We start from the raw sequence: 71,421 nt of genomic DNA, 5'->3' as shown, positions 1-71,421 counted from the left end.
ATCATCAGAGGAAATTGTTTAGCATTGTGTTCGCCAACGAGTATTCTGCTTATAGAAGAGCTGTATCCCTGAGCATGAAACAGATCCTCAGTCAATGGAGGCATTTGGATGTGTGTTGAGAGTTATTGGTTACATGACAACTGTGCCTCAGTGGTTTTGTCTGTTGCATTTCTTTCCCCAAGCTAGCCCACAGCAGGCTTCAATCGATGGGAAACTGCACAATACTTTGAGAGAGAGAAGGAACGGAAGATGTCAGGGAAGGCCAAGGAAGCTGAATGCCTGGTTTTAGCAGGCCAGGCACTGAAAATAAAATGGCCATACTGTTACCCTGCACAGGCCCGATCTCGTCTGATCTTGGAAGCTAAGCAGGGTCAGGCCTGGTTAGTACTTGGATGGGAGACCGCCTGGGAATACGGGGTGCTGTAGGCTTATACCATAGTCTTTCGAGACTGAAGGTTGCCAACCATCATCCTTTGGTCAAAAAGAACCGCAACATTTATATACAGAATCAGCCCCATGTTACCTCTGAGACCAGTTGCTCGTTTGCTTGCTGTGCGTGACCAGGGGCCATGTCAGCAGGACGCTTCATTTGCAGACCTTGCCTGCGTTGGGCATCTATCGGGATTATTAAGCAACAGTAGCAGCGGTGTCACAAAACCCATCTTCAGACAGCAGGTGGTGATCGCATTATATCAAGCGCATTATTGCTCCCCTGTCCCTTTCTTTCAGGAGGTTTCATTAATAAGCAGGAGGGTAAGGAGAGAAATCTGAGGAAATCAGTCCCAGCAACCTTTTCCCCCTCTCTCAGTCTCAGGAACTCAGTGCCCTATCATCCCATGTCATTCTTGTTAGGACATTATTTTGATAAGAAGGGATAAGGCTTATGGGATTAATAGAACAACATTTGCCATGGTGTTTTGATTCTAGCTACACTTCATACATACCAATGATTTCCTGTGTCTGGTTGCCCCCTCCCTTCCCGAAGTAAAAAACAAAAAGAAACATCCCTTGCTTTGGGGTATTTATTCTCAGAGGTAGAGGTTTGTGCCTGGAAATGCAGGATTCACACACAGAATGGCTGGATGACTGATAGTTTCGGGAAACAAAATAAAACTTGTGTTTGGTTGTTTTTTTCAGCTGAAAGTGCCGAGAGCAAAAACTGACCGTGTGCCTCCTGGGGGTTGACTGGCCATTGTGAATGGCAAAGCCACGGGTCGTGTTCCAAAGTAAACACCTACAAGGTACCAGCCCGGAATGTGTCAAACAAACAGCGCATTAACGTGATCATTCAATGCTCCAGGCAGTTAAGAGAGTCAACAAGAGGCTTCCACCATAGCTACCAGTGACCCGGAATGGCAAACACCTTGAGGCCTGCAACTTTACCGGTTACATTTCATTCCCCCATGCAGAGCTAATAGCTAGTCCAGCTTCTCATTGTGAGACAGAACTACCTGTTCATCAGAGAGCAGGTGCACCACAAGAAGTACTGCCCAGACTGAGCACACAGCTTGCAGGGCCAACAGCTTACGGACTTTTCACAAACTGCCTAGAGCAGTAGTTCTTAACGTGTGGGGACTCCAGGCCCAATCTGATCCCATTTTACAGTGCCAGTGAAGCTGTGCTGATGGGGTGTGCACTGCATTCTATGGTGGAAAGGCATTCACAGAGGCCTCTTCAAGGTATGGGAAAATTTGTTCCCTTACCTTGGGGCTGCATTGCAGTTGCACCAGTGTTGAAAAGTTGGATAGGATTGGGCCCTGCATTCCTAGGGGGGTGCATGAGGTGCTCCCAGAATTAAGGAAAAGAACTGTCTTGATACTTTTTTTTAACTAGATGACAATTAAAAAAATTTTTGGCGTGGACTATTGTTGGGCCAACAAAAGCCAATGATGAACGAGAGAGAGAGAGAGAGAGAGAGAGAGAGAGAGAGAGATTCTCATGGGCCACAATATGTAAAATTTTCAGGTTTTTGTCTGTAGTTACAAATACCTATTGAAGTGTGTTGTGAATCTGGATTTTCAACACTGCTTATCATCAAGTCAAAGGCTTGGAATTGGTTGGATGCAAAGCAGAATGTGTGTCTAGCTTTAGCAAAAACTGCTCTACAAATTAACCGTCTGATTGAGGGGAAATTGCAGCTGCCTTCTCATTTACTTTTCTTGAGAGTTTTTTTGATGTCTTCAAATTCTGTGAACATTTCCCCCCCCCCCCATGGTTGAAACTTAATGTTGCTTTTGGAAGTTCCACTTTTTGCCATATACGTTTAATACAAATTCAGGAAAACAGTAAATAATAATTGAAATAAAACAAACGGTACATATTTTGGGAGGGGGGAGTGCATGATCAGTTTGACATTCTCCTGGGCTGCCTAAGGCTCAAAAGAAATTCTGGCCTAGAGAGACTGGCACTCTATGAGTAGTATCTGCACTGAGAGATGAATGTGTGCCTGTGTAGCTATCTTCACACAAACATTCCCTTGAGTTGGAGTGGGGTGCAAAAACCTGCCTGCTGACCCTTTTGGCAGCAGGTCACCTATTGGTCCCCCCTTGCATTTACTGAGTGTGTAAAAGAGGCTCTAACCACTCCTGAAAACTGAATGGATGTGGAATTGGGAGCAAGAAGATATGCTGACTCCAGGAATGGGCCAGCAGGTATAGTCCTGATCGGGCCTTAAACACAGGGATAAGTGCTCCAAGGATACGTCATAGTAAGTCATTATGGGTTTATGCAACCTCCAGGTTTTAGAGGTAGCGTCTCTCTGAATGCCGGGTACAAGGGAGTGGCAACAGGATACAAGTATAATGTTGTCTTGTATGTTCCAAGAGGCATCTGGTGGGCCACTGTGAGATACAGGAAGGTGGACTAGATGGGCCCTTGGCCTGATCCAGCAGGGTTCTTATGTTTTTATGAAAGTGTTACACACAGAGAGACGTTGCTATTACGCCCAGTAGAGGTGTGTGTCAGTCTTCCCCAGTGAGGCTAATAGCAGTTTAGGAGGAGGCCATTTTGGTCAAGAAAATGGCTTGGAGGGAAAGCGTTAAGTCCCACACCAAGTGCTGCAGCCTCTAGTCAGCCACCCTCCGGCTGTCATTATGCTAAAACACAACTCCCCAAATCACGGCTCTTCCATGTCTTGTCTGCTTTGGCCCCCAAGGTCTGAACTGCAGGCCGTCTGGCACTCCTAGGTGTTGGCTAACATGTGGCTCTGCTTTGGAAGTCTACACTGGAAGCATCATGACTTTTTCCTTCGTTTTGTCTGCCTGATCTATTGCGATTGTAAAACCCTTTCAGAGGATAATATGTCTTGAGTTTGTACCTTGTCTTTGAATGTTGCTGGGCCCTGTCTCACTGCAGGGGCCTTTAAGTCCTGCCAGACAACATCATCATCATAAAAAGGGGTCGAGACTGTATGAGGACTGGGAAGGTGAGACACCTTGCTTTAAATAATTCCCACATGGTTTGATTGCTAAGGCAGCCATACCAATATATTTGCTCCTCAAGTCTTGTTTCCTCTCCCTCCCGTCCCCCAGCATCTGGTTGATCTGTCTGTTTGATAAAGGCAACCACTGGAGATAAGACAGCTTTCTTCACTCTTCAGAATTTAGCATTCAGAGGAGGACAGGCAGTGCAATGGTATTAAAGCAAGGCCATGAACTACCATTCAGGAGAGAAGAAAGATAAATCCTCCAAGGATAAGCCTAGCACTCTCCTGCTCTCTGAAAGAACGCCAGAGGCAAGCGATAAATTTTGTAGCTATCTTAAGTGTGTCTGGGGGGGCGTGCGTTACATCTCTTAAAGGTCTGGAAATTTGTGGTCAATCTCTCTGTAGGAAAGAGCTGGGAGTTATAACCAACGAAGGTACTCACTGGCTCCTTAGTAAGAGGGCACTTGGCCCATTCTGTGTACAAACACAGAGGTAGCCTGTCTCAGAATGCCAGGTACACAGGTATTATGCACACACATAAAGAGCCCCTAGGTACAGTGGGGATCCAGGGTACTGCAGGGACAGTCCACCCCCCCCCCCCCCCCCATGATGCAGTACTAAAGCAGTAGGGCTGTCAGGTCAGATACATCTCTGAGCCTCTGTGAGATACAGGAAGCTGGACTAGATGGGCCTTTGGCCTGATCCAGTGGGGCTCTTCTTATGTTCTTATCTCAAGACACCTGAGATTTCCTAGTCATGGCCTGATGATATCACAAGGTGAGGCCTAGTGATGTCACCAGACTGCCAACCCTTGAAAAACTGGGAGGAAAAGTTTTGGTTCCAGGGTGGAGCCCAGCACCAGCCCGAGAAACAGTCATTTTTGGCATACTGGCAGTACTAACAGTTAGAGAAGCTGCACTCCTCATAATTCTCTGTACTCGTTTTATTTTTATCACATCTTTTCTCCAAGGAACTTGGTAGTACTCATAGTCCTCCTCTCTCACAACAACCCTGTGAGGTGTGTTAGGATGAGAGACAGTTACTGGCCCAAGATCAACCAATGAGCTTCATAGTTAAGAATGCTGGTTTGATTGAAAGAACTGTCAGTAATTTCAGGAGATCTTCACTCTACTCTCTACTATAAAACCCAAACAGAGATATCTCTTTCAGGACCAGTGTCAGGGTCAGCATTGCTGGGCAGCTGCTGAGGGCTCAGGACCTTCAGAAGGGTCCCCTGCTAATTCCAGAGACCACTTCTGTGCCTACAGCCATTATGTGGTGGTGAAGGGCCAATGTTCTTAGAACCATCAAGGTAGAAGGGGCCCATGAAGGACAGTTTGCTGAGGGCCTCTTGAATCCTGGAGCCACCTCTCTCTTACTTCTGATCAAGCGGCTTCAGAGTGTCTCTGTATTTAGGAGCTAATCCAGTCCTTTCTTTACACAGCCCAGTAGCTGCTTAACTTTAGAGACTTGGCAATATTTATGTAAAAAAAAAAAACCCACCAAGCATCTTTATCAGTTCCAACTAGCCAGGGGTCAGTGTTCAAACCACTAATCTAGCTGCAGACAAATGACCTTCCTGACTGTTGTATCTTGTTAAGTAAACGCCAAAGTTCAACAAATCCAAGATGGGCAGACAACATTTATCACCCTCCTTAAAAACAACCTGGCTTGGCAGCAGAGCCCCCTTCCTTCCCACCAACCCCATGTCCTACCCCAGCCACAACTCCTCCACAGACAGGTTTATAGAGACACAAGAGAAACCGAAACTGGAAGCTCAAGAGTTCTTTTCATACATTAAAGGCCCCATTAAGGTGAACTGGCCCAACACTTCCTCCAGTTTAACAGGGGAATTGGGACCCAGATTTGCTCTTTCAACCTTATTTATGGTCTCCCCAGTGGTGTGCCTGCACTACACAGTGGCTGTGTTTGCAGTCACAAGCATGTTTGTTGTGCTTAAATGTTACCTTGCTCTGATGTCCTCATTATTGCCCTCTTTGCTTTCCTGGACTCCCAATTACAGAGCCTGCTTAATAGAATTTGCAAAGAGGCCAAATGTTTTAATGGTCTTGCGCACAGAGCTGGTAGCAATTGAATTTGTTGCACTCTTAATGCAGATTGGCTTGAGGCAAGTCTCTCGCAATCCCCCCCCCCTTTCTTCATTCCTCCCCTTTGCAAAGAGGCTCAGACATCAGCATGCATCACAGGGATGAGAAGAGCATAAATGCTTGCATAAAGTGCAACACAGAGAGCATTGTATTCCTTGCTGAAGAAACTCACATGTGGAAGAAACTCTGTGAAGTGACTGGGGCTTGTTGGTTTGACTCAGCTGGTCCTTTTCTTCAGTGACTGCACTGGCTGCCAGTTCGTTTTTAGGCTCAATTCAAAGTGCTAGTTTTGACTTTTAAAGCCCTTTACAGCTGGGGACCAGAGTATTTGAAGGACTGGCTCCTTCCATATAATTCTACCCATCCTCTCAGGTCATCAGAGGGGAGCCTTCTGACTATGCCGCCACCAGCAAAGGTGAGGGAGGGGGATGACGGCCAGAAATAGGGCCTTCTCAGTGGAGGCTCCTCTTTTGTGGAATTCCCTCCCCCAGGAATTAAGAGTAGCTCCCTCTCTGGAGCCCTTTCAGTGAGGCCTTAAGACCTTTCCTTCAGGAAGACTTTTGAATGAGGTGAGCTGGCGTTTTTAATGAGATGGAATTTTAATAGCTTGTGTGATCCTGGTGTTTGTTCTGTTTTAATGTTTTTAATTGTTTTTCTGTTTAATTTTTTTTTTGTATTGTTTTAATGTAATTAGTGTTGGTTTTGTGTTGTAAGCCGCCATGGGTGCCCTTGAATGTGAGAGAAAGGCGGGATATCAATTCTTCAAATAAATAAATCACCAATACATGTGCATCGACATCTCCCTGCTTCTCAGTCAGGGGCCCATGGAGGGAGAATGAGCCTGCAGAATGAGCCTCTGTACACTTTCTGTCCCCATCGCCCTTGCCTTGGCACCACTTTGGGCAGTCTGCCTTGGCTGTTGAGGCCAGGTGCCACATTTCCATTTCATACTTTGCATGGGGCAGGACCAAAATCAGCTGCCCCTGCCCCATCATGGCACAGTAACCACCTCTGCTACTCTTCTTCTCTGTGGCAGTGGGATTCAGCCTCTCTGGGATAATGGAGCCTGACCTTTCCGTGCTGCTTGGTTTCTCTTCCCTTTCTAGCCAGAGGGCAGGAGGCAACTACGCCTAGTACCATCACTACTTGGGCAGGCAGTCACTAATACCAGTGCAAATAGCCATCAGCACCATCTGCCTTCAGCCTGTGTCAAGATCAGGAAGAGGAGGAGCTACTGCTAGTGGGGCAGTGCACCAGAGGACATCATTCTCAGAACCCAACATGTGCAGTATCATAAGAAAACACTAATGCTGATCCTGGAGTTATGGCACTCATGGCAAGCAGCAGGTGCACAATCCAGGTGATGGCGTCCAGAGAGGCCAAGTCAAGATATGCCAGCGTATCCCAAAGTGTAAAAAGTCATATGAAGCACCGAATCAGACCATTGATCTATCTCCCCCAATATTGTCCACTCAGACTGGCAGTAGCAGGGCCTAGGAGAGGGGGATAAAGGGGGTAATTTGAAACCAGGCCCAGGGTCAAAAGGGGGGCCCAAGAGCCAAAGGAGGGGGCCCAGAAATTTACTGGGATCTGACATTTTCCTACCTACTACCATGACTGGAGATGCTGGGGACACTACTGATGCCACATGGGTGGGTAGACCTGGGCTCCAAAGACGCTTCCAACTGTCTCTACCCTCCCCTTACCCTGCTTCGCCCCTCTCTGCCCCTATTCTGCTTGCCCATCACCACCCTCCCCTGCTCTGTTTCACCCCTCCCCCTTTGCAAAGGGGCCCAAAAGAAACTTTGTACCCCCTGATAAAATTCCTTTCAGAGGTCCTGGCCAGTAGCTCTCCACAGATGCAGACACAGATCTTTCCAGCCCTGCTAGATGAGAACATTTTAGGTAGAGACAGGGAACTGAACCTGCTGGCAAAATATGAGTCTTACCACTGAGTTACAGCTGCTCCCCACTGCCCAATGGAACATTCTGGAACATTGGGGTGACACTTCCAGCTCTTACTGTGCTTTCTTGCTTGAACATTTGGTCATATTTATTTTACTCTTGTGAGACTGTTTTGTAATCTGCTGCACGGGATCAACTGTGGAAATGCCACCTAGAATGCTGTGGCCTTGTCTGTAAATTGGGTCAAAGAACCATATTCTTAGGCTTGTTTACACAGTTGTGGTTCAGATCTCACACACAAGGAGTTTCCAGGGTTTCTCGGTAACTGTAGCTCTGTCAAAGGCAGCTCAGGGGTCACACTAATTCTGCATCAATACATGCAGGGATAACAGCCCCAGTCTTGTTGAAAGGCTCACTTATTCCAGGAGGAAGAAGAAGCGCTTGACCTTACCAAAGAACTAATTACAATTTATTGTGGAATTTCATTCCATGAAATTATCATGGAAACAGGGCCTGATTCTCAGCCACTTTCTCCATTCTGCCTTCCTTTCCATTCAAGCAGATTAAATGGTCTGATTCAGTGCTTCATATGACTTTTTACACTTTGGGATGGGCTGGCATATCTTGACTTGGCCTCTCTGGACGCCATCACCTGGATTGTGCACCTGCTGCTTGCCACGAGTGCCACGACTCCAGGATCAGCATTAGTGTTTTCTTATGATACTGCACATGTTGGGTTCTGAGAATGATGTCCTCTGGTGCACTGCCCCACTAGCAGTAGCTCCTCCTCTTCCTGATCTTGACACAGGCTGAAGGCAGATGGTGCTGATGGCTGTTTGCACTGGTATTAGTGACCGCCTGCCCAAGTAGTGATGGTGCTAGGCATAGCTGCCTCCTGCCCTCTGGCTAGAAGGGGAAGAGAAACCAAGCAGCACGGAAAGGTCAGGCTCCATTATCCCAGAGAGGCTGAATCCCACTGCCACTCAGAGAAGAAGAGTAGCAGAGGTGGTTACTGTGCCAAGATGGGGCAGGGGCAGCTGATTTTGGTCCTGCCCCATGCAGAGTATGAAATGGAAATGTGGCATCTGGCCTCAACATCCAAGGCAGACTCCCCAGAGTGGTGCCAAGACAAGGCAATGGGGACAGAAAGTGTACAGAGGCTCATTCTGCAGGCCTGATGTGCTCCCTCCATGGGTCCCTGACTGAGATGCAGGGAGATGTCTCAATACTGAGAAACACACCAGAAATATTTGCAGTGGGCTATGTTTTTGGCTACCAGAAATAGGAACTTTGGTGAGGTACAGAGCACTATTCACATGCAAAAAAGGTGTGGGAAGCAGATCCGCAACTGTTCTGAAGTTATGGCCCTATGCATATTTATTGCAGGTAAACTATGTTATCAGTTGGGCTCACTTCCAAACGGATCTATTTTAGGCCGGTAATATAACATGTTTGCTCTTCTGGAATTTGTCCTAATGTCTAAGGGTTGTTCTTAATGCTTTTTCCTTTCATGGAAGAAACTCCATTTGCACAAGAGGAGAGGGGCGATTTCTATCAATGTCCTCTTCCCTTTGCAGTCCCCTGCATGCAGGCACACATGCATAGAGATCTGCTCCTGAAAGCCCTTCAACCCCCAGGAGCAAATGGGGGAGGGCTTAGAGGGCTGCAGAGCTAAAGGAAGATTAGCAAAAATTGGTCCTCTCCTCCCTTGTCCAACAAAGCTTCTTCCGCAAATGGAAGACGTACTCAGGATATAACTCTAAGATTTTGAGGCGCTAAATTCGTTCTTCGTTTATTTCTCAGAAACAGCATTTGGACATTTGATGATCATAGTCCCAACAATTCAAACCTCTCCTCCGCTCATTTCCCCTTATCTTGCTCATCCACACCCAGATTTGCATACATGGGTTACTTCCTCATTTGCTCTGGCATGAAATCAAAACCCTTGCTAAATAATTTTTTGTTGTTGTACCCGCAGCACATAAATAAATGAATCCAATCAAATGCCATTGCCTTGCTTACGTTGGCACCGTGCCAAGAGAAGCTTGCCAGAATGAAGTTTCAAAAATCAGGGAGCTGCAAGTCTTGGAACTGGTGAGGCCGAGCTGGCCTGTGCCCCCCCAGGCCTGCTACACCCCTACAAGGGGTGGGGAGTTGTTTTCTGTTTATTTTTGGCTTTGCCACAATACTGGATAGGAAAGCCTGCTTTTTGCAACTATGTGAATTTGTTAAAACGTGTACATGCAACGGGATTGCATTTCTGCATTTGGTTTCAGTCTGTGTCATCAGGAGAGGTAGCAATTACCAGTACGGGCTGGTAATGACACTTTCTCAAGGAATCAGAAGGCAAAGAGGTGGAGCATGACACTGGGATGTTACTCAGAAGTAAATGTTACTGAGTTCAATGGGTTTTATTCTCTTGTAAGCCTGCTTTAGATGGCAGCCTTCATTAAATAGACAGTCAAGATATTGTGGCATTCTTAGGCTGGAAGTAGATCATCATTATAGAATGTGGAGGGTGGTATGGAAGAGTGAGACACTGTCACCTGCAGCATGGACCAACCCAGCATCAGGGCTTGGTATCCTTAAGCAGCACCAGAGGACTCTGGGCTCTTAGGAAGGCCCACTGTCAATCACCACCAGCACGGAGGATCACTGGGGCAAGCCTAGCCCTCAGCCTCCAAACACTGATAGGCTCTGGGCAGAAGAGTCAGTGAGTGTTTGAGAGGGTTAGGGACAGAGTTCTCTGCAGCAATCTGGTTTTGTGTCCATTGGTTTTCCCCTCTGCAGCTGATAGCAACTCTAGGGGGAAAGATTTGGATAGGGGCCAAGGCACAGATGGACTAGACCCCCACCCACCCATAGCACCAGGGTCACAATCCAAATGAAGGAGATTTTAAGGCTACTTTCTTAAAAGACCAGTATGGGCCCAAGTTCTCTGACCTTTTTTGGGTTTGTTTTTGCTTCCTCTCATTCGTCAGGGCCAACACAGCTGCAAACCCACTTTGATGCGCCGTCAGCCACAGCCCCTCTTGAAGCCCAGGAGCACGTTGGGCATTTGAGGTGTTCTTTAAGCACTTGGCAAAAACAACTGCCTACGATGGGTTGTTTTCTCAGCACCATGGCAACTGGGTCAAGCTGACTTGTGCTCTAGCATGTCGGTGCACTGTTTGTCACAGCCAGTGCCAAGATGGATCAGACCCCAGCCAGCCATGGCACTTACAGCGTGCATGTTGACACACTGAACTGCATCCAAGCTCGGCTTGATGTATGACAAAGCCACCACTACGGTCCCAAACCAAACCATTCTTCTCCAAAAGTAATCATCACTTCTCCAAATGGCATATACAAGAAATTCACTTACATTGGGACTGGGGGTGAGAAGTTGACTGACTGATGTCTTATTCAGGAAGGCCCTGCTTCTGGGAAAGAAAGCAGTGGAATAAAAAGCCTTTTGAAAGCACAGTTAAGCCTTCAGCTGTGCTCATCTAGGACCCCCCATCCGTCCCATCATAGGCGAGATGCCATGGCTCATTTCAGGAACTAATGGAAGAACTAGTGTTCTTCTTTGCTGGGAGCCAGGGAGTCCCATGAGGTGAGCCATCTGGGCTACAGGTTGGAGCATGGGTGACTCTGTCCACTCAAGTCAGCCACTGGTTTTCCCGATCTGGATGTCTATAATCCCTTAACGATCAGGATGGACCTTGCCTGGGCAACAACATTAGTGCACCCTTGTCATGGAAAGCAACTTCCAGGGGCTGAACAGGGAAAACACCTTGCTAGTTTGTACCCACTGCCACCATCCCAGGCTGCAGAGACCAGGCTGGGGTGAGTGGATGGGAGAGACCTGGCAGGAAAAAAAAACCCTCCCAGGACAGCACTGAACTCCAGGAGTTCTTATTGAAAATCACAGTAGCATCTGCAAGGCAAAGACACATGACAATCCACTGAATTACTTGTGAACATAGACTAGGCAGACATGTGGTCCACCCTCTGATGGCATACTGGGCATGATCACTGCACTGGTACCCAGGGTTCAGGGATTGGCCCAGCCAGATGGATTCTGTAATGGGCATGGGTCCTCAGACAGTGCCCCACCTGGCCAATCCCTGACACACACACCCTACTTCCATATTTCCCAAATCTCCATCCCCTCCACAGACCTTTCCCTCTCTCCTTCAGATGGCCATTTATCTTCTCAAGGCTGCTTTTCAACATACAGCATAATTTTTTTTAATTAAATGTGCTGGTAAACTCCTTTCTTAGAAGCACCCTATAATTTTCATCATACTCACTTAGAGTAGCAGAAACCCCTGGGGCTATCAACAGAACCATGCCATTTCCAAATTTCATTTCCGATTTCCTTGACATCAGGTTTAGTACTGCGCATTTGCCCTGCAGACTTAACTACTCCCAGAACTTCTGGGACCTATGGCAGCCTCACCCAGGTATGACTAAGTATGCCAGCTGAGTCACCTTGTTCTAGGTGCCCTTCATTTTAAGACTGTTGAATGGACTAGAAAGCCTGACCTTCAACAAGTGCCAAATGGGACTCTCCACTTTTCAAAATGAATTTTTTAATCTTAAGCACAGGTTTTGCAGAGCATCCTCAGGTAGCTTCATTCTTCCCATGCTGGAGGAAGTGGGTCTCCCTCCAAACTGGTTCCTCCCATGAAACACTTCCTTGAAAGCAATGCAAGGTAACACTGAATTCCTAGTAATTGCCAGATTAAATTATACTCCTCTTTAAACAAGGTTTGTGAGTTTTCCCTTTGAACAGCACACATCTCTTTGCATACACCCCCAATATGCTAGACATAATCATACTGTTCTGAAAAACATTCAGTGCATTAGTGTATTATACTTTGGATTTGTCTGGATACAAGTGACACACTGGAAGACAACTTTTTTGCAGGGCAATACAGAAAAAATATTGATGCTCAAACTGGATATAGAGGCCTCTGTACGTAGAACCTGCCATGAATGGTCCTAAACCACATTATTTGTGTACCAAAAGTGGAAGGATCAGGCCTGCCCATGAAGGCTTTCGGCAAATATGATGGCAATTCACCTCCCAGCAGCAATGTCTGCATAGAGGAATTGTTCATGTTTTTACCTCTTTTAATAGGCCTTTACTGTCTTCCTCACATTTTGTCATCACAATGACACCTGAAATGAATACTGTACTCCAGTCCATATGATCTGAGTAGCAACCCAAAAAAGAACACAGAGTTTTCCAATCTGCCAAAAATAATTTATTCATGTGAAACAGATTTTGAAAAATGCAAAAACCAAAGCATTTCCCGCATCTACAGAGAAACAAAGGTTCCTAAAGGGGATGACAACACATGGGGTAAGGTTCAGAAAAGTGTCTATATGGTTGTCAGTCATCGCAGACAGCTTATTTCATAGCACCCGAGAACCGTCTGAGAGTGTCAGTCTTAGAATGGAAGCTTTGCCAACAGGCTGTTGCGTGAAAGACTTGTTTTGAAGCTTTTCATCTACTTAGGCTGAAGACAGACTTTTTAAATGTGGTGGAAGGGGCTTGAATGTAATTTCTCTGTCCTGGAAACAATGCCTAGAAATACGAGCCCACTAGGTGTCAAAACCATCACTAGCACACTTTGGAATGCCTGCCAGACTTCACCACTAAAGAAATTCACATAGAAATAAATCAAGAACTTTGATCTGCGGCGTTTACAGCCATTTTCCAACCACACTGTTGCATTCAGACAGGGGAACTGAACCGAACCCTCTTCTCAAGACCCAGTTCTTCATTATTCTCCCCAATCAAGTCTCCAAACGGCAGGAGGAAAGCGATTGTGCCAATTCTCTCAAAAATTTGGAAAAGGTTTCCTATTCAGAAAAGGTTTCAAATTCGCAGCACAGTTACCCATTAGAAAATCAGACTATTATGAAATAAACAATTTAAGTGCATTTTTAAAAGCATGTCATTACAAAGCCGTAAGACAGTCATCACTCTTCAAGATTATTATTATTAAAAATAGTTGATATTGCAACTGAGTAGGAAGCAGCGAGGAAGACAGAGAACATCTCATCTATGCTTTCAGCTCCCTCCCCACCCCTTAGTGATTCAATAGTCAAAGAAAACAGTATCTGCCAAAGAAAAAGATGACAAAGCTTTTTAAAGATATCCAGAAATTAAGCAACTATGTGCTGTAGAATGGTGAAGTTGAACAGCACTGTCATAAGAGAGCGCAACCCTTGAGCAAAACCATTCAGTAAGGGACCAAGGATGCTTCACTTACAGCAGCCCACATGATAGTGAAAAACAAAACACAACTATTGCTGTACATTAATCGTTTACAATTCAGGAGTGGGCAAACATTCAACTTTAGGGTTCCTGGACATTTTAACAATTGTGCAGGAGAGATGACAAGCTGCACCTGCTGAAATTCCCTCTTCTGTACAACTGTTAAATGTCCAGGAACCCTAAAGTTGAAAGTTGACCCATACATTGTTTACATAAAGGCATTTTTGGAAAGAAAAAAGAATCCTTTTCCTCCAAATTCACAATTAATGAAATGTTTTATCCCTTCAGCCTGATAGTGAAAAGAAATTGGGCTGAATGACTGACAGCCCAATCCTATGCACATCTACTCAGAAGTAAGCCCCACTGTAGTAAATGGCTTACTCCCAGGTAAGTGTGGATAGGATTGCAGCCTTTCATACATTTATCAGCAAAGAGGCATCCAAGTCAACGGGTGGGCAACTGTTTTGTCCAAGAGCCACAGTGAGGTAGGGCAATTAGGAGTACAAATGCATTGCTCTCATTACCATCCTAAACCATTTGATTCCCACTCTGTAAAAAATGTTTTGCATACCATTCGTCTTTTGAACACAACATTCACTGGCCACTTTTCTTTGTTCTAGCAGCACTTATTTTTGAACTATAGTTCTGGAGAGCGACACAGGACATTTTCCTTCCTCTCTCTTGTTTCCAGCCTGTTCTTTTAGACAAGACAGGGCACAGGCCTGGTAAGGTCACTGTCCACCTGTGCCCTTCTGCCGTGCACACATCCAAGCTATGTCTGTCAGTGAGGATGCTACATGTGGGTAGACAGCATCGGTACGTGTGCACAAGAGGGCCAGATCATTAGCCATGGATGAGGAGCAACTGAAGGGCAAGGCTGGAGGCTCTCATGAGCTGAATGCGATCCCAAAGCTCTCCTTTGCCCTCACCTGAGGCATAACAGAAGGGTTTCAGAAGCAGGTTGAGGATTTGCAAGTCAACCAAAGAACCCAAATAAATTAACGATGAATTTCTAGATTCAGTTTACATATGCTTTACGTAACAGACACTGAATAAGATGCCCGACTTTCCCCACCAAATTCACCCAGAAGTACAGGCAAACTTGCAACAGTGGATCAGGCAATGCCCGGCCCTCCCATGTGTGTGCTGGGAAGCATAGGTTCCTTCTTTGTCCAACATCCCTGGACACTCATGCAGCTTCATCATGTCCGAACAGGGCTTTCAAACATCAAATTCCACATGTAAAGGCCAAGATTAGCTGGAATAACCACATAAATTCTGGAAATCAAGCACACAGAATGGATGCATGTTGGATTTTACATGCATAGACTCTCTATGAATATTCTTCACGAAAATATCTGGAGATTCACAGGTGTGGCAGGAATGCTCAGTGGGTGAGAAGCCACACACTTCCTTCCCACCATACATATGGGACTGATATCAGAAAGTGACTTCATCCAATCTAGCCCAATCTAGCTCACACCCCCATTTGCTGAGCTCATAGGATAGAACTTGACATTGCACTAAACACGAGGCTGCAGCTGAAAACAGCAATCCTGTGTCCAGTTCTCTCCTCCTTCATAATGTCTAGTTCAACTCATGCCTCAGCATGATTACACTATGCACTTTCCTACCTTTATTCCATATCACTGGTTGCCACAACTGGGGCAGGGAGTTATCTAATGACATCAAGACAAGGTAAATTGAATCAATACTATACAGCAGTGGTTCCCAAACTGTGAGCTATGGCTTCCCAGCAAGCTGCGGAAACCAGCCAGGGGAGCCGCGGAAACCTCCGCAAAAAACTGTGGGACAAGGGCTCCCTCCACTGCTTGCTGTTTCACGTCTGTGATGCAGTAGCAGCAAAGGAATGGCAAGACTTACTTTGTGCAAGGCCTTTTATAGGCTATTGCAAGACCTTCATTCATTCATACAGGTTCCATCTCTAACATATTCATCTATGTAAATTTATTCAAATCTGAAATGTAAATTAATTATTTTTTCCCCTGCCCTTGACCCACTGTCAGAGAGATGATGTGGCCCTCCTGCCAAAACGTTTGGACACCCCTGTTCAAAATCATTACATCCTGTCCACTCTAAGGATAACGGTAAACTTTGATTAGCAGCCTTAGTCTCGTATATTAGACAGTGAACAGAAGACTAAATCAAGTATGGAATGCAGCTGAACTGTAAAACAGGAGGGGCTTAAGTTAAATTAACACAGGCTAGGAGAAGGGAACTTGACAGAACAAACATTTAGAAATCAATAGAAACACAAATGACTGAAGGATTTGGCCTGCTTCCAGATTCCAAAGTTTCCTGCTGTGCATTTTGTGAATACACCTTCAGGTAAGAAACCAGGAGGCAGCAGTTGGCACAATTCGCTTGCAAAAACCTGTGCTGGATGGGCACAGGTTGTCTTAAAATGTTTTTGGTATCCAGAAACAAAAAGGCCTTTTCCCTTTGATAAGAGACATGGCAGAGAAGGCTGTCAGTTTTATCTGACACACATCAGGTTCCCAGACACAGGATAAAAGTACACACCAAGCACAGCACAAAGACTGTATGGGGGCCAGTCTATGCAGTCACCAGAATCAAATGATCAAGCTTTTCCTGGACTGTTACACTTCAGGACAGGGAGGGGAAGCAAATCTGAAAGTTCCCCACATAGACAAAACTTCATTCACACAGAAACTGGCATACTTCTCTCCTGGACGTGCTACGTTTTCTATGTGCAAAGATTCATTTTGTGGAAGGTCACCAAAAAAAGAGGCCTCTCATCTGTAGCCCCAAATGTGACAGCAAATTTCCTGGGGCATTTGGTGGATCGCTGTGAGATACAGGAAGCTGGACTAGATGGGCCTATGGCCTGATCCAGTGGGGCTGTTCTTATGACAGTTCGTGAATGGTTTTCCCACTTGACACTGATGACTGCGTAAACTGGCCCTCAATTGCAGAAGGCACAATTGAAAAGAAAATGCCCCTCTCATTTCAATAAGCCCTCCAAGAATACAAACATTTCCATGTTTCAGGAAGCCATCAGCGAATCTTTCAGATGGGAGGAGGCTATTCAGACACTAACTTCCCAATGGGAAATTCAAGGCCATTTTTAACCCATTCCAAACTTGGTGGATGTAAATAAAGAAGTAGTCGTGAACCACTGAAGTTCCAATAATCCTTCTCTTCTTGTTGGTCTTCTTTTGAAGAGTTCCACTGAATGGCGAAGCGGGTGGTCAACCAGCCAATCTGCGTAAACGCCTCTGCGCCAGGAGCATACATATTTCTTTCACTATTAAAGGTGTGATGAAGACCACTGTTAAACTTGTCTGTGAAAAGAAACAAGAGTAAAGAGTTGAAGATGGGTGTATACTGTCTTTCAGTAGCATCTGTGCTGGCCTCATTTCAGGGAACCCTGTTGACAAGGATAACTGTACGATGGATGCGTTTGTCACACACTTTACATCCTGGAAGTGTACATCCCAGATAAGAAATTAAGACGACCCCTGCTGGATCAGGCAGCAGGTCTATTCAGCCCAGTGTCTAGCTTCCACAACTGGCCAGATGATTCTGGGAAGCTCACAAGGAGGACCTGAAGGTAATGGCCCAGCACCCTTGGATGTTTCCAGCACCTGGTATTCAGTGGCATATTGCATCTAAACATGGAGATTCTACAAAATCTAGTGACTGTTCAACCTAATGCTCCAAGAATATCCCCTTGTTAAAGCCATCAAAGCCAATAGCCATTACTACATGTTTTGGCAGTAAACAGCATATATTTATTATGTATTGTGTTCTTTTTGTCAGCCCTGAATTGATGACCAATCTGTTTCACTGGGGGACCGTGAGTTCTAGTATTAAGGGGGAGCACTGTCATTTATTCATTCATTCATTTCATTACCCACATTTTTATACCACCCTTCGTCCAAGGAGCTCAGGATGGTGTAAAATAGACGGTTCCTTCCTTTGTCCTCACAACAACCCTGTTGTCAAATCCTTCCTTTCCTGTTGTCCTCACAACAACCCTACTGTCAAATCAAACAACCCTGTAAGGTAGGTTAGGCTGAGAGATAGCAACTGGTCCAACATCACTACAAAACTATATGGCTGAGCAAGGATCTGAACCTGGATCTTCCAGATCCAAGTCCAACACCAGAACCTACAGCAGTGGTTCCCAAACTGGTGGGTCATGACCCACCAGAGGACCTGGAAGGAAGTCATCCCCCCTTATGGGAAGGAGTGACCAAGAAATGACTGAAGCAAAAGCACCACAGCAATCACGCTGCCACTGTGATCAAGGGGCTTTTAAAAATACTTGGGGGGGGGTAGTGCTGGCCATTTGGAGGGTGTGGGGGGCTTTGTGATCGCAAACCAGAAGTGGGTCACGACTGGTGTGGCGGGAAGGCCCACAGAAGGGGCTGTGAGCTCCCCTGCACCCTCTGGATGACTGGTGCTACCCCCAGGTATGTTTGATCGCAAAGGCAGTGTGATTGCCGCAGTGCCGTCACCCCCGCAAATACTTATGTGGCTCCCAACTCCCAAGCAGAAGTTTGGGAACTAATGCAATACAGCATTCAGATACTATTTGCTTTCTCTAACCAGTCATTATTTTATAAACTGCTGTCATCTCCCCCCTTCAGCCATTTCTTTTCCTATACTAAGAAACCACAAGAGTTGGTATACAACAGACGTTAAAGCAGTGTGCATACAGCAACATTTTGCTGCAGGTCTCTATTTGTCTTATATATGCATAGCAAACTCAAGAGATTGGGTGTCTCTTAGACTGGAAGCAAAGCAGGACAACCCACAGACAAGATCTGTGGAACAGTTTGTACATACTTGGGGGACCTGTATAGATATACAGATATATGCATGGTTTGTGAATTAAAGGAGGGGGAAAAACAGGCTGATGCAAACGGAACATGCTCTGTGGCCCTTAGAAGCCACTGAAAGCTGAGGTGTCAGTTGGGGGGAAAAACAGCAGAACAGCTATCAGAACGGTTGCAGGGGAGGAGGGGGCAGATGGGAACAGGCCTGCTTGATTGAGCCTTTAACAGTTTACAGAATCTTGGAGGCGAGTATTAGGTTGAACAGATGGGATGTTTTGTTGCGGGTCACACTGTTTATTATCTATACATCCAATGCTGCCTCCACTCAAGTGTCTAAGTGACACTTCAGGAATTAAAAATAGTTCTTCCCAGTCTTAGGTATAAAAATTATGGTCCTTACCATCAGAATGAAGAAGTAGAAAACCCACATCCATCCCAGGCTCTCTTGGATCAAAGATACCAGGTACTGAAAGGCAGAAATTAAGGTAATAAGGGGACAGGCAACATGCAGAGGTTCTTTTCTTCTCTCCCCTATCCACTGGATTTGTCTTATGTTTCCCAGGTCAATAAAGCCCATCAGAAATCTCCTTCCTCACGTGGCCAATCCCTACCTTGCGCACTCTCAACTAGCTTCATTGCTACCTCCAAAGATTTGCTGACATATCTTTAGATGATAAATATCTCAAATGTACTTTAACCACTGATTGATTATCATAATAAAGGGGTTAATATAAACAGGGTTCTTTCCTCTTCTCTTTTCAATGTAGGAAACAAGGTAGAGTTAACAGAACTGGAAGAACATAGCAGAACTTTAAGAACATAACAGAATTTAAAGAATACAGGCATGTAACATCTTGTGCTGCTTTTCCTCTATGAATCACATCAAATAAGGAAAGTCTACCCCGTACCCGTCCACCCTACCTACTGTAATGTGTTCAACAGTGCACCAGACCATGTATGCCAGGGAGGGAAAAAATCATCCATTAGATACCTACATATAAGCATCTCTCTTTTTTCCTGACATTCAACATATTTCTGCTGTTTGCTTCCCACTAGGGAAGACAGCCCAGCTTGTGGAATCTCAGCTGGTTGCTATGGAGATACATTGTCACAGAGAACCACAACCTCAGGTAGGGAAGGAAGCAGAGGAAACAATTTTGTCAGACACAATGACTGGAGTTCTGTGGCAGTGGTGAAGTTTAAAAAGCCTTGAGAAGAGCAAAGGACTAGATGCAATTACATTCTTCAGACAATAGTCCATTTTACAGTGAGAACCATTGTGCTGTCTTGAGGTCTTCAAGAGGCAAAGTACTAGCTGCTCAGAGGAAAACCACGAGAGAGAGAGAGAGAGAGAGAGAGAGAGAGAGAGAGAGAGAGAGAGAGAGAACAAACAGAAAGCAACAGGGAATATCTCCCCACTACCTTTGCCATGCTACTGATAAGTTGCTGGAAAGCTCCCTGGAGCAGACTTTAAACCTACTCCAAAATGAAGACGTGAACTCCAGCCCCAGTGGGCTTCCTGGTATTCCGCTTACAGAAACTAGCTACTGTGACAAAATGTTAATTACATTCCCATGTGACACTAAGATTTCCCCAAAGTCACTGCTTCGTTCTCTTTTCCTTGCAGGAAGATGCGCTTGCACCTGTTGTGTACTGTCAAAAACATGCCTGGGTACACAGTGAAAAGCCTCCAATTTTCACAGTTTTAGGAGGCTCATGGAAGTAAGTTTTATGGGCTAGAAATTCAGCACTGGGGCAGGGAATCAAACCTTATTAATCCATTTACTATAACAATTCCATTTCAAGGAACATACTGGATGAACAAAACCCCTTGCTAAAATGCCAGCTCAGATCATTAAAAGCAACAAGGCTGCAACTTCTATTGACAAATCAATTCAAAAACATGCTAACTGACTAAAAATGTATCCCCCAATAAACTGGGCAGCATCTTTTCAAAACAATAATCCAGTATTTGTATTTTTTTACTTTGTAAAATCATAATCTAGCATTTGTACTTTAGAAGCCCCCACCGATGATGCATGCTTACCCCTGCCCCTGCCTTGTCCCTGGCCCAGTTCTCCACATGTTATGTCCTCTGAACATGTGGAAAGCAGGGTGGGGCTATATTTGCACATCATGGGTGGGGTGAGCACAGAGCATTGGGGGAACCCCTCCCACATTCACTCTCCATGTGAAAGCAAATGTCCGACTACAGCTTATGTGGTTGCTGGTTTTATCAACTGTAATAGCATAAATGTTGATGCCAACAAGCAAAATGAAACCTTAAAAAGTGCACTAGAAAGATTTTTTTAAAAAATTTACAGGGGTGCTTCATAACTGCGGAGAGGGGGTCCCATTCCATGGACCTCCACGAATACAGATGATGTTATAAAAATAGAAGCGCCCCCCCATCCCCCTGTGCCCATTAACATTGTTAAGAACATTACTGGGATGAAGTGTTCTTGTTTAAACAGGTTGCTGTAAGCATTTAAGCATTACAGTGCCACAGAGCAGGCTGCTGACAGCCTGAATGCTTGATGAAACTATCTATTTAAAAGATTTATATTGCACCTTTCCTATGCCAAAGCAAATGCTCAAAGTTGCTGACAATTCAGATTGAAATATACAATATATAAAAACCATAAAGAAAATCATAAGGGAACACAACCAATTGGAGGAGAGCAAGTATTTATAACCAAAAGATTGCTACAGAGGCACAGGGGCAGACAAACAGCTTCTTGTTTAGCATTAGAGCTAGTTTCATCAAGCGGTCAGGCAATCAGTAGCCTGCCCTGTGATACTATAAATTTAAATGTTTATAGCAACCTGTTTAAACAAGAAAACTTTGCCCCAGTAAGCTTCTTAGCTATGTTAATGGGTGTGGGCGGGGGGGGGGGGCATCTGAGGACAACTCAATCTGTGGATATGGGATCCATGGAAATGGAGGCCCATCTGTATTGTTAAGCCTAACTTGTTTTGTGCAGATATTCTTCTCTGGGACACTGATAAAGCAATGCAGCCTTCTGTATTATCCCCAAGGAATTTCTTGAAGTGATACAGGATACGTGAAGTAATCCAGAAAGCTACTTTGCATTATCAGTGCCCCTGGAAAATGGTATCCATTCAAACAGATGTTGGGTTTAATAATGAAGAACATTTGGAGCACACCTTTCTCTTCTGGTGTTTCTGTGCCAGCACCAAAAAGTAATGGAGGACTGCAGAGGGAGAGAGGGGATGAGGGTAACTTGTGAGGGGATGAGGGTAACTCATGCAGGGAAAGGATGACCACAGCTGCGATACAAGGACATCTGCAAGAGGGATCTGAAGGCCTTAGGAATGGACCTCAACAGGTGGGAAACCCTGGCCTCTGAGGGCCAGCTTGGAGGCAGGCTGTGCAGCATGGCCTCTTCCAGTTTGAGAAGACACTTGGCCAACAGACTGAGGCAAAGAAGGAAGGCCCATAGCCAGGGAGACAGACCAGGGACACACTATACTTGCTCCCAGTGTGGAAGGGATTATCACTCCCGAATCGGTCTTTTCAGCTACACTAGACGCTGTTCCAGAACCACCATTCAGAGTGCGATTACCATAATCTTTCGAGACTGAAGGTTGCCAACTACTACCAAAAAGTAAAACAAAAACAAAAAAAAAGGATTGAGGGAAGGCATTATTTCAGGTGAAGTTCCAGTGAAGCTGTCTGTGAGCTTTTGCAAGGATTCCTTCTGTTTTGTGACACAGGCAGCTAAAGAGGTTTTACCAGCCTTGCCTGCTTCCAGTCATCAAAGTGACCATGGACAAATGCTCACATCTGTCTCAGGTGTTTTTCAGTTTGGGGGATGGGAGGGAACTGTAGCACCTGCCTTGCATACAAAAGGTTCTTGATTCTCCAAGTAGGACTAGGAAAGATCCCAGTCTGAAACCCTTGAGATAGCAGCTGTCAGCCAGTGCAGACAATACTGACTTATCGACAGACCAACAGTCTGACTCCACAGAAGGGGGCCTCCTGGGTTCATCTCTCACCTGACCCACAGCTGCCCCAATACTCCCAGTGCCATCGACAATGCCCGTCACAGTTGCCAAAGCTTCGCTGCTTCCTTTCACCACTTCCTGACGTCCCAGGTCTGCGGAAATGGCAGAACTGATCATGTTGGACGGGCCTCCGATGAAAAAGCCTGAGGACCAGCAAAGAGGAATGCAGAAGAGAGTGACTGTACTGCAAAGGATGGGAACTATTTCCAAGGCAGGCCAAGATGTTCCTAGTCTGAATTTATCACAAGGTATGTGCCCTGCCGATTTTGGCTAAGGGTCAGTTCACTCATGCATACAAACACTTGGTAGCTAAACTTGTCAAGCAACTCAATTCAAATGCCTCAGAAGCAATATGAAAATTATGTGATCTATTGATGGCTCCTTCACACATGCAAGCCTCCCTCATTCAGTGGTGCAGCTAAGGCATCTGGCACCCAGGGGCAAAAAATATTTTAACACCCTCCCAATTTGAATAAACCCAAATTTAACACGCACTCTTCACATCTGGTTGCATTTGAGAGGTGGTCTGAGGCATGTGGGGCCGGCGTGTGGCCTCCCCACACCTCAGAAGGCCTCCTGGAGGCGTTAGACTGCTTTTTTCGCCCTGGGTCTGCCATTAGGGGTGCAGATTAGCATTCCCTCAAGCCTGGTACTTGGGGCAATGTACCCCCTTAGCTTCACCACTGCCCACATCACACATATGTGACCTAGCCTAAATGGAAGAGAAAGTGGAAGGGTGCAGATTTATATACAGAAAGGATGGCTTCCCAAGTTACTGCGTCCATGGGAAGATGGAAGGAGGACAATATACCACAACCCCTTATAAACTATGGCCAGTCCATAGCCTTGTAACACATCAGAAGCTTATCAGTTTGCACATCCATGCCAGTACCAATGAGATTTTGTGCTACTGGGATGAGGTCCTGTTAACTACCATACACACAACATCTCTAATTACATGATTATACACTTATTTAGATTTTAATTGTAAGCTGATTTGGGAATTAATTTTGGCTGACATGTGGAGTATAAATATACTATATAACATAACCTCATGCCATACCTGTAATTGCCATGATAACTGCATTGATAAGTTTGTTGTTTGGTGAACCTAGAAAGTTGAAAAAGGGAGATGCCCTGAGTTAGAGGAGAAAGGGGGGAAAATCAAGGTGAACTAAGAAGCTGATCTTTAAAATAGCTTTGCCAAGAGTCTTGTAACCACTTGCCATAATCTCTTCCCTGTCCTCAATCCATGGAGAAAATGGCCATTAATAAAGCCTAACCAAAGCAAAGGGGTCAATACACAGAAAAAGAATGGCATTTTATTTTTATTATTTTTTCACATTTTTACACCACCCTTCTTCGAAGGAGCTCAGGTTGGTACATACAGTTCCTTCCCTCCATTTGTCCTCACAACATCAACGTGAGGTAGGTTAGGCTGAGAGATAATGACTGGCCCACCATTACCCAAGAAGCTTCATGGCTGAGCGGAGATTTGAACCTGAATCTTCCAGGTCTAAGTCCAATTCCAGAACCACCGCACTATCCTGACATTAGATGGACCACTGGTCTGAGTCGTCTTATACTCTATCAGAACTCAAGTCAACCACCTCCCCATTCAGCACTAGCCTTTACACTCAAAGAAAGATCATTACACATTTTCACTGTCTCAACTGCAGATCAAGTGGGGCTTCATCACGTATTAAGCGGAACAAGTATATAATCAGGTCACGCCCCATTAAACCGTACCCCAAGTGGAAAAGTACTCACGACTATATCCAACGAGAGATACAATGGCCAACATGAGGCTAACAGCTAGCACTGGAGCTCTCTTCTGTAGCATGTCAGAGATTAATCCTTGGATGGTGCCACCTGCAGAAAAAAAGGTAATGCAGAATCTTTTGGTTAGGAATGCAAAACTGTTGTTTGACACTACAAGATCGTAGTGTCTCTCTCTCTCTCTCTCACACACACACACACACACACACACACACACACACAATAAATTAATATAAATGGAATACATTTTGAACTGTTCTATTGACACAGTACCCGTTTCTGTTTAATTTCAAATCAGGTCCCGTTCCCCCCCCCCCCCCCCCCACATCCAGCTCTGATTTTGTCACGACCTGAAAATCAAGGGAAGAAACATGGTTGCATTTTGTCTCACATACCTATAATCCCTCCGACATCATACCAAATCGAGAGCTTGTCTGCTTCTGCTTCTTTCCATCCAAAATTATTGCTGAGGTAGAACGGCAGCCAGAAGAAGAAGGAGTAGTTCACTAGTTTCAAGCAGGCATAGGCCAAGGAATACTGAAACAGACATATGACCAATTGAAAGTTGTTAGACTTGATGAAATACAAGCTGAGCCCAAATGGTTCAGCAAGTAGTATCAGACATGGAACAGGGAGAACATAACTACAACACTTGCTGGGTGATGAGGTCAGCTGCTGTCTCTCAGTCAAACATCTACTTCTCCGGACTGATGTGTGAACAAAATGGGAAGTGCTGAATAAGCTGCCACCCTCCTCCTACCATTAGCAAATTCCTGCAAGCCACAGAGATTGCAGGATGAGACATTACAGGATACTCATCAGATCCTTTTGGCATCTGCTAGTAGAAAACATATCCCAGTGTAATGGTTTCAAATCAGCACTGTGAGTCCTTACCAATACAACACCAGGTAGACAACAAGCTTGGAAAAATCCAATGGCTTCAGGCTGGGGGGTGCTACTGCTGCTGCTGCTGCTCAATTCAGATGCCTGAATGCTATAATTTTGGTCGTCATCATCGTCGTCGTCGTCGTCACCACCAATTAAAGGCTCACTGACTCCTTCTTCAGCAGCACTCTTGCCTTCTTCTCCGACTTCCAGGAGGCCTAGGGCACACGGAATGGTCAACCGACAACACGGGGCCCTCAAATCCCCTCTCCCAGCTCTCACACCTGCGGATCATTCTTCCTCCCTTCCAATTGGCTCCCTTGCTCTCCCATACCTCAGTCCTCATCCTTTGGTTAGAAACTCTTCTAGATGTTGTTCTGCAGAGTCGCCAGTTTCTAGCCCTGGTCTTCTAGCACTCTTGAAAGTATCCTGTCTGATGCTGACGTCGGCTCTGTCTGCTCTGAGTGTCTGGCCATTAGTTGGAAGACACAACAAATTAGTGCATTCCCTTTCTGGCTGTGACTGAACTTCTCCAACTGCAAGGCTTGCATCAAAGACTCCATCGTGCTTCAAACTAGGACACTTATCAGCGGCAGTTCCAGTGGAGGAACAGGGCAGAAGATGCCCTACTGTAATCATACTAAAACTGTCCGAGCTAGAAGGTCTCTAGTAACCCAGCTGCAACATCTCTACAAATGAGTTCCTCCTCTGCAACTGATAATCTTTGCAGATTCCTCTGTTCCTGGTAGGTAGGTATGTGTGTGTAGTTACCCCATATAGAGCTTATCATGGAGATTGCCAACACCCAATTTTGCCTTTGATAGCTACAGTGAATGAGGAGCCTTGGAGAACATAAAACTGCTTATGGGGGATCAGTCCCAGGGCCCATGTGTTCTAGCAATCTGTTCCCAATAATAGCCAAGACCGTACAAGAAGTTCACAAGCAAAGCAAGATGGAGACAGCCGTCCCTGATGCTTGCCTCCAGTGCCTGGTCATCAGAGGTCAGTTGTAGTCTTCTCTTCTCACAGTGCCATGAGAAGCAGTGCCTGCCAAAATGTGCCTGCCTTGTGGCTATTAAAGGCACAGGGACCCTTTTCAAGGTGACTTGTTGGCAAAATGAGATTACATCTTAAACTGACAGAGGACTTCCAAAATGCAGCTCCCATGTTAAGAGGAGGAGGAGGAGGAGGAGATCTCTCTACAAGCCGGTTCACACAATATGTTTTTCCCCTCAAAATGAGTAATCCAAACTTTCTTCATGCTCCTGCTCACACAGTTCACTCAATGAGTGAACAGAGTAATCACAGATATGGCTGGCAGTACTTTTCAGCTGAGCAGCCAGCTGTATCCATAATGCCTCAGTTCATACAATATGTGCATAGACATGCATGCGTGGGGATGGCTGGCTCCGCTTAAGAAGAGGAAAAAAAATATTTGTGAACTAAGCCTAACTAGAAGCTCTAAGTATAGAAAAGAGTCCCAGGGTAATCAAAGGCTCTTTTCTCAGTTTTCACTTCAGGCAGACAGAGCATTCACAAATTGTTCATGCAAACATTAATGAGGACGAGAATTCAAGCTAAAGGAATCCAATAATTCTTAGGGATGCATTTATGCACAGAGCCTAAATGCATCCCTGGGAATTATGTGATGTGATGCTGAGAAATAATTCTCATAAAATGTGGCATGGTCTGACTACAGGCTCTCTGGAAGGGATGCACATGATTATGGGAGCACATTTCTTTTCAGTCGCTATGATAACAAGAATTGCTTCTGGGAGACTGTATCCATGCTTAGCTCTCTGTTCAAATGCATCACTAGAGATCACTTGGAATATGTCACAGGAAGAAAAACTAAAATATCTGAAGCAGCCCTGTCTCTTACACCAGAGAAACATTCACTCACGTGGCTGCTGTTGAATTATGCAGCAAATTAGAAATGGGCTGAAATTAACCATAAACATACTCATAAATTTACTAGAGAGCCAGCAAGATGTTAGCAGACAGAATGTCAAACTAGAAGCGGGAAGACCCAGGTCCAAATCTTCTCTCAGTCATAAAGCCTGCTGGCTGAGCCTGGCCCAAGAGCCTACTCACAGCCTAACCAACTTCACAGGACTCCTGTGATTACAAAATGGAGGGGAACCTTGTATGCCACCCTGAGCTCCTTGGAAGAGGGGCAGGACAGAAATTTAACCTATTATTTGTAAGCCTCTCTTTCTCCAAGAACTTCAAGAACCACACAAAGTTCATTTTCTCCTTTCAAGAAATTTCAGTCAAGGGGCAGTGATGCAACCAAGGCCACCATGCAGGCTCCTTGGCCAAGGGGGATCTGAGGCAGGGTTTCTCCTCACTCTAGACAAATATTCCTGTGCTGGGTGGTAGGGGGACTCCGCAAGCCTGGGCAGGCAGCTTTGCCATGGAGCTTAGCAATCTGGAAGCTCGGTGGTGACATGATGATATCACCAAAAAGGTGCTGAGCTCTGCTCTAAACAGTGTGTTATGTTGGGTCTTTCTACAGTAGCCTGCCATGAATTCCACAGCAAAAAGTGATGCCTACTATGAAGGAGGAGACCAGAAGCTGAGGGCAATGCTGGAAAACCGATGAGCAGAGAAGTTGAAGAGAAGCTGTACTCCTCACCTTCTACTCACCTAATTCTTTAGGAGAAATCACAAGGCCAAAGAAGACGATGACTCCTCCCGCAAACTGTACTGATGCTGTTACCAGGAAGGCAAACTGGAGGGGAGGAAGCAGAAGCATATCTCTTTGGAGCAGGTCTACTACTTCATACCTTCAATTAAGCAAGCAGTATCTCCTTTTCAAGCATTTTGGGCATACATACGCACTCTGAAATTAAGAAAACATAATCTACAAATTCTTTTAGTCATGGGGGTGATAGAGAAAGAGAGAGAGCACACAAGAGCAACAACAATTAAATACACATAACCTGCATTTCCATTATGTGATTCCTTAACCCGGTTTTCCTTGGCAAATGTGGGCTTTCCATGTTACAGAACAAGCCTCACCTCAGCCCACAGAGGAAGGAAGTCAGCAGCTCACTCCACCCACCTCATAGCCATACTGCAAAACCGAGGAGGCAAGGAAGGCTCCCAGGATGTTGCCTACCGACGCGCAGGCACTCCAGAGTCCAAACACAAAGCCCCTCCTGAGACAACAAAAGATAAGAGCAAGTGCTGAGAAGGAAGGTCAGGGAAGACTTCACTGACATCAGGTACAAAATTCTCACACCTCAACCAAAATTGCAAACATAGAGTGGAGAAGGTGGATAGTGAGAACTTTTTCCTGTTGGGGACATGCAGTGAATGGCAGCACAGACAAAAGAAATGACTTCTGTTCACAGTGCAGAATTAACTTTAGGAATTCTCTGTCACAAGCTGGGGCGGTGGCCACTGGCTTAGATGATGCTAATGGGAATCAGACAGATTCAGGGGGGAATTACTGCTGCAAAACTATAAGTGAACACATCCCCTTCCACATTTGGCTCTTTGGCGTTATCTGCAAAAGAGCGAGAATGCAAGCACCAGAGAGTAAACAAACAGAGAAACCGTGAGGTGAGCCTCAAGCTGCTACCCTGCTCCCATAATGACTTCTTTGTACAATATGTTGAGGGTGTTTCAGTTTTTAAAACCTTCATGGGCATACTGCCTTCTGGCCGTAGTTAGCAAGCAGCTTCCTCAAAAGCTTACTATTTCCAAGCATAGTCTTATACTGTACAGGGAAAAATAATCATTCTGTGGTGACTGACTGTACCAGAAATAAGGAAACGAAGGGGTGACTCATAAGAGTGGGAGAGGGGAGGTGCAAGGCACGCTGAAAAAAGTTAAAGCTTGACAGAAGCTTTTAAAAGGGTATTTATTAGATTACATTTCCACCCCTCCCTTCTTCAAAGGAGCTCAAGGTGGTTGGCATGGTTCTGCCTCTTCAACCTCTGCATTTTATTCTCTTACCAACCCTGTGAGGTAGGTTAGCCTAAGAGATATAGTGACTTGACTGGCCCAAGGTCAACCACAGCCCAATCCTGTGCCAGCAGGACCAGCACGCTTGTTGCCACAAATGTGCTGTTAAGCAAATTGCGGCAGTGCAGAGGCTTGTCCCACCAGCAGAAAGGCTTGCACTGGCCTCCCAATGCCAGTCAGGTCAGTACCCAACAGAGCAGGTAGATGCTCTGCTGGGTGGCGAAGGGGTGAAATGGGGCGGATCAGACCTAGGGAGGAGGCCTCCGCCATATCCTATCCCTCTTTCCAAGACTGAAAGCCTGACATGGGATGGTCCAGATTTGTGCTGGCTATAGAACTAGAGTGGATCCGAGTAGCCACAAAGAGGCTGTTGGGGCTTTATCTGGGGAAACCTCCAGCAGCCATAATTTCCACGCTGGACATGGTGGAGGCTGCACTGGCCCCGCTGCACCACAGTGCGGGAATTTGGTTAGGATTGGGCTTCCAATGAGCTCTATGGTTGAGTAGGGATTTCAATCAAAGTTGCCCCAGGCCTAGTCAATCCCTCTAAGTGCACTACACTGGTTTTCCAGCAACTATTCAGAGTTGGTGTGCTTTACAATTTGGAATGTCTCAGAGAGGAGAAATAGGACAATAGTAAATAAAGGGGAGCAGGGCAAGAGAAAGAACATACCCAGCTTTGCCAAACCAGTTTCCCATGACGGCCACAACACAGGGCCAGCCAGTGGACTGCAGCAGGCCATTCACAATCCATAGGCAGCAGTAGAACCACTTGTTGTAGAAGTGCAGCCATTCGGTGACTGTGCCAAAGACAAACACCTGAAAGGGGAGCAGGAGCCATCAGAATGGCAGCATTCAAAGCAGCCTTGAACAGAAACCCACAGATGTTACTGATCCACAACAATCTGGAGCTGGCTTGCACACCCCCTACATATCTATGAGTCTCCTTTCTGGCATAAGAGAAAAGCAGAATTATAATTTATGTTAAAAAATGTCCTTCTCTAATCACCTGGATGATCTCTTTTTCCAAGTGCTCAGTGACCTGCTACCTCAATTTTCTTCAGTTACCCTAATAAATCTCCAACAAATCAATTTCAACATACAGAAGTGTGCAAACAGTTGAAGGGGAAGATCCAGGTGCACCACATTAAATAAGAAGAGCCAAAGAGGTCTCACTCTAGAGCAGGGCGATGGTGAATTTACAAATATCTGCTTGAACAATAAGCATGCTGGATTTGAGTTCATCTGCTGTTTTGTTTTCAATTGGTCACTTTTAACAAGCGAAAATATAACAGTATCTGATTGCATGCAACCTTGACAATATCTGAGAAAAACTAAAGATTTCTGTTGGCCAGAAGATACAAATTGTGACTCACAAGCTTCCAGACTCTGGTGTGAGCTGTGTACTCTTGCTAGAACAGCACAAACTCAAGGTTTTTCTTTCAAAATGTGACATCCTAATCCTCATTACTTCAGCAATAACGTGCTAATTGTTCTTCTCCAAGTAAAAATAAAGTAATTTTAGGACTCCAAATCTCTTCCCCACCTTAAACAGAACCAAGATTTTTCAGCTTACCACTAAAGCAGAGGAGCACATGCCAAATGTCAGGACCCAGCGCATATTCAGGCGATCCCCAACAATACCACTTATAAAAAGACCCTGTAATCAGAGGAGAATTTTACATCCATAAAAGTTGATGCTACAAAACAAATATGCCATATTCAGCTGCCACAAGTCTCTTGGCTGTTGTGATTCTATTAGGGATATTCAATGCTGACACAAAGCCAGCCACAAAATTCACGGAAGGTACGTTTTGTCTCAAATGCTGCTTCTGTCCTTGTTCAACAATAAAGCTTATAGGGTTACCTTGGGCCAGTCTCTATTTCTTAGTCTAACCTACCCCACACGGTTGCTGCGCTGTGAAAAAAAAGCACAGGGGGAACTACGTATGCTGTTTAATGTTCCCTGGAAGAAAGGCAGGGTAATACATTACAACAATACAACCTCAACAAAGTCACATACATCATAAGCTTTTGCTCCTTGCTCTGAAGAGCTTGCATTCCCTTGTCCCTCCCATCCCTTCATTTCCTTCCCCGATTCAGCTGGCATCCCTTTTCCTCACCAAGCTGATCTTCCTCTGTCTCCTGTTTTTGTCCTTTTATGCTCTCTATTCTAGTCCTGCAACATGTGCTCTCATCTTACAAGCAACACCCCCAGTCCCTACACTTACACAGCAACTGAAGGCCCAGCTTTTCTCTGGGGTGCCTGATCACTGCATCCTCCTTTCCCCTGCCTGTTTTGTTGCAACCCCCTTCCCTAATCTCTGTCTCTATGGGTTGTATCCAAAGAAAGTTAGTCACAAGTGACAAGAAAGTAATGAGACTGAACTCATCTGTCTCATGGGTTTCAATGAGCTGCTAAGTCATGACTCAGTTTCCTTGGATACAACCCTTTATGAAAGCCTTAGTGTAGGAGGGGGAAAGGTGTTGAAGAGACTTGTAAATAATATTGTTTGATACTTTCATGTCTAACCTCGACAGATTTGTCAGATTCAAAACCAGAAAAAGTCGTATGGATCTAGAGAAGGCACTGAAAAGGCTATCAGATTCAAAGTTCTAAACAGCTTGGGATCAGGATATACTTAAGACCTGTTTCTTTTCTGATGGTCCTGCTCATCCACGGAGGCCACTGGGAGAGGACTTCTGCATGTTCCATCATCAGGGGACATTTGTTCCCTTGCCCCGGGTAAGCCCCAGAAATCGCAATGGGGCAACTTGGAGCAAGTACACTCTGCCAGCACAGAAGGGGGATAGAATTGTGCCATTTATTCGTTTGCTTTGGAGGACTTTGGCCTGACCTCTTTTTAACTTTCTTTATGTTTCATTGTTATATGGATTGGCTTGTTGCTGATGTAAATCATTTGATGCACTCCATTTGGAATGGAAAGGTGGGACAAAAATTTCATAACAAACGTTTAAAGTGCATTCACCCATATGTTTCCTGCCATCATCATTTCATGGAGAATAGCCTAAAAACATTTGCACACCCTCAGCATGAGGGGTTTTGATCTTCTCTTTCATGTTTTTAAATTTGCACAAGAAAGGTTTCGCTCACCACAGCATAGGAGAAAAGGAAGATGGTGTCCAGTGTCCCAAGGAAGAGTGTGGCTTCTTGGGCATCAGGAAATAAATCACTACTATTCCAGAGCTGCAGAAACAAACAGGAGTCTCAGATTAGGATAACCTAGCTTCACACTAACATAAAAATAGACAGGGTCCGCCAGTGACACTTACAGTGCAATCACATAATTGTTTTCTTTTCTTACTCTGAAATAAGTCCCACTGTATTCAATGAGCTAACTCCAAGGTGGGTGTGCAAAAGACTGCAGCCCTAACATCTTCAAAATTTGACTTTAGCCCTCATTGGGAGTCAGCTGCACATGAAAATACAGCTAGCCATGGCTATCAAGGGTTTTTTAAAAAGTTATTCTGTTTCTAGACTTTGTCATCTGTGATTGGTTTTTTTAAATACTGTAAATTTTTTTTGTGATTGGTTTTTTAAATACAATATTTTTCTTAAACCATGAAGTGATGTCAGTACCAACATCTGCCACTAGAGGTCAGTCCATTTTGCTGCTTTCATTTTAGCTGTTTTTGGCACTTGCCCATGCAAATGACTTTTAAAATTATTTTTCCAGTTACAGCAGTAGATAACCTGCAAGTTCTTCCTTTCCTTAAAAACTATCCTCTACTTTCTTGGAAGAGTTTCTTACATAAAGACATTATGTCTGCTTTTAGCACAGTGACTCTAGGAATAATCCTAGAAGGCACTAAGACAGAGAAGGAGGAGATAAGGCAATATCCTTTCCCCTAGTTTTACATCAGCTCAACTGCACTCAACACACATCAACATCTCCCAAAGTAAATATCTAACAGAGTCAAGGTTATTTCTTTACACCTACCTATGTCATTGTATTGCCTAGCTGTAGTGTTGGACAGAGCTGAAGAAATGTTTTACCATCTGTTTTGGCTCCATCCTTCTTGTAGAGTACCAAAACCCATCTTTCAGATAAACAAATTGAGAACATGAATTGCACCTCCCACCTGGGCTGCAATAGCTTATGAAGCCCCAGATAAATACAGGACTGTATCTTCTCCCTGGGCAGAGAAGTATCCCTTCCCATCAGCTTACACATGCTGCAAAATCCCAAGATATACTGTAACTTTATTTGGCTGATATCACATCAGTCTGCAAAAAGAGGGATCACAGCTACCAATTCTCCCCCATGAAAGCAATTCCTTAAATGTAAAAAGAAAACTCACGTCAGGGTTCTACATGAAGTTTTTTTCCTGACATACTAGTTTCCTGTCATCAGTGGGCTCCACTGGACAGGAAGCATTCAAAGTTGTGATCCTCTAACCTGCAGTTCGCTGTGGTACAGTATGGAGACAGCTGTATCCTGCGATTGTGCTACACCTGCAGATTACCAGATCATCTCTTACACTGTGACAGACAACTAATAATATACCAATAGTGACCAGGGTGCAGAGTACAGCAAATGTTACACTGGCAGGACCTAAAAACAGTCTCATTCTGTGGACTTTTAAAAGATCTGGTTCTTCTTACTGGTACTTTTATGCTACTGCTCAGCCATGGCTTTCAATGGGTTTTTTAAGGGCCCAATTCTATGGGTCTTACTGCCGGCTCTGGGTGTCGTGAACATGCCATAAAGCATGTTCATGGCACCTGGGGAGCCAGGACAACAATGGTGTGGAGCAGCCAGTGGCAAGTATTACTGCTGACCAATGGAGTGGCTTTTTGTGGCGGGGGAGGGCAGGATTGGGCCTGGAACGGGGGGGGGGGCAGAGATGTGCTCCCTCCCTGGCCAGAAAGCCCTATACGAGCTTCCTCAGTTCTGCAGCTGCTCAATAGCGGGCACACTTCCAAGAAGATCCATTGCCACTGAGGTGTTCTACTCAGAGTAAGGGAGCAAATGTTCCCTACCCAAAGGACACTTGAGGGGCTGGCTCTGTGCTACTGTTCCTCTGTGCACCTGGGCAGATAGGAATGGGCTGTAAGTTATTCCATTTCTAGACTTTGTCATCACTGTGATTGGTTTTTTAAATACTATTAGAATGTATTTAACTATAGATAAGCAGGATATAAATTATAAAAAGAACTATTTAATAAGTCTACGAACACGTTAGTGCCCCCAGTACACCACCCCATCAGTATTAAGTACTATTGAAGAAGATTTTAGCTATGTTTGACAGCAGTTACAAAGCCGTTGCAGGGTCGCAGGTAGTTTCTATTACAAATGCCAAAACATTTTGACTTGTTTTTATGATGCATTTTAGAGTTTGCCTTTTAAATTGTTTGCATTATTCCTTTTCCATGGTTAAGAACATAAGAACATAAGAACAGCCCCACTGGATCAGGCCATAGGCCCATCTAGTCCAGCTTCCTGTATCTCACAGTGACCCACCAAATGCCCCAGGGAGCACACCAGATAACAAGAGACCTCATCCTGGTGCCCTCCCTTGCATCTGGCATTCTGACATAACCCATTTCTAAAATCAGGAGGTTGCGCATACACATCATGGCTTGTACCCCGTAATGGATTTTTCCTCCAGAAACTTGTCCAATCCCCTTTTAAAGGCATCTAGGCTAGACGCCAGCACCACATGCTGTGGCAAGGAGTTCCACAGACCGACCACACGCTGAGTAAAGAAATATTTTCTTTTGTCTGTCCTAACCCGCCCAACACTCAATTTTAGTGGATGTCCCCTGGTTCTGGTATTATGTGAGAGTGTAAAGAGCAACTCCCTATCCACTTTGTCCATCCCCTGCATAATTTTATATGTCTCAATCATGTCCCCCCTCAGGCGTCTCTTTTCTAGGCTGAAGAGGCCCAAACGCCATAGCCTTTCCTCATAAGGAAGGTGCCCCAGCCCAGTAATCATCTTAGTCGCTCTCTTTTGCACCTTTTCCATTTCCACTATGTCTTTTTTGAGATGCGGCGACCAGAACTGGACACAATACTCCAGGTGTGGCCTTACCATAGATTTGTACAACGGCATTATAATACTAGCCGTTTTGTTCTCAATACCCTTCCTAATGATCCCAAGCATAGAATTGGCCTTCTTCACTGCTGCCACACATTGGGTCGACACTTTCATCGACCTGTCCACCACCACCCCAAGATCTCTCTCCTGATCTGTCACAGACAGCTCAGAACCCATCAGCCTATATCTAAAGTTTTGATATAGTTAGCTGCCTTGGATGACACTTTTAGAGGTGAAAAGCAGGTCTGTCACAATTTAAATAAATAAAGGCACAGATCGGACAACTGCTCTAGCTAGTATTTCCAACACATTTCAGTATGAACCCTGGTCCAGAAAGTATTCAATTCTTTTAGATAAGCCAGTTCAATAAGACTATGCTGCAGTCATCTCCAAGAGCTCTGGATAACAATTCAAATTGAAATACATGGAGAATCCTAGCAGCTGTCCTGTCTATTGAATTGTGGTGCATTTATCAATGCCCTTGATCCACTTCATTTGTCGGTAGCTACTATTATTACTGCTACTAATATCAATGATCAGGAAGGTCCTGGACAGACAGGGCCTAATGGCTGCTTCACACCTGAGAATTACATCCAGCAGGTGGCTCAAGACTGCTCGACTTGCTTGAGAAAAGGAAGGCAAAATCACAGCTTCAATAAACCTGACGCCCTCACCTCATATGGCTGAAGACTGAAGGTTGTGTCATTAAGGCTGAAGGGGGTCCACTGGCTGGATATGCTAACTTTGACATTGCTGAAGGTCTTCCTGGAGGCATGGAGCAGGGAATAGCTGGGAATAAAAACAGAGAAAGAGGACAGTCATTTCCTCAGAGTGGTCAGAATATTGCCCCACTTTGCTGAAAGAGGTAGCATTTCTGGCATGAGCAATTTCTGTTAGAACAGGAATGAACCAATGAAAACCTGGAAGTCTCAGGAAGACTAAATGTGATGATAGAATCTTGCCTCTTTCTGTAGCCTGTAGAGAAAGAGAAAGCAAATTTCCGACAGGAAAAAAAAGCACTCCCACATCATTACTAAATGTACCAGCCTGGGTGAGAAAAGAGGTTTGTTATGATGTTTATAGTGCCAGGGGTTTGCTAAAGTTTGGTGCTGGCCCCCCCCCCCACGCCCTGACCCCCGACTTACCCTGCAGCAGGCACCCAATGCCCAGGGCGGGGAGGCTTCCCTGCCCTTGAGGGGGGCAAAGAAGGTTGGCTCACCCCAACCAGACAGGGAAGGCTGGCGAGGCAAGCAGGTAACACTGAAGGAAACAAACCAGGAATAGGAAAAGCTTTTTCTGCCCCACCTGGAGGAAGGGGAAGGGCCATAGGGGGCAGGCTTGCTCCATAAAACAGAGAAGCCAGGGATGAGAAGCAGTCAGTGCAAAGCAGGGAGCTGTGAGGTGAACGGCTCCTGCTCCTAAGCCAGGTTTGGCAGCTCTGCTAGGGAGGAGGACAAGGGTGCTGGAACCCCCTCCCGCCAATCTGAGGCCTCCCTGGTGGGGGGGAACAAGCCTGCTCCAGGCCCCTCCAGGGGTGGGACCCTACATTTGGGATGTAGTATTTACAGAGAAACTAATCAAATATTGTGGGGTTTAAGTACGTAAACTGATCAAATATTGCGGGGGTTAAGTACTTTTATGAGAGATTGGTTTTAGTTTGTAACCCCTGCAGATAATTCAGATTGATATAGTGCTAAGGCATCCCAATTAATGTTATTAGGCTACTTTTTCAATGGCCCTCTATATAAATATGTCCGTAGTTGCTCATTATTGGATGTATCCGTTTGGTAAATAATGACTCTGGAGTTTTAGGTTAATTTTCTCTCTCCTTTTAAAATTGTTCTTATACTGTGTAGGGCAGCCTTTTATCATATTTCAAACTGTCTGACATTTTATTATGTTACTTGCTAAAATTGCAAAGGAAGTATGGACTACGGGGAACACTCTCAATCAATATTAAAGGTCACAGTCAGAACATAGGAGTGAAGTCAGTCTTTTAGGAATGCCAGAAACAGAAAGCTCACTATTATTATCCTATTTGGACCATTTCAGACATTACTGAAATGGAGGTCTGGTCTAGAGGGTAGAGCCTCCATTTGCCTGAAGATTAACATCCACAAGGTCGGCAGTTCGAGGCCACCGGCACCGTGCGACCTTGAAGCAGCTGGCAAGCTGCAGCTGAGCTGTTCCATCTGCTCGGAGCGTGGGAGGATGGAGGCCAGAATGTTAAACCAGATCGGAGCGTAACATCTTGAATGTGGTGGTTGTTGAAAGAGAGAACCTTCTTTCAATTTGTAAAAATCCCTGCGTGGATTTAATAAGCCTGCCTGTGTAAACCGCCTTGAATAAAGTCTTGAATAAAGACCAAGAAAGGCGGTATATAAATACTGTATATTATATTATATTATTACTGTTTTACCACTCACAGACCTATTTCCAGTAGGAAAACACATTGGTCAAACTCAACAGAAGTGCCCCTAGATGCCTCTGTAGGGCCCAGCACGAGGAGAGGGGTCGTCCCTGGCTACACTTGGCCTAGGTGTTTAGGGAGTCCTGACTGAGCACAGCCAAAGAACTGAACCCATGTTTTCCTCTCCTGTTCCAGAGCAGGTCACTGACTGCACTTGGTGAAGGTGAGCACAACTGTGGTTTGGAGATAAAGGCCAGTCAACGGTTCTGAAATGCTGTCAGTCTGATTCAGGATAAGGCAGCTTCATGTGTTCCAAGGTCATACATTCATATACTTACCACAAGTACACAGACTGGACCGCCACTGACTGCTAACTGTAATGTGAAGCAGGCTTCAGGGCAGGCTGACCCAACAGCTTCCTGCGCAGCCAAGATTTCAGGACATGATACCACAAAAGGAAGAAGAAGCATGTTGAAATGCTTCATAGTCTGTTGCAACTTCGAGTTGAATGTCATCATTGGTGCTGAGGAGCTTACAAAGCATATTTGCTCTGAATTAGTACATCCAAGACCCCTCAAAATCAAACAGCAGGTAGGTCTCATCATCCAGAAAGAGCTTCTCACTATCATCTTACGTTTTACATCCAGTCTGCTCAAGCAAGTTAAGCAAGACACACATACACCCCTTTGGCTCTCATGCAGATTCAGTCACAACAGCCTACCTGAAGAAAGTGAGCAGGAACACAGCAACATGATGATGTGTGAACTGTGACAGGAAGGTCCTGTTGGCAGGCAACCGCCTCAAAGCTCTGGGCATAGCTGTCCTCCCGGCCTCCCCAGCTTTCCCCAACCCCTTTGCCCTTGAAGGCTGGAATATTGATTAGGTCATTTCTCTTCTCCCTTAAAAAAGAAAAAAAAAGAGGAAGAAAAGGAAAAATAAATCCAAAGCCAAACTTGGAAACAGAATCACCCAAAAGTAAGAGGTGGAAATTCTAAGCTTGATTTCTAGGAAACAAATCCCATTGTTGTTGTTTTTGTCTGTTCTTATTCTCTTGACACTCAGTTTTAGTTGGTCTCCTGGTTGGGGTGTTGTTTTGTGTGTTTAAGCCATACAGATGCAAGTGAAGCACCACACACTATTTGTATCCTTTTAGAGACACACCATACTTCTGCACTGGCCATACTCTCTTTATAAGCCAGTGTGGGGTAGCAGATAAGAGTTTTAACTAAGGATGGGAAGAACCAGGCTCAAAACCTCATCAAATTCACTGGATAAACTTGGGCCAATCGCAGGGTTACTGTAATGCTAAAACAGGACAGGACCACATAGGGCACTCTGAGCCTCTTGGAGGAAGAGTGGGATATAAATGCATAAACCAGTAATTTACATACAGGAATATATGCACTACTTTTGCCTCCTAAGCAGGATACTGACAAGTGACTTCATGAAGGGAACAGGTTGTCTTCTGCTCTGACTTGAAAGTACCAAGTCACTGGTTGCCAATGTTAAGTAAAAATGACCTGCAATCTGCCACAAACTCACTCAAAACCCAGGGCACATCTATTGATCAAACCCAGTGGTCTGCTGTGTTTCCTCTGTATCTATGGCTACTGATAACACCCATGACGAACTCCTGTGCTATGTAGACCAGGCTCTGATTACTGAAAACTCCAAAGGCTCCCTGGGAGACAGATAGAGAAAGCTAGAAGAGGGGTTTGTAGGCAAACAGGTCACCTTCCTTCTGTTATTTATTTATGCTTATCTTATCTCTCCATCCCAGACTAATTTTCTGCTAGGAATTGGTAGGGGGAGGAGGAACAAGGAAAATTGGCTGTTATAAAGAGAGATAAGGAAAGATTGTGGTGCTGGTTTGATGTTTCCATCTGTTGTTTCTGATCAACATTTGGTATTATTGATATTTTGTCTGCAGGTTGTATTTTCAGTTATCTTACCATTGTTTTTAAACTCTGATGTTAGCCACCCTGGGTCACCTCCCAAGAGAAAGCTGCCACTGCCAGTTTTAAATAAAAACTGGTTGCTCCACTGCATCCAAATTTGGGAAACTGTGGTTTATGGTTGATTCAAACAAATGAAAATAAAACTGATTTTAGATCCTGGTTTCTTAACTAACCACAGCTGGAAAAAGGCCTGCTCTCAAGTTCAGATGCAAGCAGAAACTGCTGCTTATTCACAACAGAAACTAGAAGATCTCAATCTCTTCTCCTTGTGCACAAAGGAGGAGAGGGGCACAGGGAGGACATGACATAGCAAGTCATTCTTATATTCTTCTGTTCTGTCCCCACTGGCTTTTCCTGCATATCAATAAGAAAACCTCCAGAATCCAGAATTGTTAAAAGAATATACATAGTAGCCTGTTAAAAGTACAGACCTGTAATATTTCCCCAGATGCAGTCATATACCATGGTAGCATCCAGTATAATATATTAAAAATAAAACCAGGGACCCACATGATAATATCAGGGCCCCAACCTACGGTCTGAGAAACACTGCTCTAGACAGTGTTTATTACTATTATTGAGGAACAGTACCAAGCACCTGGGCAGGGAGAGTCCAGCCTATCTCAGAGCCTGGTCCTATGCCTGTCTACTCAGAAGTAAGTCCCATTATAGTCAATGGGGCTCACTCCCAGATAAGTGTGGCTAGCACTGCAGCCTCACCCCCTTCAGCTACGCCCACACTTACCCCCTGTGGAAAGCACTCTGCAGTTGCAATCTCATGCCCGGACCATGCCAGAGGCTTCTTTGGGAACAGGCCCAGAGTGGCCAACGTTTTAGCCGCCCTGCCCACACACGCCTGTGCCAGCCAGGCAAGACCCAGAGGAGCTGAGCACAGGATTGGAGAGAAAGACTGGACTCCTCCTACAGGGGTGGCTGCTACGTGGCAGGCTGAAGGGGAAAGCAGAGGCTCAGGTAGCACCTGCAGCACAAGCCCTTCCACTCAGGGGGGCTGCTGGTGCCAAGGTCCCCCCTGGCTGAGGGTCTGCTGAGGGGGACAGGAGGAGAGTGGAAGCAGGAGGGCCATCGAGGCCTCAGGCGCCCACACCCCAGCAGCCTCCACAGGCCCAGAGAGGGGAGGTGAGACCCCCTTCTGCCCAGCCAGCCACCTCCCCACGTGTGCACAGCTGGTCCCTGTTGCGCAAACGCAAGGATGGGCAGGAATGGCTTCAGCACAGAAGCAGCTGTGGCTCCCCTGCCTCCCAGTACCCCAAAGCCTCACTCGAGGGGGGAGGGGGGCCGGGCCAGCCCCCCACCCGCCCTAAAACAGCCCCCTCACAGGCTGCCCCCTCCTCTGAGAGAGCCACGCAGCGCCTCCACGTAAACACCACTCACCTGCCCGCATTTCCAAGGCAACTTGGAAGGAAGACACGTGATCCCGCGTCTTTCCAGCCGCGGCAGCACCCGCAGCCTCTTTCTCGCGGGGCACGCCGGGAGTTGTAGGCTGCAGGCGGCGTACCCAGCAGTGCCTCCTTTCTGGGGAGCTCGAAAGCTCTGACTTGCTGGGTCCTAATGAGAGTCTTAGCCACCACCACAGGGGGGCTGTCTCGTCTCCCGCGTCCTTTCTTGGGACTCAGCCCAACACTATGCATGTCTTCTCAGAAGCAAGCTCCATTGAGTTCAATGGGGCTTACTCCCAGGAAAGTGTGGAGGGGACTGCAGCCTGCCTCTCAGTTGAAGTTAATGGGGCTTGTCTCTGAGCAGAGGCGTAACTAGAAGTCCCGCCACACAGGACAGTAATGTCACACGACATTGTGATGTCACTCCCAGGTTATTCTGGGTGTGATGTCACTGTGTGATGTCAAAATTTCACATGACAGTGTGATGTCCCTTCTGGGTTCTCCTGGGTGTGATGTCACCCTGTGATGTCATAATGTAATACTGTATGATATCGTGTTGCCCCTTCCGGGATCTCCTGGGTGTGATATCAAATGTAACATGACATTGTGTTGCCCCTTCTGGGATCTCCTGGGTGTGATGTCAAATGTAACATGACATTGTGTTGCCCCTTCCAGGTTCTCCTGGGTGTGATGTCACTGTGTGATATAATGTCACATAACATTGTGATGCCCCTTCCAAGTTCTTTTGGGTGTGATGTCACTATGTAATATAATGTCACATGACATTGTGACAGCCCTTCCCAGTTCTCCTGGGTGAGGTCATAATGTCACATGACATTGTGATGTCACTTCCTGGTTCTCCCTGGAGGAGGAGGTGCTGGTGGCTTCATGCCCCTGTTCCTTCTCCTGTGGAGGCTCCCCTTCAGGATCACATTGGGGCACACTGTGATGTCACTTCCAGGCTCCCTTTGGGGAGCCTCCACAGGAGAAGGAACACTTTATATATGTTTGAACTTCAAGGGCTATGGTCTTCAGTGAATGTCATAAGATCATAGTAAACACTTGCAGACGGGTAGCTGTGTTTGCTGCAGCAAAACCAACAAAGAATCTTGTGGTTCCTTAGGCTAACAAGTTTATAAAAATAACAACAACAACAACAAGGTATTTATATGCCGCCTTTCTGGTCATCGGATTACTCCTCTGACTTTATTCAAGGCGGTTTACATAGGCGGGCATTTCGAAATCCCTCAAGGGGATTTTTACTATCATAGAGGTTCTCTCTTTCAAGAACCAACAACATTTCAGATGGATCCTGGTTTGGTCTCACTTCTGGCCTCCAGTTCTCCCACGCAGGCTGACAAGCAGCTCTGTCTCTCACATGGAGGGCAGCCAAGGCACTTCTTGCTCACACCAAGAGCAGGTGGAATCACACAGCTCGGCTTGTCAGCTGCTTCAAGGTCTTGCCATTCTCAGCTGTTCAGGGAGCTGCCAGTGTCCTCGAACTGGCGACCTTCTGATGCTATCTTTGGGCTAACAGAGGCTCTACCCTCTAGACCAGACCTCCTGCCCTAAGTTTGTTAACCTTATTAACCTTAAACACTAACAAGGCTAACTGCAAATGAATGCAGTTTTACATTTTCTTATTTAAGAGCTACTTATTGGGTATGTCATCACATTTCTTCCTTGCAGGACACCTCTGGCTCTAACACCTGCATATCAGGCAGAAATTCAGCAGGCACAAACTTCCCTGGCATGAAGATGCTGTGAAGGAAGAGTCTCCACCTATTGAATCTCTGTCCATCACACAGTTCTTATAGGGGCATTTCTTAGAATGAATGAATGAATGAATGAGCCTCTGTGATATTAGTTCCTGATTTTATGGTGGCCACATTTTTTAGAGAAGACTTCTGTGTGTCTTTAGCAATACTATACATGAAAAGCAGAAAACCAACAGATAAAACCCTTCCTGTATGGAGCTGTGATGATGAGTAATGCTAGACCTATTAATTTTCTACCTGTCACAACTGGAAAGACACAGCACCCTTAAAAAGGTGGCTACCTTAGTAGCCATTGGGCACAATCCTAACCAACTTTCTGGCACCAACATAAGGGCAATGCAGCTCGAAGGTAAGGGAACAAACATACCCTTACTTTGAGGAGGCCTCCATGACTGTATCCCAACTGCAGGATGCAGCACATACCCCATTGGCACACTGTGTCAGTGCAGGAAACTCGGTGAGGATTTGGTCATTGTCACACATCTGGGGCATCTACGAATGAGAAAAATCCAGAGTGTGAAAAGTAGAAGGTACATAATGATTTCTGTTGCTAGAATGGAGCAATAGTTCTCTCATTCGCTGAAGTCAGTAGAACAATATGAATTATTTGACAGTTTGGTGGAAAAATCAGAGCAGAAGAGATGATAAAGAGATTGCCATTATACAAAGTCTGAACTCCATAGCCAAATCTACGTGCAGTTATCTGGAGGCAAGTCCCATTGCATACATTGAGATTTACGTTTGAGGAAACATGAGTCAGATTGAGGCTGCAATCCTATACACACTTACCTGGGAGTAAACCCCATTGACTATAATGGAACTTACTTCTGAGTAGACACACATAGGCGTGGGCTCTGAGTCAGATTGAGCTGCAAAATTTAACCAGAAGGTTGAGATTTTTGTTTAATAATAATATACTTACTTGGGAGGAAGTCCCATTTAACTCAGCTTCTGACTTCTGAGAGAACATGCCTAGGATTGCACTGTAGATCTGTGATTTGCTTTGCTTTTCTGTACTCTCATGTCTTATATAGTATGCTTTCTCGCAAAAAATAGGAAAAGGATAGATGTCAGGAACCCCATTCTATACATGTCTACTCAAAACATAGGCCCATTGAGTTCAATGGAACGAACTTACTTCTGGGTAAGTGTGTATCGGGTTACAGCCCAAGAGACTGCAGTGCTGCATAAATAGCACAAGTTTATGCATGTCTACACAGAAGAGCCCAATCCTATGCATGTCTACTCAGAAGTAAGCCTCACTTAATTCAGTGGTTCCTACTCCCAGGAAAGTGTGCAAAGGATTGTAGCCTAAATCCCATTGAATCAGATGATACTTACACCCAGGTAAGTGGGTATAGGATTGCATTCTTATCTGGCAGTAAGCCCAACTGAACTGGAAAGGATTTACTTTTGAGTAACTATGCAGTGGACTGCACTGTAAGTCATACTTTTCATTCAGATTCTCACTGAGGATGGAATTTGAACCAACTTAAATTCCTGCATCTAGTGTGGTACTTCCTAGGACAGTAGTTCTCAAACTTTTAGCACTGGGACCCACTTTTTAGAATGAGAATCTGTCAGGACCCACCAGATCATGACCAGAAGTGACATCATCAAGCAGGAAAATTTTTAAGAATTCTAGGCAGCAATCCTACCCAGACTTACCCAGGAATAAGCCACATTTACTATCATTGTTAAAAGCATATACATAGTAGCCTGTTAAAAGTACAGATCAGTAACATTTTCCCAAAGGCTGTCACATACCATGGGAGTATCAACTTTGATATATTAAAATAAAATATTGAAATGAATGGGGACCCACCTGAACTAGGCTTGCGACTCACCTAATGGGTCCCGACCCACGATTTCAGAAACACTGTTCTAGGATATACAAAGAAATGCACCATCCCTTTAGCAGAAGTAGAAGGGGCCTGAAAAGGGAGGTTTTTGCATTAAACTGTAGGTACTGTGTGTTGAGGACAGTACTTACAAGGGAGGGTGGATCATGCCTGATATTGAAATAGATTCACTTTGCAAGCATTTGTTTTCTGAACTACATTTCCCAGCAGGCGGAGAGAGAGCCAGAAAAAAGTGGGAGGGGAATATAAAGAGAGCTATACCTGTTCATACAGGTAAAAGGAAGAGGTGTGTAACAGGTGAAGTAAAGCCCTGCAGTGAAAGAGAACAAGGCATTGTGTGGTTTGAGTGCTAGTGTGGTGTGTTAATGTTTCACTGAAGTGAAGAATGTTTGTTTTTAGTTGACTCTTAGGAAAGGACATAGTTTGGAAAGCAGGAGTTGTGAAAAAGGAAGAGATGATGGCTGCAGTGTCCCTGTTTGGGGGGGAAGTGGTTTTGTATTTACTTGCTGGTGGGGAAATCTGTGCTGGAAATAGTTTGAGGTTTCTCCTTGCAGGGGAGAGTGGAAAATGATTCCCCCCCCCCCCCGTATCCAGTACCTGTATGTGCTCTCTTTCTTTCCCAATGGGTGAAAATAACTTTTTATGGCTGTGATGACCTATAGGAGAATAGCTTCTTATATGAATGTATTTCTGTCTTGGTACTGTGGTTTGAATGGAAACAAAGGTACCTTTCTCTTACCTAATGTGCTCCCAAGGTCCCTGCTTTTTCTGGTATCTGCCTCTGGTAGGTTGTGCCCCTGTCGTGTGTTTTGATGACAGCGTTGTGGCCTATTGGAGATGCCATTCTTTGAGCACCCAGTAGCTCCCTGAGGTCTCTGAATGTTAAATTGATGATTGGAGAGATACGTTTGTACTATGTAGAATACAGCTGCTGTCTCAAGCCACTGGTGATGTATCTTTTGAACTGTTGGTAATTGACTGCTGAACAAATGCTATGAAAAATAGCTCTGAAAGTGTGTTTTGAAAAAAGTATGGCCACTGTGTAAATGAATGTACATCTCTAGGGTGTGTGTGGGGGGGGGGGGGGGGTCCAACTAGTGGATTGGGAATACTTGATTCTTCTGCATTTCCTTGGATAACAAATGGCTGGAAACTCTTCTGTGAGAGCACCGTATATTTGGGGGGGTTGCTTCAGTGTGGCTCTGGTGGGGCAAAGGGGTGCAGATATGACTGATGAATGCTGAACACGGGTTTATATGGCTGCTGAGATATAGAAATTACTACCCCTTACTAGTTATACATTTGATGGGTAGGAGGAAAGATCAAGGCCTGCTTTGTGGAAGAGCCTGTATGAGGATTGGGTAAGGTGGCTTTTCCATTTTTGTTCAATTATGATGCTTATGGGGAGAGCCTTAAGCCAATAACTGTCACTTGGCCTAACCTATATCTCAGGGTTTATGTGTAGAAAACTTGGAATAAACTTTTTCATGCAGTCTTCCTTAAGAGATGCTGTTTGAGCACCTTAAGGTTTTTGGGTCCATAAAGTGATGCATGTAGTGGTCCTAATTCCAGCTGAAACAAACATACTCCCACCCCTGCAGTTCTTCTCTGAATATTTGACAGTAGAACCTATTAATGTCTCTGATAGCTGATACACAGTAGGGGTTTGATCTTTAATCCCGATGAGCTGGTCTTAGCACAACTTGATGATACATTTTATAACTGGGGAAACAGCACAAAATCAAATTGATTTCAAGGACACCAAGATGCAAAAATGGGTTTCGGCTCTAAATCTAGCAGGCTTGCATTTTCCCCTAGTTATACTGCAGTACCTTGAACAGTTTCACTTAATGATAGGGGAGTAAAAGGCTGGGCTGGGCTTCACCTGGAGGTGAAGTGAAGAGGGGGAGCAACCACAACAATGAAAAGAAAGGTACAGAACTTGAAGTTCAGAGACACAGCTGCATTATCTTTACTGATAGTGCAAAATTATCTTTTTGCAAATAATATGCCCTTAATTATTAAATGTCATTCTTTGCATCCATTCTTCTAGAGCAGGGGTGTCCAAAGTTTTTGGCAGGAGGGCCATATCATCTCTCTGACACTGTGTCAGGGGCTGGGGAAAAAACTTAATTTACATCTAAAATTTGAATAAATTTACATAAATGAATATATTAAAGATGAACTTGTATGAATGAATGAAGGTCTTGCAATAGCTCAAGGCCTAGAAAAGGCCTTGCACAAAGCAAGGCTGGCCTTTCCTTTGCTGCCACTACTGCATCACAGATGTGAAACAGCAAGCAGTGGAGGGAGCCCTTGTCCCACAGCTCATGCGAGAGGTCAAACAGTCGCTCTCATGCTTAGAGCAGTTGCATTGGGCTAGTGCGGGCTCCAACAAATCTCTGGATGGCCAGAGGCTCATTGGAGACTAGGGGCTCCCTGAGGGTCACATTGAGAGGCCTTGAGGGCCGCAAGTGGTCCCAGGGCTGGGGTTTGGGCACCCTTGTTCTAGAGTGTTGTTAAAAGAAATTGAACTGGGTGTCCAAGCTATAATTTTGTATTTTTCATCATAAAATAGGTTTCAGTTAAATCTGTTTTTTTAAGTATTCAATATTTTAGAATAAAAGCAAATGCTTTTTATAATGCCAGTTCTAACAACCAACTTATTTACTTGCAGCACATTCTGTCTGCAGGATAGGGCAAGATGGGGCTTGCCTCTCTTCCCCCCCCCCCCCATTTCCAGTTTGCTTGTGTTTGATGTATGGAAACTAATGTACCTGTGCTCCCACGCTAGTCAGTAGGGGCTTGCAGAGATCTCCAAAACCATTCTTGGTGAGAAGTAATAAAGTTCTAATCTAGAGGCTTGTAGTGACTGGCAAGTAACTTATGACTATTGTACAATCTTGGTAAAATTTATGTTATTTCAGATGTCATATCAGTTAGTGTTTCAGTGACTTCACATCTGGATTGGAAATGTTCATTGCATGGCTGTCATGTGCCCACTAAGTCTTAATCTGAACACACAACCACAAGACTTTGAAGTGCAAGAGCTTGTTATGGTTCTCTCCCAGGACCATGAATTAAGTAGGACCTATTTCCTGGCAAATCTGCCTAGGGTTCATAGCCTTAGTATAACATGAAGCTACATATTGTCTCTTATGCAGTCCTTGGGAAAGACAGTCACCCTAGGCATTAACATATTCCCCAAAATATCAGTTTGCCCCCTGTTGAGCCGTGTGTGTGTGTTGAAAAGTGTTCCAAGGGCAGCATTTGAGTGCTGCTGTCACCACTCTTGCTATAGAGGTCCTGCTGTTCTGCCCCTCCTCGACTTCATTCCGACACAAAACTATTCCTTTTCAAAAGCTCTGTGTTCCTCCCCCCTAATATTTATTAACTCAGGGCAAATAAAGAGGATCATGGCTTTCGCCCACTCTGAGATGGATGAGCCATTTGACTACTTGTTCAAGATCATTCTGATTGGAGACTCCAATGTGGGGAAGACATGTGTGGTTCATCGCTTCAAGTCGGGGCAATACCACACAAAACAGCAAAACACGATTGGGGTGGACTTCACAGTGCGTTCGCTGGAGATTGATGGTAAGAAGGTGAAGGTAAGCAGGGGCAGGAAAATTGGTATACAGGTACTTGCCTGGGTTCCAGGAGGCACTGCAAGCCCATTGCCAGCTAAACTGAGGATCATAGGTGAGGATAATGATGCAGGCACTTTCCTGAATCTATATAGGGTGCCCAGATCATGAATGACTGTGTGAGATTTTGCAAGAACAGAAAAGGAATGTTCAAAATAGTTTGCTGCTGCCTCAACCCCTGCTCTAGAATAACTATGCACATTTGTACAAGAAACTGTCTAGGACTTTAAGAGACAGATATGTGACATCTTCTCCAAAGGCCTACAAGTTTCCTATTTCCTGTGCATGGGTAAGGAGGAATCATCAGAGTATGGCATCTGATTAGAAGCAGGAAGGAGGGACAAGCATTGTAATTGAAAACACCAAGATTCAAGGAATAGTCAGAGTTGGTGCTACTGATCAGATTCACAAGCCATGCAAGATGTAGAAGCAAGCGAGTCTGGTGCTCCAGAGAGCTAGAAGAACCGATTCCAGGGAGAGGGAACAGTTTCTAAAGGGCACTTGTCAGTGCATTTGTGTACAATGAATATACTGTACATGCTGGCAGGCAGAAACATAAGGAGCTTCTGCAAAGGGATGTTGAAGCCACAGGGCAGTGATTAATCCTCCAGGTTTTTGAATTGACATCTTGTTAGTCTTCCAAACTTCTGACACTGTTATTTTTTTTTTAATGTGGATTTTTGTGAGCCACCCTGGGAGGACTTGGTCATGAAGAACAAGACTACATGAAATAAACCAAATGGGAATAATGGCAGGGATCAGAGACAAGAATCTTAGCAGTACAAAATTTGTCACCGGTGCTTGGGCAGTGATGGAGAGTAGTATGGTTCTTTGCCTATCTCTCTGGTAACCCTCATATCCTTGTACTGAGAACCAATGTCTGGACCTGACAACCTGTTGTTGTATTGCTAAAGGCTCTGCTCTGCCTTTCGTAAGCTGTATTAATTTCCTCTGCCATCATCTGTTGTCTACCTGTTTAAAAACCAGGTGGTTATATGAGAAAGGCAATTGTCCTTTCATAGTTTAGCAATAGCTCAAAATATACACTGCAGCTATTGAGGTGTAATGTGACAGGCTCTACATTTGAATAGTCCCTTGGTGTTCATGCATTGCAACTGATTTTTTTACAAAAATGAGAAGTGCAGAAAGCGGTATTATGTGTTTTATTTTGTTATTGCTGGATAAAACCCATTTCTATCCATAATACATCTGTGATGCCAACAGTACGTAGAACTGCCACAGAATCCTTGGCTGCTGGCATGAAAGGATTGCGCTGTCGTAACTGTCCACAAAATAACCAAGCTGAGAGCAGCAGAATCAGCTTGTAGCTATTCCAACATTCTCATCAGCTCCGTGTTTTGATTAGTTTGCAACCCCAATTTTAATGTTTCACTGATCAATATTTTCAGAACCTCAGATTTCCTTTGCTATACTGACAGGTGTGAGATGCCTTACAAGGTGCAATGCACTAACTTGCTATTTATTTGGTCTGCAAAATCTCAAGTTACTTGTAAGAGGGAAGGGCAATCACTGATGGGGAGGGGACTGGCTGCCTCACTTGCTTTTATCACCCTTTCAGATACAAGTGTGGGACACAGCAGGCCAAGAACGATTTCGGACAATAACCCAGAGTTATTATCGTAGTGCCCATGGTGCTATTCTTGCCTATGATATGACTAGGAGGTCCACTTTTGAGTCTATTCCTCATTGGATTCACGAGATTGAAAAATACGGCGCAGCTAACTTGGTCTTGATGTTGATTGGTAAGAAACAATTTCTATCGTCCACAACATGCGTTTCTATGTGTCTGCTCGATCTTGCTGTGTAACTCTGACTTTAAAGCTGCAAGGTAAAGTCAGAATGAATAGTGGTGCTCATTGGAGTTAGGAGATAAAACCAAGAGAAATGGAAAAAATTGTAAGAAGCTTGATTAAGTCTGTCATCAGAACGGAATCTTTTTATTGTAAAAGAATGCAATTTTAAGCATACATACTGGTAGGTCAGTGCTTAAAATGACAATCTGTCATGACCCACGTAGCTTTACTAGACAAAAAAGTGTTGGAGAATATTTATTTAAGCATTTAATAATCAGGATGCTAGAGACCTTGTGTATATACTGTGTGTATGTGTGTGTAGACATTTGCTACATTCTCCCTAGAAATGGAGTTGAAGGGCTGTTCTCCCAAACCCTTACAGTCATTCTAGGATACGCGGAAGACTGAACTGGAGTGCAATATATGCTGTTAGGGACTTCCAGTCCAGACAAAAAGCTGAAATGATCTCCTGATCTCTAGGACACCAATTACTAGAGATAAAATGTCACATTTTCCAGTTAATTTGTGAGTATGAAGATTAGCTCATACCACAGGTTAGCATTTCAGCCATGAGAGCAGTATCTACATCTGGATTGTTGTTGCTGCTATTTTATTCTGCAAACTGGGCAAGCAAGAGTGGTTGCAATTTTTTTAATATTTCAGAAAGTCTTCCTGACCCACCAAAAATCAGCTTTTGACCCACAGTTTGGGAAGCACTGTGCTTCACTGCCTATTGAAAGCAATGGCATTGAAAGGAAATAGAGCTGTCTGGTTAAAATTCTGAAAAATATTGCAAACTAATCTTGAACAACAGGAAATAACTGAATCTAGTCAATCATTGGCTGAAAATCTGAGACAGGAAAGAAAATTTCATTTTGAAGAAATGTGTTGACACTGACACAATCAGAGTAAGGTGCCAGCTGTTTGAGACTTTTTGTCTTGATTCTTAATATTTCCTTTGACTCTACTTGTCTAACATCCTTGAAAGCTGAAATGCCTTTAATCCTATTTCAAGGGAACAAGTCAGATGAAACAGACAAGCGACAGGTCCTGTTTGAAGATGCTTGCACGTTAGCAGAGAAGCACGGTCTCCTCGCAGTACTGGAGACGTCGGCCAAGGAGGCACAAAACGTTGATGAGGTCTTCACACTGATGGCAAAAGAGCTGATGGCTAGAAATGCCTTGCAGCTTCACGGGGAGCATGGCCGTTCAGATAGCATCCATCTAGACAGCAGGCCAGTGATTGCCACTCAGGCTGAGAAGTCCAGCTGTTCGTGTTGATGAGATGCTTCAAGCAGCAACTGGGATCACGCCTGAGGCAGATGCTCTTACACGAATCTTCTGCCTAGCCTTGCATCACCATCCTGATACATCTCAGTAATGGGATTTTGGCCTATTATCCAGAAGCAGGTGCCACACTGGCCAGATGGCCGAAGCAGGCTGCAGTGGCCCAAACTGGCTGTACTTTCAATGAATGATATGAGGGGGGTCTGTTGGCTGCACTAGCTACTGGAAAATTACTGAAGATTTTTGACCTAAGTAGGTAGCCATCTATGAGTGTGTTAAGAGTTGCCCTGTCAGGCTTATGTTGACTTTCAGCAGTGGCTGTAGAAGGAGATGGTAAGTTTACTTGCCCACCTTTACAGCTTCTTTCTTTATAAAGGTTTAGTTTGGAGAGGGTGGAAATACCAATGGCTGCTGGTGTAGCTATAGGTACAATGATTTTTGGCAAGCAACCGAGTACATTTGTAGCAATGGGGGAAATTTGACTGGCTTGCCAGTTTGTTTGGGATTGTCCCTACCTCTCTTTGACCTCGGACTAGTGTTAACAATGTGTTCTGACAGTTTGCATTCAACTTTCTGCTACTTAGTGGAGTCTGTACGCAAGCAACAACCGATAGTAAAGAATTGGAACTACAAGTGTTTGTGAAGGCTGTCTTTACTTAAAAAAACAAAACCCCAAATATTACGCTTAAGTTCTTCAACACTATGTAACAACTTAATTGTTGCATAAAAAGATCCAGTCTACAATGGATCCTGAAAACTGGATCCTGAAAATTCATGAGATCTACTCATGAGGATCTACTTTTTTCTTTTTTAAAAAAGATAGGAGTCACCTTGGTCACTGCATTCACTGTTAATTTTCATTGATCAGTATAATACATGCGTATATAAACTTCTAACAGTTCATTTCAGAACCTCTTGAGATGCACCCGGGTGAGGGATTTGGATTCTTGTTCAACAATAGGAAGACATGTGTAAGAAGTTACTCTTGTTGACTACTGTAAATTGGTGGATTAGACATACCACTGCAGACATATCTGAGCAGATTTTAGATTGAGTTGTGAGCACAAATACCACTGCCTTGCTATACTGTTTACAAATTTGCCTATCCAGCACATTTGTCTAATTCCAGAATAATATGTCTCTTCTAAAAATCTGGAGAATGAGTTGTAGGCACAAATGCTCACCTGCTGGTTAAAAAAAAAAAAATCAACCCAAGGAATATAAAGGGGGAAAAAATCAATCTAAAATCTTTAGTGTGATTGGCTTTGGATTTTCTCTTTATAATGCAAGCAGATGGACATTTGTAGAATTACCATATCTTGCTTTTTGCTACCTGCTCCTAAAAAGGAACATGATCTAAGAATAGGTATAGGGGGCTCTAACAATCTTTCTAAGGTGACATTTGTTTAAGCCCCTGATGACTTTAAGAACTAAAACATTCCCTCTTGCACATTAAAGAGATTAATAGTGGACTGGAAAGAACTTGACTTTTCACTATGGTTGAAATGAATGTAGGGCACAGAGAAGCCACCTGAGAGACAACCCAGCACTGACACTATAAACATGTTAATGGAAGTATAGTTAATGTTCTAGATCTGTTATTAAGCAAGAAATGCATGATGGTAGTAAGCAAAATTGCTTTATCTCCAGCCAGGTTTCTTTGTTATAAAGTTATTTGAAACTAAAATTAAGGTACTCAAGAGGTGCCCTCAAACACACTGAAAAGTAGTCCTGTAAACTAAATATGCTTGCTCCTCTTTTTACAAAAGCAGGATTTTGGTAAAGCAATGACATTTGCTGGGCTGCATGAAATCCTCATTGAGGGAGGAATGCATATTCTTACAAGTATGATGAACAATGAGTCGGGTACCTGTAGAAGTACTATATCTTACTGTTAAGGGTTTACATTTTGTGTCCTGCACTTTAAAATGTTCATACTTCAGTGTCATAAAATTCTTGTGATGTAGTTTAGGCTAAGTGATGGTGCCTGATCCTATCTTGTATGGCTGAATAGGGAGTTAACCTCTAACCATTACACAATATTTTTTACCATAACTATAGTTGGTTAACTATTAGCTGGCCAGCTGTCTCCAGGAAGCCCTCATGAAGGTCATAGCCCTGCCTTTGTCTATATTCATAGCACCTGGTATTCAGACAAAGACAATCCTACAAGAAAATGTTACAGTACAAACACTTCCCTGTAAGTTCCAGTGGAATCAACAGGACTTTAGAATAAGCATGCTCTGGGTCAGTATTAAGTTACAGGGCCTGAAGGAACATCTTTCCATTCCTCTTCTCCCCTCACCCCTGCTAAAAATCTTTTGAGGACTCCTTGTAATCCTTAAACTCCCTTGCAAGCAATGTACAGTATTTTGAGGCTTGGTGGTTGTTGAGTTGCAAACTCCTGGAGTTTAATGAATACCTGAGAACCTTTCGTTTGCAGCACATTTAACCATTCATTCTTATCACAGTGCAGGTACAGATGTCAGAATCAGTATCACTCAATGCCTAAAGTTCCTTTTAGCCATTATAGCATTTGAGAGATTTGTGGTAGATAATCCTTGCCTCATGTAGTGAGAAATGTGGTGGATTGACTTCATGCAAGCATCCGTATATCTCTGCAGTGTTGTATGGTTCTACTATTTTTAAAAATGCATAAGACTCCTATTCAGTAAAGATAACTTGCAAGCTATCCTGTTAACACAATACAAAACCGCTATACTAAAGAGCAGTATTAAGAATTTTATGCCCAGGAAAATAAATGCGAAGAGCTTGACCCTGAAAGACCACTGACAGATAGCAAGAGAAACCTCCTTGAAGAAAGCATTCTGAAAATCACCAAGGCAGTCCCATTGTTCAATCACCTCTGAGGACCAGGGCAGCCAGAGGAAGTCCTTTGAAGACAATCACAGCTAGTGGGTCCAACTTCTCTATAAAATACATTGAAGTTTAGGAGGGTTACATTTGCTTTTAAGGTTTTGCAGATCACATAGTTTAGAGCCAGGGGTGTCAAACACAAGGCCTGGAGGCCTAATGTGGCCTGCAGAAGCTTTTTACTTCTCAGGCCCTCTCATTTGCTGAAAGGGCAGCCCACATGAAAATTAGGCTCTCCCATACTCTGAAATATGAGAGTTGCATATTTTCTCTCCTGTCATGTGCAGCTAACAAGTTCCAAAGTGAGAACCAAAAATAAGCACTTTTTATCTGTTTAATATCACTTCCTACCTACTGACATAACTTTTGGCCCTCAGTAGGCATCATGAATGCTATTCAGCCCTCGGCATGAAACCCCTGGTTTAGAGACTGCATTCCATCTCTAACACCTATTAAATCTTGTTCTGCATAACACTGCAATGAAAATAACATTCTAAGTTGAGAGAACTAGGGCCATGTAAGTGTCCAATAGCTGCTGATGGCTAAAAAATGAAGACTGGAGTCTGGCAACCGTGTTGGGAAGGAGGGTCATCTAGCTCCAGATCAAAGTGGTTCTTAGGCTGCATTTTTTTTGTTGTGAAACTTATGTTAACAGTGGCCTGTGCCTGGTAAGTTACAAGAGAGTCTGAAAAGCTAATCAGTAAGATCAGATCCACCTGGGTTTGGAAAAGGATGCCACCCAGAAAGCCACTTTAGAAACCAGTGAACACCGAACATAAGATTTATCCTGATAAATTTTACAATTTAGTCACAGGAAATGAAACAGAGAATGGCTTAAGATTACACTGTTGAGGATTCTCCTTTCAACTTACATGACAAGGGTAATCTTTGTAGGTCTGATAAAGTAGAGAAATGCATATATATGCACTGAAGGCCAATGGTGTAGATCCTCTTCTTATGATTGCCATAAATGAAACCTTCCCTGTGAAAGTTATTTCACTTTCAAGGGACATGGCTAAGTTTTTCATTTTGGCAATTTATGATGAAGACTCTAGAATACAGACTGGAAAATGCTCATTACTGTGAAGCAAAAATATGTTCATAATTAGAATACAGAAGTTTCAAACTGGAAAACAAGTTCTGCTTTTAAATTTTTTTATTTGGGAAAAGTGCTTCTTACAAAAGGCAGCTGCAAAGTAACACAGACTTCAGCAACAATTTCTGATTCCATTTAAAAGTGAAAGGAGATGCAATCTAAAAGACAGAAGCAGCAGAAGAACAGATCAAGGACAATCCAGCAGCATTAAGTGTAATGGAAGGTTAAAATTCCATTAAGGGGGGGTGCAGGAAGAAAGAGGGATTTTGGTGGCACCTGGAGTTCCTAACAGAACTAGAAGTATTGTGTGTCTATTTGTTCATGGGTAAAGAACAAGTATTATGCAAGTTGAATAGTCAATACAGTTCCCCTGTCCAACTCAGATCTTCTGGGAGTTTGTAAGGGCCCTTTTAAACTGAGATGCAGAAGTGTTCCCAAATATAACTCTGTTGGAGCAGTTGACTAACTACAACATTGCAAAGAGATCCTAAGATGGTGCTACCCTGTCTGGGCAATAGTTTGGTCTGAAATCTCTTTGGCTAACCATATTCCTACAATTATGTGGCTCAAGTAATTCACCCAAAAGGAGTGGAAGGGTGGAAGGGAAGAGAGAAGGTGTGTGCTGGTGTCATTAAGGAGGTGCTACTACCAAGTTATACTAGCTGGTTTGAAGACCATTTCCACAAACTTGGCTGAGACCACAACATTTGCTTCAAAGTCCAGTTGGAGGCCAGACTCCATGCACCAAAAAAGGGTGAGGTATTGGGGAGGGCAGGGTGAGAGAACATTAGGTGAGTGAAAGGTTTTAGTACACACATATACCAAGTTGCCCAGCCCTTGGGATACAACTCTGCATTTTATTTGTATATACATACATAGAAAGATCTTTCACACACAAACACGTTTGCCTTTCATGCCAAACAGTAAAAACCCGGAACATTCGCGCCTGGTTCTGGTTACACAGTAGTAAATAGTAAATGTGCAAGTAAACAAGAGACCAAAACCACAAATGAACACGTGTACATGAGGGGAGCTGGAATGGAGCTGAAGCCAGCCAAGAAAAGACATAGCTGGCCCAAAATCTGCAGTAGAAAAAAAAACATTGTTTCCAAAGTCTGTAGCGGAAAGAGAGGCCCTTGGCCAACTTCTGCCCATCCCCCCACTGCACAGCTGCTGCTCTTGTGTTTGTATCTGGGCTCTTCAAGATGAGTGTGGAAGTCCTGTAAACACTTGAACCCTGGAATTGGGTGAATCTTGTTGGGAACACAGATATGAAGCAACAAGTCTAATCTAACTGTCTGACAGTTAAATTCATTTTTACAAAAAACCCGAACATTTTAAAGGTTTATTTCCATGTCATTTGTTTATAACAGAGAAGGGGAGAACACACACTCCAGGGGCTGGGAGGTTGGGACAGAGGAAAAAAGGAGACAGACCCTGGGTAAAAGTTATTACAACAGCAGCACCTGGAATGGATAGGCCTGCCTAGGAGAAAAAACACAGGCACTGCCACAACACCACAGGAAAAGAGCTACTGCCTGAAAATTGAGCAGACAGTCCAGACTCCGTGGAGAGGTGCTATAGGTCCAAGTCATAATAGTCTTCCAGCTCGTCGTGAAACAAGTCCCACTCATCCTCCGAGTCTGTCAGGTCATCCTCACCGCCTGCCGCCAACAACATGAGGAGCATCTCGCCCAGCTCGAAGGTCACCACCTCATCCTCATCGTTCTCAAAGGGATCGCTGCCCTCCCTCTCCTCGATGAACTCCCAAAACCGGTTTCTCCGCTGGGCCTACAAGTTATTGTAGCATAACACAGTTATTGCCCTCAGGTGAGTGGCTTCTCCCGTACAAACCCACACCTGTCAGGCACCACAAAGACTCCTCTGTCAGTTGTATTTTCTATCTTCAAAGTTTCTCTATCAGGCACTGAACAACCCTGGAAACATTCAGGTAACTCTAGGAAGAAGGGTGCTACGTGCCCCGCATGCCAATTTAGTGCCACTCATGAGCACAAACCACACAGACTGCAGGTGCCTGTGCTGATCCCCAGCAGTTATACAATGGCAGTCAAGGTCTAGGGGGACCATGAAGGGATTTCCCAGGAATTGTACCCAACAGGAAAAGGTGGTGTAAAGCTGCACATTTCTCACACACTCGTGATTTAGCATTAAACTATGTAATTACTAACATGGGAAGCTGTAAGCTGGACATGTCACATTTTACAACAGGGCTGCACAAAGTGACCCACCAAGCTGACGACATCCTACCCAGTCATTTATTTATTGAGCTCCTTGGTGGGCTGCTACATGTGGCTGGCGGGCTGTGTTAGGCTTAGTGACCCACAAGTTATGCAATATTTCTAATGGAGGAACTAACTTGATATTTCTGATTCAGGAAGGAGGAATACTTACATTAATGCAATGACATCAGTGACAGCAGGGACTATACCAAGGGCCCAGCCCTATCCAAATTTCCAACGCTGATGCAGCCATGCCAATGGGTTGTGCGCTGCATCCTGCAGTGGGGGCAGCCAGTCACGGAGGCCTCCTCAAGGTAAGGGAACATTTGTTATTTTACTTTGGGGTTGCAACAGCACTGGAAAGTTGGCTAGGATTGGGCCCCAAGTCAGTTTGTTCCTCCTTTTACCAAATCAGAAATTCACATTATTTCCTTTCCACCACTTGTTCTCCAATATTTTATAACAATTAAGTGCTCATTGGATAAGAAGCGGATGTGAAAGACAATTCTGGATAAAGCAGAGCTGGCAGGGGTTGGGGCAAACATTTAACCAAAAAATCTTTGTGTCCTGCAGCTGTCATTCATTCCCCTTCATTGATTTTTTTTTTTAAGGGCACCTGAAAAATGAGGCCAAAAAATGTTCATCGACCCAGAGTGATGGTAGCATGAACCTCACTCTGATTTAGCTTTGGGATATCACCACAGTAAATCTGACCAGCCTACAAGATGTCACACTGTCTACATGATTCCTGATTGAATGGGATCACTTTAAAAAAGGCACCAAACTGCAGTTTCAGAAAAGCAGCTGGGAACCACACACATGGTAGACACTGTGGTTCTGAAACCTAGGTTTATTCAACTCTCACCAAAAGGTTAGCTTAATACACACTGTCCTACCTTCTTTAAAAGAATCAACAAAAGCTGTGGGACTTACTCTGTATCTACTCGAAGTTCCCACTTTCTGCCTCTGGGGCTCCTCTCGGCGGCCATCGGGATATGCGTGTTTGTAAAAACAGTTCCCTCCAAATGGGCAGCTCCCACGGCCTTCATCAAAATACCTGCATGGCTTGTTGCTGGAAAGGAAAATATCGCAACCCTTACTCACAGCATAGCCAATCAGAATTCAGTACTGCATTTGCTTTATAATCCAGGTGATTTTTTTTTTCTTTTTAAAATGTTTTTAAAAAGAAGTACGGGTGGCTGATGAAGCCGTTTCAAATCAACTGACACATGTTCACAATGAATTACATGGATGTGCACAACGAAGAGGTGCATTTGTGGGTTGGTGCATGCAAAGGAGACAGCTGTTGTTCTAGCCTGTACTGTTGTTTGAGGCTAGATCGAGATTGGATGGACAAGGGAATAGCATGTGAGGTTGTCTGGCACAAAGGAGTGACTAGGTGAATTGTGTGGTCTGCATGCATCTGCCAGTGGTTAGGTAAAGATGCATTTCACACATAGGATGGGGTGGGGTATTGGAAGGAGGTATGAGAGGGCTTTAGGTAACACCTTGCTTTTCTCCATGTACGCCCTTAATGTCTGCAGTCAAACTTGGCCCAAGGCTGCAGTGCTCATACCTCATTGCCTCCTTGTATTTCTGAATGAGTTTCTGCTTCTCTTCCTTCTCCTCCACCCAGTACTCACTTGGAATGACAAAGTTTGATGTGATCCGACATTCTGGGCAGGACCTGGGGAACGAACAGACTGCACTGCAAAATTCCACATGATGGGGTGCTATCTCCAGCTATAGACATACCATGGCACACGCCCACCTTTAAAAGCAGTCTATTGTACCCCAGACCTCTGTACCACAATTTTGAACAACTTAAAGTCTCTCTGCCCACCTGCACCCAATCCTCCACCATTTTCTCAGATTCTCAATTCTGCAGATTGCCCATTTCTTAAGAGTATGGGGGGAAAAAACATTTCACACACAGACTCATTTTTCTTTAGATATAAATAAATTTATTTTTGTAACTTTGCTTTCTTGAATGTCCATATTGGTTTGGGTTTTGTTTTTTTCCAAGCAGACTTTAAAGAGGGATGGGTCACTGACTCAATCATGAACCAGAAGAATGAAGGCTTAAAAAACACACATTTGGAAATGATTTGTCTTTCTGAACCCAAGTGAATTTGTATGAACCAATAGGACAGCATGTTGCTACCATTTAACAAAAAGAAGGATGACTTAACATTCAAACTAAATGGATCTTCTGACCAACTGAGAGTACCACGGCCAGAAAGTATATCCAAAACCCTCAATTCTGAATGAAAACTTTACTTATTAAAACAGTCTTGGGACAAAAGAGGGGCGATGTTGCAAGTTCACACAACATACTAAATTTCTCCCCAAGAAACAAAGCACAACGGACATGGGGAAGTGCCTCACTTTATGATCTTGCTCTCAAATTGTTTAGCGCTCCTCCACTTGCGGATGCACTTGAGACAGTAAGTGTGATTGCAGTTGGAGAGGATCCCAAATCGACGCTCGCTGGGGTTGGCTTTTTCATACACCACCTCCATGCAAATTCCACACACCATGTCTTTGCTACGCTGGACGGCAAATGAGAGCTCCATATCCTTCTCATGAGCCTCAATGCAAGACTGCAAGGGAGAAAAAATAAATAAATTCCAGAGACATGCTACAATTGGGAGAATGATCTCCAAATCCTGTACAGAAGTCTTTGTCCCATAATCAGGTTGTTAAGGGGCTAGGGACAAAGCCCTGTACTGGGCCCCCCATCTACCCCGTGCTAACATCACTGCCATCAGTGTTCAGTACGGCTAGGCAGACTCTCTGATGGGAACGAGTCCTTGGCCAGTGCCCAAAATGGCTGATCCCTGAGAAAGTATCTTGCTTGAAAGGTCCAACTAAACCTTTGCCTTGTCCTTCTCTGTTGTCTATTTCTGGTGGTACTTTCTCTTGGGTGATTCGGATTCTTAGCTTGCTGCCTTAAATTTCTTCATGACTTTATGCTGGTTTTTCTTGCTTTGTATTAATTTTCCAGTGATTTGATTGTTGAAATCAAAATTACTATTTTTAATTGGTTTTATTGTAGCATGTTGCCTCAAACATCTCATCAGAACTGTGACCAATCATAAATAAAATAAACAGCAGTACAACTGAGCTAGAATGTCTTCTCACAAATAGTAGGGGGCAGCCTGAACCAACTCAGATTGAACTATTGTGACATTTGGCCTTCTGAAAGCTGCCTATGCTGAAAGATTCTATGGTTAGTAGATTGGATATAAGAACATATTATATCAGTCAGGGGCTGACAAGTATAAAGGTTCCCTTTGTCACGGAGAAAAGGGGTATCAAAGAACACATGACTTGTACAGGAGCATTTCTACTAATGTACTTCACCATTACCAAGATGCAACAAGCAGCTCTTCTCCCCCTCCCTGCTCAAAAATAACTTGGGTCCTGCTGCCAGTTGCCTGGAGGAGGAGTGGAGTCCTTAGCCACAGGACTCAGGGGCTGCTTTCTGTTCATACTGTAAGCCTCCCAGAGATCATCTTGATCAAAAAGGAGGGGATGGATCTATACCGTGAACCACCTTGAACAATTCACTTGCAGAAGAGGAAATGCGAGATACAATATTTTAAATAAATGACTAAAAAACTGTGCAGGGTTAGGGGGATAACCAATTGCTGCCCATTACTACCAGAGGATTTATATAATTCAAAATTCCATGCATTAAGGAACTAGACGTTACTAGTGTTCTTTCCATTCTCTCATTTCACTAATTCTCTTGCCTGGTTTATCCCTTGGCCTTCCATATTTTATTTTCAGCATCTCATATCACCTTCTTGATTTCAATGAAGTGTGTCTTATAAAAATACAAAAGCAGTCACACCCTGTTGACTGTGAAGTAAGATGCATGCATTGCCTGTACATTCAGCCAGCTGCTATTATCCTTTAATATGCATGGAAGTTGCAACTGGCAAATTGAGGCCCAAGCCTTTGCTAGCATACATTTTAAAAGGCACATATTTTTAAAAGTTTGCATTCATACAATCTTCATAACTGACAGGAAGTTCAAGGGGTCTGTATTCTGATATCTAGCCTGAAGTGCAAAATGTCAAGGAAAAGTCATTGGAGGAATGTCTCAGCTACATCACAGCCTTTGCTCTGCCTCCTTCACACTCCCCCAGCAACCACCCCTTCCCCAACCAAAAATTTTATTGTTCCAAGTCACTATACTAGACAACAGACTCTCCCCTTCAGTTATAATCTCAAATCCTCTCCCTCTGACTTGTGCCTTGTTCAACTTCCAGTACTTGAAATACAAAGACATCACTTCCCTGTGACCCTCTGCCTAGGACAGAATTCTACTGGCCAAACAAAAATTATATTTTTCCACAGCCAATTTAGGTTGCATAACTGCTACCTTGCTAAGGAACTAGATTTTCTTGCTACATTGGAATCATTTGTTTCTTAGAAATACTTGAACCATATTCCTTACTATTTGAATTTCAATTAGTAAATAAGCTTGTAAATATGACTATTTTTTAATTTCACTTGTTCTGTTCTTTGCTTTCTATGAAGTCTGAATGATTCAGAGCTAGAACCAAGGTTCTCACAGAATGAGGGCAGCCTCCCTGGGAAGGTTGGACAGTGTGCAGGGGAAACTCAAGGCACCCAATGAGTGTCTTGCTTTGTTACATGAAAATCTCCGTTGTTGTCTTTTAGCTTTAATTTTCTCTTTCTATACCTGGTTATGCTCTATTATGGACTCTAATATCATGCAAGCGAGACTGTTCTCCCAGAAGTCCTGGCATACAGGCCACATTTCCAGGACTTTGATCAAGCCACAAGCTCATTGTTGGTTTACACCAGGGGTGTCAAACATAAGGCCCGGGGGCCGGATGCAGCCCGCGGAAGCTTTTTATCCGGCCCTCAGGCTCTCAACTGCTGAGCAGTGCTCAGGTGTTACTGCTAAAAGGGCAGCCCCCACAAAAATTGGGCTCTCCTATATCTTGAAATATGCTAAAGATTTGCATGTTTTCTCGTCTGTCATTTGTAGTTAATGAATTCCTAAGTGAGAAAAAGTGCTATTTTTTGGTTATGAGTTGTTTAATGACATCACTTCCTGCCCAATGACATGACTTCTGGCCCTCAGCAGGCATCATGAATGCACTTCCTGCCCTCAGCAGGCATTCAACTCCTTGACTGATTTTTGATGCTTGGGTTAATAATAGATTTACTTACTCCTGAATCCCCATTAGGACTTCAGGGACACTTACACATATGAAGACAGTACCCCAAGCATCCAGCTATCAAAAATATTTCCTTACTCCCACAGTTCAGCACAGTCAAATCCTCCTAAACCCTTATAAGAGAGGTTTTCCACTGGAACTCTCTCTCTCCCTCCCCAACTGCTCTATAGGACAGGTAACTATATAATTATGCTTGGAAACCTTTTACTATCTTCCCATTCTCTTTGTCCGCTAGCAGCTAGGGTAGAAGGACAGGGAACCCCAAGATCCTTCTCTACAACCCTCTTCCCTCTTCTATTTCTCCTGGGTGCACCAAATGCACTTCACATGCAACCACCATGCAAGCTAGATACACTGTATTCAAGTATTAGAAGGACCAAGAAACATACCCCTACTATTTCTCCATGTGTATTACTTTAACCTTTGTTTTGTAATTAAACCATAATCTTTTATTAAACCATAATCTTTCTCTCAGTCTCCTCTTTAAGCAAAAGAGAATTTCTCTGCATTACGCCATCTTGTTATGCAGCCTGAGATCCCAATGTTCCAACAGGGCCAGATAATAATTCCCCTAAACAAAATAGCCCTTTTTGGTAAAGCCCGAGCTAGGGCAACTTTATTACTCTTGTGCTGGCACACTAAATGCACCCAGCCTCTTGTGTTCAACACATCAACCTAATATTTCCTTAGAACAGGGGTCTCTAAACTTTTCGGCCAAAGGGCCACATCAAATACCTGGCACAGTGGTGTGGGCTGGAAAAAAAATTAAATACAAAATTTAAATAAATGCATTGGAGATGGAACTTAGATGAATGAATAAATGAATGGGTTCAAATGTTCAGGACTTCTCCAACCACGTAAACAGCCCAAGAAATAAAGCACACACTTAAATGGACCCCCATGGGCTGGATAGAGGCTCTTAGTGGGCCGCATCTGGCCCCAGGGCCGGGGTTTGGAGACCCCTGCCTTAGAGTATTTATATCTCATCTTTCTTCTACTGAGCTCTAGACAGCTTACACTCAAAAATTAAGAACATACTACAAGAGCAGTAAGAACCAAGAAAAACAGCAGCTCACTTTTCCTTGAGGCCCTGCCATCTGAACATTAAAGAGGGCCTTGGTGTCATGCATCTCCCTCCATTTATGCAATTTTAATTTGATCAATTTTCCATCTTTACTGGAGGACAAGAACTGCAAAGTGTACAATTTGTCCTACTGTTTGTTAACACTGGGGCTTAAAGGCTTTCTTATTATATATTTATCTCACCTGTCTTCCAAGTTGCTTGGAGTAATATACTTCTCCCCTTCCCAATTTTACCATTAGAACAACCCTATGAGGTAGATTAGGCTGAGTGGAAGTGATCTGCTCAAGGTCACCTCGAGAGCTGCAATCTAGATTTTCCTATCCCTAGTTCAACATTCTAACCGCTACTTTACACTGGCTCTCAAAGAACATTTTGTGCACCGCTAAGAGACTGAGGGAAGCCCAATCCAAATTATAGCATGTCCTGCATATGTTTTACTATATATGTAGTTTATGAAGTGTCAATGAAGACAGTATTTTCTAGCACTTTCTCTGGACTGCCTGCCTGGTGGCTCTGAACAAGGTCTGTACGGCAGCAACACACACAACCCATCAAGGGCCTAAACATGCAATCAAAACTATTTTGAAGATCTGGGAGGTCTGTAAGCTTACAAATACTCAACAGATAATTGGTTGGCCCAACAGGAGACGCATCACCTATTCTTCCAACCTTACCTTTATGTGCAGAGATCGCTGTGCAGCATCAGCGGGATGGAGAACCTGCAAGCCACACATGTCGCACACATCTCCATGGATATACACACAGTTTTCTCCATAACGGCATTCTCCTACTGCGGCATAGGGACATAGCTGTTTCTTCATCTCTAAGTTTGTTTGCTGTTTTTCATATTCTTCCTCAATTACCATTCCCTGCAAGGGTGCTTCAGTGCAGGATGGAGCAGCTGGAAAAAATGGGAGTGAAGATGCAAAATGTGTTATTCTTGAAGATCACAGTTTGGACAGCATTTAAATATTTATGTATAGGATGTATCAAAAAAGGGTACATATTTTAATGAGCTCTAACTCTATATATACTGTACTGAGTTGTAGGAAACCTGTAACAGTCGAACATTTAAGGGAAGCAATAGGTGAGATGTGTGGAACCATCCCAGCACACCTTTGGTGCATGTCTGCAGATCCCTGCTTAGTCAACAATGATAGAGGTGTACCGACGCATGGGGGAACATTTCAGGTAATTGGTCTAATCCAGTAACTAGTTAATTAACTATGTTAGTGGTTAAACTTTTAGGGAGTGTTACTCCCTAAGTAAGTCTTTGTAAGGGAGGGGCGAGGGCGGCAAGGCGATCCCCAGAATCACGTTGCTAAGGGGGGGAAGGGAGGTCCTGTGGGCACCTGCAAGCAGCAGGAGTTGTGGGGAGCCCTGTTCAGCCCTCCACAGGGTTCCCCGAGGGTTAGAATGCTGAGAAACAGCAAGCACAAACCACCTCCTGCAAATCAGAGGTGGTTTTCATGAACTATTTCTCAACTTTCTAACACTTGGGGAACCCTGCAGAGTGCCGTGCGGGGCTCCCTCCACTTCCTGCTGCTTGCAGATGTCCACAGTAAGTCCACAAAGCAAGGCTGGCCTTTCCTTTGCTGCCGCTACTGCATCACAGACATGAAACAGCAAGCAGTGGAGGGAGCTCTCATCCCACAGGTCACGCGAGACATCAATCAGTCACCCTCATGGTGAGAGCAGTTGTCCCTGGCCAGTGCAAGATCCAACAAATCTCTGGAGGGCCAGAGGCTCATTGGAGACTGGGGGCTCCCTGAGGGCCGCACTGAGAGGCCTCAAGGGCTGCAAGTGGTCCCAGGGTCTGGGTACCCCTGCTATAAAGTGTGGGTACATTTTCTTGAGATGACCTGTATACATACAGGGGGGCCCCCGCATCCCATATCAGTGCTTTCAGTTAACCACAGTTTTCTTCGATAATCTGTGACGCGTGCACACTCATTTATCTATCTATATAAATATAATCACACGATCCATAAAAACCAGTTTAAGGAATATAGTTTCCAATGGATAAAGCTCTTACTATGATCCCATACGTCTCCAACTTAAAACTGCTATAGCTTGGCAACTATTTTACAACAAACATAAATTACTTCATAACAGTTTTACTAAGGACTGATTTAAACATTACAGCCCCTTGTTGGGGGCATCAAAAAAGCCCTTACCTATGTCAGCACAAAAATGTAATCAATGTAACATCAAAAAGGATCTCTCTTTGTGTGTTTTCAACCAACGTGCAGACACTATATGCACAAGGGCTGAAGAATACAGATAGAAGTCTTATAAATGTTACAACAGCTACATACAGCAACAACATGGATTGGAATATTTTGGTGACTTCCACACAGTTTAATCATTGTCAACGCAATGTGTTCTTTAAAATTAGGACTTGGCTCCCCAGGAGCCCTTCTGCTGGTGGCAAGTTTCTGCTAATGTGAAGGTTGTTCATACAATATTGCATGATCCAAACCCAGAGGAGTTTGTGCAAGCTCCTATCAAACGATCTACTGGCCCAGAAAAATTTATATCCTACAGTTGTATCGTCATTATTTACCAAACATTTACCATTCATGTTTTTCATAGTGTGATCTAACCCCCCAACCCTCAAAAAATATTGTGACTGGGCACTGTAAGAATGTTTCTACTGCAGTCATTCACACACTTTTTAGCACCAGACCCACTTTTTAGAATGACCATCTGTCAGGACCCACTGGGAATGATGTCATTAACCTGGAAGTGAGGTCACGGCAGGAAAATTGTTAGCCCCCCCATATGACAAAATCAAATGGAATTAAGTATATTAAAAGTTTACAATATATATGTTTAAGAAAATTATTTAAAATAAAGAATCCTAACCCTCCCAAGCAGTTGCTGATCTGTTTAAAAAAATTCCCCAAACATCCCAAATGCTGCAATCCTATCCATGCTTACCCAGGAGGAAGCCCCATTGACTATCATTTTTAAAAGCATATACATAGTAGCCTGTTAATAGTACAGATCCATATCATTTCCCCAAATGAGGTCATGTACCATGGTTGCACCAAGCCTATTATATTAAAAATAAAACACACATTGCAATGCATGAGGACCTAATGAAATTATGTCCCCACCCACAGTTTGAGAAACACTACACTAGTGTTTCTGCAAGAGTTCACAAAACAGTTCCTAGTCACAACAATTGGGATAATACATTAAACATAATAAAGGCATTACTGATTGTGGGATGCCACAATCTCCCACGGCATTTGTTCTTGGATATTTAAAAGATCAAGTCTTAGAAGAAGATTTGAAGGTAGTCATGGGTCTGCCTTTTTGATTAGACAAACCATAGCAATCCATTGAAAATCCAATAATCTCTTCATTATCAGATTGCTATGAGTGTATTTGGGTAGTGATCTATTGGACATACTGCAGAAAAGCCAAGAGGCACACTTATTGAAAATCTGAGTGTATTCTGAAGCCACTGGGTTGCTAACTTTCAGGACAATGTTTATCCATGTATTCTATGAAAATATTTATTGATTTTTTTAAGCATGTTCTTGTTTATTATTATTATATTATAGAAAGCATACAAATACAAAATTGATTTAAAGTTGGTTTTTTCCAGTTTGTTTAGGAACAGGAGTCAAGGACATGGCAGGGTCACAATACATGGCTGATGGGCAACAGATCACACTGGGACTTAACACAACCTTTGTCAAATCAATGTAGTCTTCATTAGAATCCCATTCCCAAGATAGTGCCAATGCAACTGAAGTGCCTCAGTATTGCAAGGAGTCAACTCACCACGACCACAGTATGGCTGCCCAGGAACAAACTCCACAGCATTCACCCAATCTTCGGCCCCTGCTCCTGCAGCTGCCAGGTCTTTGTCTTCAGCCTCCGTCTCAGCAGTGCTCACTTCAAGTGTTCCAGGGGGTAGGGTCACATCTGTGGAAGCTGATGGATACGTTTTTGCAGCTGGACTCACAGTAGTCACTTCTTCCCTTTTCGATGGCTTGGTATGTTCATATCTGATAAGGAGCAAAATCTGAGTTTGTTCTTTTTCGTCCAGCAAAAATTGCATATATGTACATTACACAAACTATGGGTGCTCAGTTACAAGGAAGTGCTGGCAACAGATGCAATGAATATGGAATGAAACAGGAAAAGAAAATCCACATATATACCTAAGCAATACGGAAATATTCCAAATTGGAGGGCGACAAGTGGAGAGGACGACCTGTTGCCAAACTGAATGCTCAGATTGTGGAACTTGCTATCTCAGAAGGTTCAGTACTCTCCCTTCTATCTGAATTTGGTTGTGCTCAGGCAGAAGGGGAAGGCCATTTTTTTGTACATCATTTTTATGGTGTTGTGTGATGTTTCTGCTCCTTCTCTAATTTTGTTCAGTTTGTGCTGCTGTTGTATGTGTCGCTGTTCAACTGACTAATCTTTTAATTGTGTTTCTGTGAATTGTGTGTTGCTCTAACGACCCTATCAGAATGCAAGGTGTAGGATACAAATCTTATAAATAAATTATAAATGCATGGCTGTATGTTGACCTTGACTAGTAACAGCAGCCTATTTCTAGGTGCTCAATAGAGAACAAGGTACCAGGATTCTCTTCTCATCACATGATTCAATTTAAGCAAACATACATACTTACAAATCTAATTCATCACTCAAAGACTGGCAAAACTTGTTTTAATTTTTCACATATGTATTCAAGCCTTCCACCAAGCCCAGAGCAGATACGACTATTGCACTTCATTGTCACAGCAATCCTGTGAGGTATGTTACACAAGGAAAGTGATTCTAAGCCAGCTTCAGAGGTGAGGTTTAAAAACCAGATCTCCCTGCTCCAAAGAGCACCTACTACAATGCACTGGCTTTCAGATGACCCAGTAAAATACATCTACCCAAATGGATATTCACCTCAGTGGGTATCGAGATGGTGCCCCCCCCCAAGTTATTAGTTTAAGCTACATTTACATCTAACAAAATGGGAAAGGAGCTGCTTCTCAGACAGCAAGATGATTGCTGAGGATCCATCACTACACACACAAGAACTGTCTTGTACATGTTATCGTGGTTTATTGTAATGAACACAACAATTTTTTTTTCAATCCCATATTCTTTATAGTTAATTTTTAACATTGGCCCAATTCAGACATAACAATAAAGCATGGCTTGCCATTATGGGAATAAATAATGCACTCCCTCCTTTGTGCATAAGAAGAAAAGATGAGAAGCTTCCAACTGTGGCTTGCAAAACACCAGTTTTTTCATTTCGTCCAAATATGGCAAACTGTGCAAACCAGTTTCTTCACAAATCAGTATCGGCTCAGAGGGGGTGGATGGGGTGACAGAATACGCTCACAAGTTATACATGGGTTTTTCCTGTCGAAAATCATGTTCCATATAGATTCAAGCAAAAGTTTAAAGAACACACTCATGTCCAACACAACGACTTCCTATCTAAATCCTCAGAAACAGGCCCAGCTTATGAACTCTTACAGATTTTTATTTCTTATCCAACGCTTCTTTAAAAGTGGCTGTAACTTGGTACATTAAAATCTGCCAACAAATGTTCCGCTGCCATACTGCATGCAAGAAAGAATTTCACCATATCCACCTCACCAGGAAATTCACAGTATTACTACAATTTCTTTTAGCACCTCCAGAGATAAAAGTAGGAAGAAACCGTATTTCATATATGTTGGAGTGCTTATTAACAGACTGCCTGAGCCCTGTTTGCAGTGTGAATGCACATGAAAGAACACAATACTCCCCCCCCCTTCATTTGTAGACAAAAAGACAGACTGAATGCCTCCTTGGAGTCCCTAAAGCCAATTCCATTCATGGGTCCAAGAATGCTTTAATACTGCTGATGTACTTGGCATACTAAGTTTTGATAGGATGAACTAATGCAGAGTAGGGAATTATTTATTATGTTGCTGGTAAACCAGGCAACAAACAGGTTGAGGGCAACAGTATGCACTTTCTACCTAGAAAAGATCTTGATGCTCCAGGGAAAATGAGAATTCTTAAGAGACACCATTCATATATTCCAATGGGATTGTTTGACTTGTTCAAAATATCTATAATTGCTCTGTCTCCCTCAGGCTTTCAGAATGAATGTATGTTTTTTTTTTTTTTAAAGGAGATGACAGCATGCCGACCTATATAGTAAAGAACAACTGTTCCTAAGTATGCTGAATAAGTTATGAAATTTACCCAACACTTTTCATAGGCAAAAAACCTAATAATCCCTCTTTTAAGTTAGACACACAACACTAGATACTAGGTACTAGATATCTAGTGTTCTTTCTACTGCCCAGGGTTGGCAACTATTACCAGGCTCACAACTGAGGACTATAGTAAGGTTTGGTCTGATGCAATGCTTTAACTATAGGTTAGTATTGAAAAAGTGAACTGCAGCAAGTCTTGGGCTTGTTTGTTTCCCCTCTCCTCTCCCCAATACATAAAAGAACAAACTACTGCTTATTCAAAACCAGAAGAAGTGAAACATTTTGATCTTCTCTCTTTTCACAAGGAAGAGAGAAGGGAGAAGTATGCAAGCCCAGGCTCAATGTTGCTCATTCATGAAAAGTACTAAACCTGACCACAGTATCAGAAACACAGTAACTGCTGCTGGTTGTTTTTGTTACAACTATCTTTAACAAAGCTCACTTGCTCGGTCACCCCTTAAGTGTATCCCTCTGAAATTAAATAAGGGCAAATGGGGGGAAGCCACAGAAGATAACTAATCGTGAACATGGGGTATTTGTTTCTCATTCAAAGTAAAAATATTCAGTAGCATTTATGTACCTGCAACGATCTCCATAAGCACAGCATCCTCGCTGAAAATACCTGCACACCATGGCAGACTGACTAGTGTAGAGATCATGGGAGTAACGGCAGTTGTCTCCTTCTTTGCAAACACCATGCATGAAATACCTGAAAGACAGAGCATCACATGGATATTCTGTAGGAAAGTTAAGGACTTTCAGTATGCTTGATGCAAACAAGAGGCAAACAAGGCTGAATAATCCTAAAAGTCAGATGAGAAACTCCAACCTCAACTTGTGTAATCAGTTAATTTATCAGGGCATTGTAGAGCCTTGAACAGCTGCAAGATAGAGCAACCAGAATGACCAAGGGTTGGAGCACCTTATCTACAAAGCTACAGTGCTTGGGGTTTTTAAGTTCAGAAGAGACCAAGGGGAATACCATACATTTTATAAAGTTATCCATGGAATGGAGAAAGATGAGAGAGCTTCTCCTTTCCCATAATTCTAGGACAGACAGAAGAAAATACTTCCTTGCACAATACTTAAATCTGTGAAATTCAGTGCTACAAGACATGGCAAGGGTGACGAATGTTGATTACTTTGATACATTCATGGAGGCCAGCTGTCAAAAGAACTATTGGCCAAGAGGGACTGGACCCTTCATATTCAGAAAGGTATGCTACATTGCTACAC

At 43.9% G+C, this 71,421-nt stretch overlaps 3 protein-coding genes and 1 pseudogene across 3 annotated transcripts in view; 2 read left to right on the top strand and 2 right to left on the bottom strand.

The window, feature by feature from the left end:
* The first annotated feature begins 307 nt into the window (after positions 1-307).
* Positions 308-429, top strand: LOC136657999 (5S ribosomal RNA; annotated as a pseudogene).
* A 12,248-nt stretch (positions 430-12,677) lies between these two features.
* SLC37A3 (solute carrier family 37 member 3) lies at positions 12,678-41,117 on the bottom strand. The gene is made up of 15 exons (XM_066634246.1): positions 41,032-41,117; positions 38,403-38,580; positions 35,946-36,060; positions 32,321-32,413; positions 30,782-30,865; positions 29,879-30,024; positions 28,298-28,394; positions 27,880-27,964; positions 25,240-25,448; positions 24,741-24,882; positions 24,337-24,438; positions 23,630-23,677; positions 22,558-22,709; positions 18,938-19,003; positions 12,678-17,037 (listed from the first exon to the last, which is right to left on the bottom strand). The coding sequence occupies exons 2-15, from the start codon at positions 38,495-38,497 to the stop codon at positions 16,945-16,947; spliced, it is 1,527 nt and encodes a 508-aa protein (XP_066490343.1). The 5' UTR covers positions 38,498-38,580; positions 41,032-41,117; the 3' UTR covers positions 12,678-16,944.
* Positions 41,118-48,092: 6,975 nt separating this feature from the next.
* RAB19 (RAB19, member RAS oncogene family) lies at positions 48,093-51,418 on the top strand. Its single transcript, XM_066633370.1, has 3 exons — positions 48,093-48,287; positions 49,903-50,086; positions 51,153-51,418. The coding sequence occupies exons 1-3, from the start codon at positions 48,093-48,095 to the stop codon at positions 51,416-51,418; spliced, it is 645 nt and encodes a 214-aa protein (XP_066489467.1).
* A 4,048-nt stretch (positions 51,419-55,466) lies between these two features.
* MKRN1 (makorin ring finger protein 1) overlaps positions 55,467-71,421 on the bottom strand; it is a 26,827-nt gene continuing 10,872 nt past the window's right edge. Inside the window, exons 2-8 of the mRNA XM_066633491.1 lie at positions 70,766-70,894; positions 67,739-67,965; positions 64,615-64,841; positions 60,023-60,237; positions 59,211-59,321; positions 58,568-58,706; positions 55,467-57,185 (exon numbers count right to left, since the gene is read on the bottom strand). Coding sequence (XP_066489588.1) covers positions 56,973-57,185; positions 58,568-58,706; positions 59,211-59,321; positions 60,023-60,237; positions 64,615-64,841; positions 67,739-67,965; positions 70,766-70,887 — 1,254 coding nt within the window. The 5' untranslated portion in view covers positions 70,888-70,894 and the 3' untranslated portion in view covers positions 55,467-56,972. The remainder of the gene's footprint in view (positions 57,186-58,567; positions 58,707-59,210; positions 59,322-60,022; positions 60,238-64,614; positions 64,842-67,738; positions 67,966-70,765; positions 70,895-71,421) is intronic.

This window comes from Tiliqua scincoides, chromosome 7 (assembly GCF_035046505.1).
Source record: "Tiliqua scincoides isolate rTilSci1 chromosome 7, rTilSci1.hap2, whole genome shotgun sequence".
Classification (NCBI taxonomy): domain Eukaryota; kingdom Metazoa; phylum Chordata; class Lepidosauria; order Squamata; family Scincidae; genus Tiliqua; species Tiliqua scincoides.
Note: the sequence above shows the minus strand (reverse complement) of the source record. Positions and strands in the feature narration are given on the sequence as shown.

What these genes read in the sequence shown, in the direction of transcription:
- SLC37A3 (XM_066634246.1), bottom strand. Translation starts at nt 38,497, where the DNA reads ATGCCCAGAGCTTTGAGGCGGTTGCCTGCCAACAGGACCTTCCTGTCA. An exon ending in TCAGTCTTCAGCCATATGAG is followed by an intron (nt 32,414 to 35,945) that starts GTGAGGGCGTCA and finishes TTGTTTCTGCAG; the next exon opens with CTCTGGAATAGTAGTGATTT. An exon ending in GATTTCTCCTAAAGAATTAG is followed by an intron (nt 25,449 to 27,879) that starts GTGAGTAGAAGG and finishes CGTGTGCCCTAG; the next exon opens with GCCTCCTGGAAGTCGGAGAA.
- RAB19 (XM_066633370.1), top strand. Translation starts at nt 48,093, where the DNA reads ATGGCTTTCGCCCACTCTGAGATGGATGAGCCATTTGACTACTTGTTC. An exon ending in TTGATGGTAAGAAGGTGAAG is followed by an intron (nt 48,288 to 49,902) that starts GTAAGCAGGGGC and finishes TCACCCTTTCAG; the next exon opens with ATACAAGTGTGGGACACAGC. An exon ending in CTTGGTCTTGATGTTGATTG is followed by an intron (nt 50,087 to 51,152) that starts GTAAGAAACAAT and finishes TCCTATTTCAAG; the next exon opens with GGAACAAGTCAGATGAAACA.